This window comes from Strongylocentrotus purpuratus, unplaced genomic scaffold (assembly GCF_000002235.5).
Source record: "Strongylocentrotus purpuratus isolate Spur 01 unplaced genomic scaffold, Spur_5.0 spur5_scaffold_10, whole genome shotgun sequence".
Lineage (NCBI taxonomy): Eukaryota > Metazoa > Echinodermata > Echinoidea > Camarodonta > Strongylocentrotidae > Strongylocentrotus > Strongylocentrotus purpuratus.
In genome coordinates this window covers 13,296,122-13,368,210 of record NW_022145595.1, presented here as the reverse complement: position 1 = coordinate 13,368,210, position 72,089 = coordinate 13,296,122, and the positions used below count along the sequence as shown (strand labels likewise).

The window sequence follows — 72,089 nt, the reverse complement described above, 5'->3', positions numbered from 1 at the left end:
TGATAGTACCATATAAAATATGAAAATCAGAAAAGCAATCAGCAAGGGATCAATATTGTACTTGAAGCAGTACATATTTATTACACTCTTAAGGCAATATCTCAAGAAATCTTGCTTGTTGAGGAATGGGATTTTCAGAGTGGCATCGTACATAATTACTAAACAATTGCCTATTTGTTTTCTATGTTTATTGATATAATAAATCAACTGTGCAAACAAAAACCCACAAAGTTCACATCCTCTCTAAAATGTTTTCTTTTACTTTGGTGGCATCGCGCATCAAATATCAAAGAACCAAGGCAGTTTAATAATTCTATTGACTATCCTTTGGAATCTGCCAGATGTTTGCATAAATTATCCTCAGTTTGGACTCCAGCTCTGATAATTCCTTGATTATAACTTTGAAGTATATGATCTTCCAACTACATCATTGATATCAACAACCGTCTTCTGATGCTTGGAAATGAGTTAGATCGAGTGTTTCATTTTGACAAGATGGTAACAAAATCAAGGGCCCAATAGTTGTGACCCGAGTTTTTATCCTTGATAAAATAATAATATGTGGGTTTTTGTGTTGATGCTTTAGAAAAATAAATAAGGTGACGAGTCACGTTCACCAACCCTGTGCCTTTGAAATTACCTTCAAAGTAATCAAGTTCACTTGGCAAGACAAAAATATGCTCTAATAAAAGATAATAATAATAATATTGCACTCTAGTATAGCGCTCATCTATATAGCAAGGTGCTCCTGCATGTATGTTACCTGACCTTAACTAGGCTACATATTTTGGTACAACATAGTTTGAGTGTAGTAAATGTATGTTAAGGTCTTGCCAAAGCTAGACCTTAGTGAAGTGGCCGAGATTTGAACCACATACATGTACCTAATGATCGGTAGTCCAGCCACCTATCTACTAAACTAAAAACACATCTACACATAGACTTAAATACTTGTATTAGATAGCTCAGAGAGTTGCTAAGGTGTGATTGGTCCACAGCATGTCAAGTGATATGGGGACTGCAATTTATTGTTAACAGTTCACGCCCGGTCATCTGGATGGTTATATTGACCAGCTGGTCAACGATAACAGTAGGAGCATACGCGCTTGAGCTAAGACAATGTATTCATGTATCAACAATATTCGTCATAACAGCTAAGCACAGAGAAGAAAGGCGAAGACAATGGATATCTACTGTAGATCAGACTCTATTAAACTGTTCGTGTTCAGACTTTCATGTAAAAACCATGACTTGGTCTTAATCAAGGTTATCTAATATTATAATAGATATTTCCTGTTATGTATGTAATACATATTCTTTAGCCTACCTAAAGGAGTTTTATTTTCCCTCATGAAAATACAACTCCAGCGGCCAAAAGAATGATATATAAACACCCTACCAGCCATATCTGTATAAAAATATTTACATAAAAACGTTAGTTTGTCACATATCTTAACAATATTTTTCAGAACTAAATGAGGTAGTGATCGAGGTGAGGAAATGAGAGAAACAAAATGCACTAAGGTATAGAACACGTCTGGTCCATGCTTAATACTAGATCTGCATCTAGAATCTCCTCCGAGTCTGCAGCACCCATCATGGCCTCTATTTCTGTGCTGGACAGTGTTGTCTCCTCTACCATCCTCCCATTTCGTCCACATTCTGCTGCAACCCTTGCCAGCAGTCCTGAAAATATAATAGAGAAAAGAATATTTAATTTTGTTTGTCTGGTGAAGCTTGTGAAGAACCAAGTTATTAGACGCAACACTAGGTAAAGTGCTTTAACCACAGCAAACGAGCACCTAATTCCATACCAAATGCATTACATATTGTTCATTTTTGTATTTTACTTTGGTAAGTTCAATATGGAATGCTTTAGTAAAGTTCAGTCTGTCTTTGATTTTCAAAGCTGGTTTTCGAGTTAAATTTGCTCAACATCTCTTTATCAATACATTTCTACTTAAATGATAAACCCCCTTTTTTAAATTTTTGGTTGTCTTACTAAAATAATACTTTTACATTATCAATAAAAAAGAAAAAAGAAAAAAAGCATAAACCCTTACTGAATGGGGCTATTTTGAAATTTGTAAGACTGGAGGGGGGGGGGGGCCTCAGAGCCTACCCCTTAAGTAACCAAATTTGGCACTGACGTTTCAATTTTCTTGTTAGAATTTTTAAAATCTGATTTTATTTCTCGAAAATGGTATACACATATGAGTTATAGTTTAAATAGACCAATCTGAATGTCTCAAATTTTAATATCTATGGAAAGTATTTTTAAATAGTGAATATGTGAGCCATTGTTTAAAAACAATATATCTAACGATCGGTTCTAATAACCACCGTTTTAATTTCTCTCCTGGTGAGAATATATATAAAAAATCTCTGTTTGTAACCTATCTAAAATGTTTCATTCCAAATTGTTTTTGGTTTCAGAGTTTTTGAGAAGATATAAAGCTCTCTATATCTCTCTTGACTTGGATTTTTTTTAAATTATATGCTCACAATGTCATCTTAAGTCTTTAAGCTTTTACACAGTTCATTTCTTCTCAAACAGTTTTTATATGCCTTTTTTTTGCATATTTTTCAATTCTTATGTATTTCAATGTTTTATGAACATTTTTTTTTTTTGCATTCTACTGGAAAACTGGAAGAAAAAAAAAAAAAAAAAAAAAAAAAAAAATCGGCTCGACCTTTTATCATGAAAGGTCTGATTTTCAACACCTCAGTGTCATAAGATTTATAACACTTGAAAAAAAAATCATGAAGCGCTAGCTATTGCTGAAAATGCAATGGGTTTGACAACAAAATTTGTCTGGGGGGGGGGGGCGCCATCTGAGACCTTTCCGGTAAAGTTAGGGTTAACACAAATTTCCGACAAGGCACAGGGTTGCTTATTGATATTGACCATGATTTTGCACGACCCCAAGTCTCGTGACTAAAATCTTTGTTGTGCAACACTGGGCAACTTTGATGCTATTAATGTCAGTTATTATGCGTCTAGAATTTATGGATAGTGAAAAATAGGTAAATATACTTGAATTGAAAAAAGCCAATTTGAATTTACACAATTTGGACGTTATTTCACAACTTTCCTTTCCTTACATTTTATTTTATTTTTGTATTCATGTTAATTTATTGGTATCTCTATATATTTAATCTACCCATTTATTCTAAAACTGTATCATAATTTAATTGGATCTGTATATAGATAAAATGTCTTACCGTCTCCAACGTCAAGAACCACTTCATCAATAGAAGTGAAATGCTCCACTGCATATTTGTAGAAGTCTGATCTTGATGGCATGTAGAGTTGGCTAGTGCCAGCACCCCTCCTCCTAGACTCGACAATACCATACTGCATACAGACATTATGGTTGACATCTGTTGATAAAATATATATGCACATTTTATATGGCTACTTAGAACAGTATGAATAAGCCTTAATTTCCTATAGAAGTAAAACGAATATACATACATGTGATTTTTCACATGAGGCACAATTTCTTTTCAAACAGATACAATGTGATTTTTTGAGTTCTGAATGCACCTTTTTCTTTAGGAATAAAAACCCAGACATTAGAAATGCATTTGTTTCACAATTACTCCGCAGTTGTCTAATTAATATAATTAGCTTGCTTTGGAGGTAATGTGTTTGAGATCACATGGCAAGCATCTTATCTTCATTTGTTCAGCATTAGTCAGCTATTATATGTTTTTTTTCCCCCAAAAGCATTCAGTAATCATTATTTTTTGAAGTTTTGAACATTCATTGTAAATGTCATTGGATTCTGTCAGAAGTTAATTTCTGTCATTACCAGAACTCAAGATTATATTTAAAATCCAAGTGATATAAACAAAAATTTATATGAATGTTGAGCTTCATAGGAGGATTTCTTAAGAAAGAATTTTCATTCAGATCGAGCAGCCAATCTAACACACTGGAAGTTATACGGTAACATTCTTTCTTAATAATTTATATTTTTTTAACACACACTGCAGCTATCTCATTATTACACAACCACAAAAACGTTTGTTATGTTGCTTTGAATACCGAAATAACAGTCAGCTTCATAAGATATTTAATAAAAGACATGGAACATGCATATAGTTACCTTGAATATCTCCTACTGGGGACTGGACAATATGCAATATATGCACATCGTGTCGGGTATGTTGGCTGACCACTTTGGATATCGCTGTGATGTCCTTTGTCAGGAAGATTCTGGTAGTAGCCGATGGTGTTGAGGATAACTGGATATCCTGTAATATCAGAAATTCAAATAAAAAGGAAAGAACATACAAATTAACTATAATTCTAATATGTTGAGCCCAGATAATATACACAATGCAAAGTTCTGGAAACTGTTTTTTTTTATTTATACCCTTTTCATAATTATCTGCAGCTTAACATTTGCTATGTTGAATCAAAATAGAAAAATCAAATTTGAAAATAGGATGAAATAGCATGTGGGTGCAGTTTTCCATGCCAGTCGTCTGGGCGAAAGTGCCATTGTACGTAATATATGACTTGTGGGAAAATTGCAATTTCTATGCCATGAATATAATTGTTTGTTTTTTGTTATCAATGACAAATTACCAATGATTTTTCATCAGCATAAGATCATTCTCCATGTAAATCCCTTAACCTTGAGTTCCTTATAGATTACAATATTACAACTTTGAGATATTTTAAACTCACAATTTTGAGATTTGTTTTATGTGAAATTCAGTTTACCTCTTTCAATTACCAAGTGCCTACAAATAAGTGCTTTGGAACCTTAAGAATATGGGACAATACCTCTTCTAGTTCTTGTATCATAAGGGCTGGGATGTCGTCTGCATTCATGTCCATGTCTCTCTTGGCCCTGCTGATGTGCTCCAGGAAGACCTCTGGGATGTTACCTTTTGTATACTTTTTACCTGAAAAAAAATACATATACATTGATCATAGAGCTCCGGAGTCAATTTGACCCCCCCCCCCCCCCCTCCCCCCACAATATCTTGGCCACAGAAGGTCTGATTGATGGGAAATTTTGCATGGACAGCAATGCACATGCAAAGAAATGTTGCTTTGATGTTTGTTTTTTACAAAAATCACTCATTTATTACTTTATTATAATTCATGCAAATTAAATTCCTATTTTAACACATTCAATAATATATCATTAAACAAGGCAAACGCCAAGCGTTGTCTTGCCTGCATCTTAGGCCCTATAAGCAGATCAGGAGGTGAATTTTGGGTTCTGGTAGTTTACTCTTTAGCAATAATGGAATCCCAAGGAAAGTCTGTTTTCCTTTTGACCTGTTGCCTTTGACCCACATTTGAACTTGACATGTTTTATAGAACAATTTAGAAAAGGCAGTATTTTGTACACAAACGTACTATGCAAAATGTCAATTGTGGCTAGACGTGTGGTTAAGTAATGTTGCATAACCTCTAGCATGGACTGTCCCAATTTTGGGGCAAATTTGGTCTCAAAAGTTGCGAGACAATAAAGTCATTGAAAGCCAGGTTGTGATTTGTAGCGGTTACGTGGCAGTCCTGGATTGTGTACGGGGGAGGCAGGGGCCAAATTGACCCCCCCCCCCCCCAGTCAGAATAGTCAACCCTACTAGTTCATCTAAACTTTAAAATTTGGATTGATGGAGATACAGGATAGCAATTATTGTATATCTTGCTGGGGCTCAATATTCTCTTCAATAGACATTATACGAAGCCATGATTTGTGCATACCAACATAGGGTTCCAGGGCTGCTTCTGAAGTGAAGGTTGGGTATCTTTCTATCGCCTCTTCCCACGTCTTAGCCCCAACTCCCTTCGCAAACACGCTCTTCAGACTCTTCATTGCCTTCAGTTCATCGGCATCCGCCTTCATCTTTTTAACATTCAAAGACAAGGTCGCCTCCAGAAGAAGTGAATATCGCTCCTCTTCTGAGAGTCCTTGTAGCTTCATGAAACACTATAAAATAAGACAAATGAAAATAATAAGAGTAGTTATTAGTGCACGTGAAGTATTGTTGCTCACTGTCAGAAGACAAATTTTATTTGCATATATATGAACTATCAACTTTTTCAATCAAAGTCAATTCTTCTGCAAAGAATCCCCAATTCATCTATTGTTTGATTTGAATATGTAAAAAACTATTGCTTTAACCCTATTCTCACTTTGAGTGCAAGCTTAATGCGAAATATTGCAAGGACGTCAATACAGATTTGTTTTTATCACAAATTTGTTACTTTATTATAATTTATGCAAATTAGATACCTATTTTAACATATTCATTAATATTTCATTAAGTTATGAAGCTCAATCTCTTTTTTAAAGTTGCTGAATAGCATAGGCAACAATACTGAAATAATAAATAATGAAATTTCCGATCAATTCTTTTGTATTCTATTGTTTCATAAACTACTTATGTATCTATTGTTTTCATTTATATATGTGATTTTTTCATGTTTCAAAAGTGTATCTTGAAAAGTTTCAAGACAAGTATGGTCAGGCAAAAAGACTAGAAGGCACAATTAACAGTGTTGTAAAGCAATTTAGGAAAAGCAGTATTTTGTACACGAACGTACCTATGCAAAAAGTTGATTTTATTGTTAATTTTTAGAACTCGGTCTCAAAAGTTGCGAGACAAACAAAAAAAGTCAGAAAAAGTCACCGGAAGCCGTGTCGCTATTTGCAGCCATTGCGCATCAGTCACAGATTTTGAACAGGAAATTGAACCCCCCCCCCCCCCCCCCCCCCCCCTCCAGTCAGAATAGGGTATCCGCCAATGGTGGCGCTATATTACTTTATTTACTTTGGTTGTGATGATTTGATAAACTCCTTATAGCGGCTGAATAAACCACAATTCTCATTTGCACAGAAAACATGTGGTATGTGTGACATCCAGTCCAGCTCAATTTTTGTATTTTTCATATAGCTCATTACTCAGCAATAATATACATTTTCTACCAAAAAGTTATAATTTATTTGGTGTTTTGAACATTCGCAAGTCAAGTTTTGTTCGATTCTATGAAGAAAAAAAATGCTTTCCTTCATTACTCAAGATGATATTTAAATGTGTAAAAAAAAAAAAAAAAAAATTTAAAGCTTACTTACACATTGTTTCAAATCCTTTCCAGTAGATTCTCTAGTTGCATCGAAAAGGAGAGTGGCTTTCCTGTAGCATCTGTTTGAATAACTAGCCAACTGGAAAGTTGGCTCGAGAGCCCTCAGTGCCTGTAAATTACAACAAAAAAAGAAATGGATAATATATGCTCTCATAACCAGTTTGATTCTGAACATTCCAATTCATTCACTGCAATCACCATTGCATTACATAATTCACCATATTGTAATATGACCCCTCAAGTTAAAATATAAGAAATGTTAGAACTTTTTGGCTAAAATTTATGTTTCCAACAGTCACTCTTGAAAGCTCGATCATCTCAAATCAATCATTGATTAAACTCCATTTTGTCATGTACATGTAAGTTGGCTGAATATAACAATAACCTTTTTATTGGGGGGTTGGGTGATGTTCATGAGTTTTTATGCTGAACATAAATCTAATTTAATGTCCGATTCATCGTTTCATTAAAAAAAAAACCTACTTCGCTACAAGTAAAAATAGAACATTGAATGAATTCAGCATTTTATCTAGATGAAAATGTCAGATGAAAATGTCAGCTCTAGTGTTTAGACTTACATTGAAGGAGCCATTTTTCCCAAGGGCTAGGGAACACTTGCGTCTTGTCGAGGCAGTCATAGTGCAGGGCTCATCCTCCACATCAAGGTTGTTGTCATCGTATAGAATTGACCTGCAGACAGCAACCTCCTCCTGCAAGCACGGCTTGTCTACAGCAGGTTGCCCACACCTATGCAGTGATGCCACTCTCAATGCCTCAACCTTGTCCAGGTTTTGGTACACCCTGCAGCGCCATCCACGAGATAGATGTTCATATCTAAAGCAATCAGAAAAAGTATATTGGTTATAGGATATTGAGATGGGTAGGATATAGAAACATGGTGTATATATGTATCATGCAGAATAAAATATTGGAAAAAAGCTTACACGGTATACCTTTCCATGCAGTCACACACTTTTTAAGAAAACAAATATGAACATGGTACACAAGGGAAATATTCTATGGGATTTTATTTGAGTCAGGGATCTAAAAATATTTTGTATTGTCCTTAATATACCCTTCATTGTATAACTATAAATGGAACACCTCTCTATTACCATTTTTCTTCCCAAATGGTACATTGACTACCTGGGTAGCATTTCTTTTATGTTACATGCTTCCACTACATATTTGTGGACTGCATAATAAATGGAGAAAAAAAAAGACAAGTGATAAATGAATATGTTCTGTACATATAATATCGGTAAGTACATCACATAATCCCTTTAAAAATTTAACCTTTGTCTCATACACTGTAACTACAAAAAGAAACAAAAATAACATTAAAAAGCAATTGCAAAAACGGGTAACTTTTATAGAATAAAATACCTTTCATCGTCAACAAGATCCTTAGCTGCAAGAGCATAGCACACCCCTCCTAGGAGCTGGTAAGCTGTTCCAGAAGGGCCATCTACTGCGAGGACTGGAAGGACATGGGAGCTCTGGAAGTGGGTTGCTGCCTTCATCACGAACTGTTTGGCCTCCATCACTTCCTTCCTGGTACGTGGTCTCTGGAGATCCTTCTCGGGCTCCACAAGTTTTTTGAGGGAGATTTCAGAAATGCCTACATGTAAAGAAATAAAATTTCAGGTCAATGACACATTTTCAAAGATTGTGACATTTAAATCTTTAATGTTTATAAATAATATCCCCTGTGCAGAGAACAATCTACATTTTGAAAATGACACCAGGGGCCCGTTGCATAAAGACTTACTATTATGGTAACTTTGCCATTATGGTAACTACCATGGTAACCGGGCTCAGCAGCCAATCGAAATCAAGGTTTCTATGGTAGTTACCATAATAGTAAGTCTTTATGCAACGGGCCCTGATACATATTATTAGTAACTGGATCAAAACACACAGAGGCTCATCAGGGAAATTTTGTCCTAGAGCTATACAAAAAATATTCCTATAGCCCTTTTCAATTCAATCTCATTTTGCCTTATGTGGAAAATGCAACATATGAACATTGTTTTGGGGAATTGGCAATTAATCATTTTTCAACTTTATTTTGGTTTTAATCAGCAGTTGGCCATTTTACCTTCCCTGTGGCTATTGCAGAGGGGCATTAAATAATCAATTTGGCCCCAAACATGTACTTCATAAACAATAAGAAAAAGGAGATTGTAGTTTTGATGAAAAAAATGGAAATATTTGTGGTATTTGTATAGGAGTCCATTTAAAAATTGTTTGAAGTTATACAAAATCAAATAATAAAAGTGGAATGTCCCAATTTTATCAGGCTTTCAGTGCTGTTATATTGATAAACTATTTTGTACACATTCTCTCCATGATATTTGCATTTCTCTTTGATTTAAAAACTGCCAATCAATAACATCACATTTAAACTTAGTGATATCATGTAGAGAGAAATGTTGTACGTCTGGAATTATTAGTGAAATGAATTTTGTAAAAGAATGGAACACAAACTAACCTTGACATTTTTGTTCAATTGCTGCATCTGAATTCTCCGCCGAATGTTCAGAAGTCTTGTTTCGTCTCTTACGTTCTGGTGGAGTTCCGTCGCTGCTAGATCCAGAACTGCTACGTTTTTGCCTCGATTGTGTGTAAGATTGAGAAGGAAGGAGTTCTTCCTCTGATGACGGAAATGAATAGATCATGTCGTCATTAACGATCGCCATCACTGACAAAACATCGGTCAGGCTGTTCTCCGTTTTTTTCAAAGTCTTTGCCATGTTTGTGACACTCATTTGGCAAAACTTTGCCTGTGTAGAAAGACCATTACTAAAACAGACCTGGGAAGAAAGTAAATCGGACAAATACAGGCATTAATATAAGCTGCTTAATGAAATTATATTCATTTTGCTTTGACAACCTCACACAAAGATTATAAGGGATACAGTTGAATGTTCTACATGTTTGCCTAGAACTAGAAATATCACCGAAAGTGATTAATACTCACTCCCCATGTGTGTGCACGAAAAATGAAGAAGTGGTTTGATATATACAAGATTTTACAGATTTATTGCAATAATAGACCATTACCATGGCAACACACTTTCCGACACATTAAAAAATGTGTCTTGCACATAATCAACTCAAGACCAATATTTGTGCGAAATTTAATGAGCATTGCTCGAAAAATGAAGAAGTGGTTTGATCTGCAAGATTTTACAGATTTATTGCAATAACAGACCATTACCAATGCAACGCACTTTCCGACACATTAAAAAAAATGTCTTGTACATAATCAACTGGAGACCAATATGTGTGCCGAGTTTCATGAGCATTGCTCAAAAAAATGAGGAAGTATACATGTATATAGTTCGATCCACGAGATTTTCCCCCGATATATTACAATAATATGCCGTTCCCATGGCAACGCAGTATCCAACACAGTAAAAAAGTATGTCTTGCACATCTCCATCCTAAGACCAATATGTGTGCCAAGTTTCATGATCATTGCTCAAAAAATGAGGAAGTAGTTCGATCCACAAGATTTGCAACAGACTGACCGACTGACCGCCCGACAACCCGACCGTACGCCAATTCCTATGTACATGTATACCCCCTTCAAACTTCTTTTGGCGGGGGAACATGCAAAAAAAGATCCCTTTTTCCTTGAATGCCAATTTTTACTCATATTTCTTTGTTGTACATGTACATGTAGCTAGGGTAGATATGTTTTGCATAATATACAAATTACAATTCCCCTTGAGAAATCAAGAGTGAAGTTGTAGTCTGCCTGATGATCGTGTCATGTAACATACAACAAATGTGCATGCACAGGACATTCAGAAACTTTTAGTAAGTCGATTTCCTCCGAAATGTACAAACAGTACAGACTATATACCTCTATGTTTAGAGAAACAACCTATATTTTGCACTCTCATTAATTAGATGAATTTTCATTAATACAATTGCGATACAAGTATGGGATGTATAACTTTCAACAGTTTGCACTGCGGTAGAGTTTAGATTCTGCCCTCGTTATAAAGGAGAATAAACTCCTCAGAGACAATTGAATTGTAAGAATGCAGAAAAATTAAAGTAACATAAATGTCAGTGAAATTAAGTTGAAGCAAAAACAGTCAATTAATGAGTAAAGACGTGAATTTAAAAAAAAGTTATGATTACTAATGTTTAATATGGAGATCATACATGAAAAACTTTCCAATTTCTTTTGCAGATATTGCACTAAAATCACCTCTTTTATAGGAGGACTTGGACAAAAATTCTGTTCTATGAATTGACTGAGGAAAAAAATGAAATTCACATATTTTTGTACATGTGGGAGAGTTCTCCTTGTATGACATCACAAAAAGTGACTGCGTTGCCAATATGAGATATTCCATGTCATCAGTGATTGAAACTTTTAATGGTGCACCATCCTCTCAGGTTGGCTAGCACTAGGTGGGTAGTCCAGTAATATGGCATAAAGCTAGTCTTGATACCTTTACAATACATTGTACATTTCAGTATAAATTATACCTGTATAATTGGATTTATAATGGAAAACAGGAATGTATGGAAGGGCATTGTACTAATTTGTTACAAGTTTGGTAACATATTTGTGGTATGAATGTCATAAAGAATAGAGGAAAAATTTGTAATCATTTAAGTGTGCATATATTATAAGACTACATTATCAGGATGCTGCATTCTAGGTTAGGAGCCTGGACAGTTCGAGTACCACCGGTACGATTTCAGGACTCAATTATGTATACAGTTCTGTTTCTGTCCCGTTTAAAGCCAGTATAACCTATAGCACCCTTGTAAGGACCATCTGCATAAGTAAGTCGTGAACTATTATATAAATAGTGTATACTCTATCATACAATAATGAATTATATGTCCGACTAAATTACTAAATTATCCTGAGTCAAAATAAACCTGCACGAGGGATAATTTAGTATTTGGAGTTCATAGTCCAGTATTTATAGTGTACATGATAGAACATTCACTATTTATTATAGTAAATAGACTCCTAAATACAAACCCCCCTCCCATTCATGAATTTCAGATTTCTCCAAAAAGGGAATTAAAAAAAACATTCTTTAGAGAATTCTAGATGTGTTTGTTTTTTTTGTTTTTTGAGAATCCTGAAATTCTGAAGAAAATTTTTTTTGGAGACTTTTTTATTTTGTTTGGTTTTTGTTGAGAATTCAGAATACTTTCTTTCTTTCAAGAATTCATAAACTTTCATAATACAATATGCTGATTTACAGAAATACATTGTCAATCGCTATGTCAAAAGGTATAAGACTAACTTTGAATGTCGCCCAGTACATAGTCTAGCTAGGTTAATCCTCTTTTAAATATCTCTTTAAAAAATCTAATCTAATCTAAGATGGTTAATGTCAGCTTAAAGCTTAAAGGGAAATTGAATCTTTCATAGAAATTTGGTTTGGATGAATGTAGAAAAATCAAACAAATATGAGTTTTTAAAAGTATATACAAGTATGGAGACCCTCCCATTGGCAATGTGACCATGTATGTATGACTTAGTGGGGAAACTTTCAGTTTGTTAGGTATACTTTCCTACATGTAAGTTCCATGTTTAACCAACATTGGCCATTTAGAAAAAAAAGTACTTTGTATAAAAAACACTCTCTGCACATCACATCAGAACAAAAAATACAACACAAGGACAACGCAAAGCGTAGCAAGCCCTCGCTGGAAACAAACGGCATAATACATCAGAACAAGTTACATGTACGTCCATTAGACGGAATTAAGTTACTGACATCTGGGGATTGAATGAAAAGAAAGTTTACTACTTTACGGAATAACCCAAGACATTTGACCTTTGACCTAATGTACATTATTCCAAAATCAAATTTAGGCTGTATTTGATACCATGCATGTACCTTCATATCAAATTTCATGAAAATCTGTCAAACATTTTAAATTATCAAACGGAAACCAGTACGTGTTCACAAGATTTGTTACAGGCGGACGGAAGGACGGACAGTAGCGTTACTATTTCCCCTCAGATTTCCTCCGCAAGGGGATTATCTGACAAACATTACTAAAGTTATCGAATGGCAGGGGCCGCGGAGCCGCGGGGATTAAGGGGGGCTGCAGCCCCCCACTTTTTTCAGTAGACGTGTGCAAAAACGCGAAAATGACTATAAGATTGTGCTTTTTTGCATGATCCGCCCCCCCCCCCCCCACTTACGCTTTAGAGAACAAGTGTCATGTATAAACTTATACGCTTTAGAGAACAAGTGTCATGTATAAATTTATACGATTCAGAGAACAAGTGTCATGTATAAACTTATACGCTTTAGAGAACAAGTGTCATGTATAAACTTATACGATTCAGATAACAAGTGTCATGTATAAACTTACATTAATTCATTGAATTAATCAATATATATGTATTTGAATTTTGATACAGTATACATGTACATGTAACATATATTGATGGACAAATAAAGGATACCAATGAATATTCATTGGTTTTATTTAATTGGAATCAGTTGTGTAATGCAGTTCAATTTAATGCTCTGAAAACAGTGACTAAGTTAGAGTTTGCAGAGAGTGTTGACATGTGTTAATGAAAAGAAGCTTGATTCATTATTTTTGTAAACCTTTCTTTCCACCTGATATTAACAATTACACATTTTTTGCAAGTTATCTTTAGCTTTTTGATAAACATAAGGCATCAATTATATTGGAAAAATAAAGAAAATATGTGAAATTGGCAGTCCATAATATGCTTTTTTTGTCCAGATTGGAATAAATTATTGTTTATGGTAGTGGAGCTTTGTTCACCCATTAGGATTTTTTTATTTGTTTTATATTAAAAAAAAAAAAATTAAACAAATACTCATTTGCTCAATATTTGCTCAACTCAATACTGTTGATTTGTTTCTGAGATATTTGCTGAAATTTTTTTAAAGAAAATATTATACGTAAGTTTTGATATCTTTTTAGGTTTACGGAATTCGTTCAATAAATTATCAACACAATTTAGAGAAGCATTTTCCATTTCAAAGTTTCCTTGTTTTTGAATACGTTTCCAACTACTAGGTAATGCGGAAAGAACTGAATAATATAACATAAATGAACCAGACAGAAAATTCATTTGGCGTTGGATTTGATCAAAAGACATAAATGAACCATCAATGCGCAAAATGTCCTTAACATATATCATATCAGAATTAAAACGTATATTAATATTGAGAGGTTTTCCGCCTACCAGTATATGAGAATTCATCTCATTGTTTTGAAACTTTGTGTGTTAGTTCTATGGATGTATATAGTATAAACCAATGTATTGGAGCTTCTTTTTTTATTAATCCCCTCCTTTTCTTTTTCATGAATTTGTATTCGACCAATCCCATGCGAGATAGCCTAAAACTGTATCAATAGAGTTGTAGCAGACATATCACTGATATATTACACACCAGATTTGAGCATTCTACACCTTTCCCTTCATCCTAAATTTAGGCCACAATGTCACCACCTCACTCAAAAACACCATTCTGAGAAAACAAAGTAAATAAAAAAAAATACACTTTGCACACAGTCATCCGTCAACGACACACCTGTACGGCATAATAAACAGACTGAGAAAGTGATAAATTATATACATATTTTATATTTACAGATATAATAGTTACATGCTCCTCAATGCAAAAATTGGATTAAAGTCATTAATAAATTAAATTAATTGCACTGATTAGTAATGATGAAAGAATGAAAAGGGAATTCTGTTGATGCTACGGGACCCCTTCTGAATACAAGGCTGGCAGTACGAGCGGTCGGGTAGGCAGTGGCAGTGTCTTATGAGGTACCAATTGTCACCCTAAAACAACAAAAAAACGCCCCCCCCCAAAAAAAAAAAAAAAAAAAAATATATATATATATATATATATATAAAAGAACACATAAATGAAAACCTAACTAAATTTGTTTTTGAATAGCCTAAACAAATTCAATTCAAATTCATATATAGAACTCTTGCCCTCTTTATCCTAAGTTCCTAACCCTATCCTTTCTTTGCAAACAAATGGTGGCATGAATTCCCATTTTGAGATTTAGTCTCTTGAAGATTCTGTTGCAACCAGACCCTGCGTCACAGTTGAACGCAAGGACTGCAAGGTTGACTGCAGTGCGAACAACACGTGGACCTCTCCACAGGTGTTTAGGGCACCTTTTCCAGATGAGAGCATCGAAGCTATCATTCTGGTTCTGGGTGATACCTGGGAGGCATCTCTCAAGGAGATCTGGAGCACTGAGTCGCGTGAATATAGGCAACAGATACATGGATGAGCACTTGACGGGCCGATGCATGTATAAGTTCACTAACCTGTATGACAACAACAATATTTAAATATCAGCTTATGTACTTGAGAAACACAGGGTCTAAATGATTCTCGTTTATCTTCTCTTTTCCTGTCTTTTTGTATTCACACCAACCATTTTCAGGACAGAACTGATGGCGCACATCACTATCAGACAATTTGACTGAATGATAGAGAACGGCCAGTATTGCCCTGCGCATCTTCTCTCCTGCTTCTTTCTTATCATTATCATTACCGCTATCTAGAACCCCCTTATTACTCTTTGTACGAATTGTTGACCTATATATCTTACACAATCTACCAATTGACCATGTATCTGCCGTCCCTCTTAGCCTACTCGCCACCCGCCCGACCCCCTTCCCGTCCTCTAATTTACCAGTGTGAGTCTTTCTAACCTTATCTAGTGCCTTATACATTCTTTTGCCTACATGCCCTATACAATCTAACAACCAAAATATTATCACACACATAACCCTTGAAAGAGTACCGGTACACTTTAAGCTACAGTTCTACATGGATCTACATATCCATGTATGACCTCCCTGCTGGAGTGGTGATAACTTTTTGTTGTTGTTGTTGTAACATTTGACCCATCATTTGAAACAAACGAAGCTCATGTTCCCTTTCCTCTTGACGTCTACGCTCCTCCCTTCTCTCCTGACGTCTACGCGCCTTTCTTCCCACTCTCTGTTCTCCCAAATAATCCGACACCTCCTCCTCCTCCGCCTTCAACTCGATTCTCTTGATAAAATGAATATCCTGGTAAAGAGACATTAATTGATGAGTTATTAATCCATGTCTCGGTCACACCTATAATAGAAAATAAAATTCTTCTTGCTACGTCCTGGTGATCTATGAGTCGCTTCGCCACCTTATCCATCGCTTCTTCCTGTAGACTTGAAGAAAAAAAGTTGTCCCATTATACATACTACATGTGTGATTAAAAATAACTTTTTTATAACCTTTGTCATACTCATCTTTTTTCCTAAAATTGTCCATATCCAGCCAAAGTCAGAACATATCTAGCCAAAGTAAGAACATATCTTTATAGTACTTAGGTATACAAAAGAGAAATAGGAAAATCAAACTTTTAAACTTAGCACCAGTTATAATTGGAGTATGCAAGTGTCAATTGAGATCTACACTTGTATGATTTTTAACCAAAATCATAGGTCCTCTTCCGAAAGATATTAGAAATTGCCATTTTTACACTCATGTCAACAGCATAACTAAAGAAATGAACATCCCAATAATGAAATATAAAAAACAATTGATTATTACCCAACTGTCCTTGCTTGCGATAGGCAAAGTGAAGTAAGGCGCTAGGCAACGTGTCCATCGTCCCTGTTGAAGTCATCTCTTTTGTGATAGTGGAAAAACGGCGTAAATAGGCCCACAGACGCTCGGTAGCCTCCCCATCTGTGAGTCCCATACCCTCGGTATTTCGTATGCTGTATCGTCTCTATTAAAAAAAAAAAATAACAAAATATGTTGTAGCTAGCCAAGTTATTTGATGTTCAAATACCTTGAGAAATTTTGATTGCAATAAGCAACCAATGAAGAAAAAAGAAATAAAGAAAATAACTGGAATAAGGATTGTTCCAAGCATAAAAAAAAATGTTGTAGAGCTCGGTTAATTCTTGGAACATACACAAAATGCAATGACAAAATATGCAGTTCAGAGTCCCGATTTAACAGACCTGAATTTTCCATTTAAAAGAATGTTTCACCGAAGCTGGCCAGCACTGCAGAATTGACATCCCTCCATAGTCTTTCTATACGTTAGATATGGACAGATCTTCCAGTTATAACGCTCCCCCTACCCAGTCCTCTTTTCTCAGGCATGTATCTAGCAATATCAACATTTTCTGTGGAAGACCAAACATTCTTATTCCTCTCCTAAAGCCTTGAAGGACAGTTTGTGCTCTATTGTTGTCCGCACATTGAAGGGAAACCACTTTTCTAGAGTAGTCATCGATTCCTCCATTAATAACTAGTCTCCAAGAAATCAGTTTGTGGTTGCCATCTACATGCCACAAATCATTAGGTTGTCCACCATTGTATGTACGTCTACTGATGCGGTAGCAGTAGCGAAGAGCTGCTGAGACAGGGTTTACCCTCCGGATACTGTCTCTTACACGATGACGTTGCACATGTATCCTTCTGTGCCGGATCGCCCCAATAATCATAGACTGACCTGCTCTTGGAGCAGTTTGTAGTATTGTTGTTATCAACTGGTCCAAATCATTATCAGTTATGTGATTGTACACATCATCTCCAATTGGCATACGGTATTCGTGTCTTCTATTCCTTAGAGTTCGAACTGAAACTCCTAAAACATTGGACATTTTCACCCATGAAAATCCCATCCCATGTAAAAATTCAATTTGGGTCTGACTCACTGGTATTCTCTTGCCACCAGCAGGCCTGCCTATTAAGATTAAAGTGTCATTTGCAGAATGATTCTGATTTTCTTCTTCATGTTCCGATTCAGCCGAGTTGACGAATGTCTCAAGTAGATTTACAAGTTCCCTCAAAGCTCTTGTATGTTCAAAACTTGAGCAGCATCTTGGTCATCCAAATATATTATTAACAGATCTCTACATGTAGGTACCTGGATTTTTTGTTCATAGTAGAAAATGCCATTCGCTTTTCCTCCAGTTTTTCCATCTCCATTTACTCCTGTTTTTTCTCCAGTCTTCCCTCCTCTCTCTTTTGTGGTTCGGCGTTGTCCTTGTAGACCGGATAGTCCTGGGATGTCTTCCCTTTCGGCCATCAGCTCGTCTAGTGATTCTTCTCTCCTGGTAGCAACATTCTCAGCCTCGGCTAGTCAATGTCCTCCCGACCATCCTCCAATTTCCTCGACTCGTATATACCCATGATGATGGAAGAGATCCTCCGTTGCCGCTTGCCCGACCACTTTTTCGTCCAGCAGATCCTCTTCCCAGTGACCCAAGACATATCCACCCAAGACTTGCCCCTGTACCTCCACCACCGATGGAGGAACTTAAGAAGAAACGAAAGAGTCGTTTCTCCAAATTAGCCATCTCACAAATTGGCTGCAATAAATCCTTTGTAATGGTTGTTTGCCTCAGGGTAGTCGACCCTATTCCATCCTTGGTCCCTCAGTCTGCTCAGTCTTAGGACGATTGTTCTCTATGTGTGGTTTTGGGGCGGTTTCTTCAAGGGGTACGAACATACAAGGAGTTAGAGTGAACGGTCCTCTCCCGCTTCGTGTCTGGTCGTTGGACTTCATACACCGGTAGCTCTGGATGTATATTCAAAACGATGTAGATTTGTTCATGACCAACACATGATCTCCTGGTAGAAGTAAAGTCAGCTTGGCTTTCTTGTCAAACTGGACCTTCTGGCGATCTTTCACAAGCCCTGATTTCCCTGCTGCTAGTTCGTAGGCTGCTCGGAGACCTTCCTGGAATCGAGTGACATAGTCCTCATATCCCTCATCCTCACTTTCAGATGGAATCCCGAAGACGACATCCACCGAAATATTTGGGTGCCTGCCAGACATAAGATGAAAGGGAGCGTAACCAGTGGACCCATGCTTCGTTGCATTAAAGGCATGGGTCAGATGCCTTAGATGATCTTTCCAACTGGCCATCTGCGAAGGATTTAGACTTCCGACCCATGTTTATTGGAGTCCGATTAAAGCCCTCTGTTGTCCCATTCCCCTGCAGATGGTCGGAAGTGGTTTGGCTCTTTTTGAGAGCCGCCCCATTGCAGAGAAAAAGGGGGACTGGGGTTTCAAATTCTGGAGAGACGTACGTTAGTTTGGAATTGAGTATTTCAAATGTCGCTTCACATTCCTGACTCTAATTGAAGGGAGGGAGAGGTTTGACGTTTCCGGGCAGCCTGGCATCGACCACCTCCTTCTGTAAGCTGAAACAATGGCTTTGCTGTTTTTGCATATCCTGGGACAAATCTCCTGTAGTTGCCTGTAAATCCCAGGAACCTGCGTACGTCTTTGCTGTTCTTTGGACGAGGCCAGTCCGTCACAGATGAAGTTTTCTCAGGGTCAGTCTCGATTCCCTCCTGGCTGATCACATGGCCGAGATATTTGACCTACCTGTTACTCCCTGAAATTCTTATTTCAAGCTTTTGAACCCGTACTTTGGCACAATTCTATCAAAAATAGTTGCAGCTCTTTGGCAAGACATATTACGGTTGTCCTATTCCCCTGCAGATGGTAGACAGTGGTTTGGCTCTTTTTGAGAGCCGCCTCTTTGCAGAGAAAAAGGGGGGCTGGGGTTTGAAATCTGGAAAGCCGAGTACTGGAGGAGACGTTGGCTTTGGATTTCAGTATTTCAAAGGCAGCTTTACATTCCTGACTCTAATTGAAGGAAGGGAGGGGTTTTACGTTTCCTGGCAGCCTGGCATCGACCACCTCCTTCTGTAAGCTGAAAAATGGCTTTGCTGTTTTTGCATATCCTGGGACAAATCTCCTGTAGTTGCTTGTAAATCCCAGGAACCTGCGTACGTCTTTGCTGTTCTTTGGACGAGGCCAGTCCGTCACAGATGAAGTTTTCTCAGGGTCAGTCTCGATTCCCTCCTGGCTGATCACATGGCCGAGATATTTGACCTACCTGTTACTCCCTGAAATTCTTATTTCAAGCTTTTGAACCCGTACTTTGGCACAATTCTATCAAAAATAGTTGCAGCTCTTTGGCAAGACATATTTACGGTTGTCCTATTCCCCTGCGGATGGTAGACAGTGGTTTGGCTCTTTTTGAGAGCCGCCTCTTTGCAGAGAAAAAGGGGGGCTGGGGTTTGAAATCTGGAAAGCCGAGTACTGGAGGAGACGTTGGCTTTGGATTTGAGTATTTCAAAGGCAGCTTTACATTCCTGACTCTAATTGAAGGAAGGGAGGGGTTTTACGTTTCCTGGCAGCCTGGCATCGACCACCTCCTTCTGTAAGCTGAAACAATGGCTTTGCTGTTTTTGCATATCCTGGGACAAATCTCCTGTAGTTGCCTGTAAATCCCAGGAACCTGCGTACGTCTTTGCTGTTCTTTGGACGAGGCCAGTCCGTCACAGATGAAGTTTTCTCAGGGTCAGTCTCGATTCCCTCCTGGCTGATCACATGGCCGAGATATTTGACCTTGGTTTGAAAGAGGTAGCACTTCCTAGGTGTCAATTTCAACCCTTGGTGGAGTCGATTGAATACCAGTGTTAGGCGATCAAGGTGATCGTCAGAGAAGCTGGAGAAAATGATGTTGTCCAAGTAGATAAGAAGTGACTCAAACTGTTGGTCCCCTAGTCATGGCATCAGGCGCTGGACAGTTGCTGGAGCATTCTGGAGACCAAACGGCATCCGGATACATTCAAAGAGCCACACGGTCGTGTGTCCTTCTTCCTTCGCAAAGTGGCGTCCTGTTTTAAAAGACTGATAATCTGTCCGATCCTGCCGATTGTAACGCTAAATGTAGCCCTCGTTGCTTTTGTAATAGTAGGTACCAAAAATAAAGATGAAATGAGTCTGTAAAACAGGAGGCAAAGAGGAGATGTGTGTTGGTTAAACTCGTGACACGGACTGCCTTTTAATAACAAGTAATAATATATATATATAACATAATTGAATATTCGTGTACAAACAAACAAAGTCACATAATCTAAACACAAAGACACTACTATAGTTCCTATCCCACTAATATATAGGTTTACATCCACACTTAGCCATTAGATGAAATAGCAGAGTAAATACCAACAACATGTCCTTTTCCAATATCTAATCAAACACAGACATATCATTCACTATGATGGATAATATTTAGTAACTATTAACTTAATAACAAATACTTGAAACAGTCCGAGATTCACCAAGCTAATTAAGAAACACATGCACGTCTGAAGTGCTTGGATGAAGATGATCAATATCATTATTCATGTATATTCAAATTTGTTTAGGCAGATTACCTGGATCATCTTTGACGGAGCTAACTGCTAGGGTCTCTTGAAGATCAGGGTCTGCTAATAGATCTGATGTATATTTCTAAATCAAGTCCAGGAGTTGTTTACCCATTCCTGGCATACTATCGGAAACATAATTTTTCCATTCAAAAGAATACATTTGCAAGTCAAGACTTATTGTATTCTACTTGAAGTCAAACTAATAACCATCCAAATGATCAAGTTAACCCAACTTCTCTATTGCTACAGCGCCCCCTTTAGGTCAATGTTGTGCCCAAATCAGTATATCACTACACAATTTTTTCCTTTTTTTTTTTCTTTTTTTTTTCTTTCTTTCATAACTCGCATGGTTTATACATGTAATTCCTCGTTAATTACTTTTGTCTTTTACATTTTGTTTAAAATGTAAATTTATGTAAATATATATATATTGATCCCTATGTGAAATTATACACCTGGGTAAGAGGATAAGAAAAGAAAGGAAAAAAAACAGACACTTTACAGTTCCTATTGCTATGACAGGATGGGTCAATTTTGCATAAAATCCCTACTGTATGGATCGCAGACCTGATCATAAACTTATGTTTTTGTTTTATATCCTTCACTATCTATATCGTTAATGTCTGAAATTACAGGTATTATCCTCATCACAATATCAAGAACCACTTGAGGTATCAACTTTAAACTTGAATTTGAATTTGAATTTGAATTGAATTTTGAATTTGAATTTATTAACAACAACACATCACAATAATGACAGTACATATGAACAATCATACAATGCAAAAAAATAATACTGATACATGTATACATAACATAAAAGTAATGTTGATTGAACAGTAATGGTTTTAAAACGATATTTTTTAGACATACATCTGCATACTATTAAATGTACAAAAGATATATACTTAAATATGTATATTACTATGTTTAGGTGAAGTTGTTAATGGGAACTAGAAGTTAGCACAAGTGCTAGTCGAGCCTAGTTCCATTCTTTGGCAAGTTTTTTTTCTGTTAATTTGTTTTTACATATGAATGTAAAACTTGTTTGTTTTGTATTTACATATATACAGCAAAATAATACAATATCATGTAACTTTTTTTCTTTACTAAAATGAAAAAATAAAAATAAAAAAGCTTAAGAGTAAAGCATTATAATGAAAGAAAACAAATCTTTGAAGAAATAAAATCATCAATATGTTCATAAAAATGAAAAGGATGTATTAATAAAAATAATCATACACATGTACGTACATGCACAAATCCTGTAAAAGCTTAAGGCCGCTATAAGTGTATACATATATAAAAGGAAGACAAGTAATATAAAAGGAAAAAACAAAGGGGGTGGGATTGAGCCCATGTCATTTACATAGAAGGTAGGTGGAAAGATGTCTCCGAAAAGATAACCTTGATGTTTTTAATCTAATTTCATCTGGCAGATCATTCCACAGCTTTGTTCCTACAAACGAAATACAAAATTGCCCTTGCGTTGTCTTACATTTTGGTTGATAAAGTAAGCCACTTTCTTTTCTCCTAGTTGCATATCTATGCTGTATCATCTGACAATAATCCACTAAAGAGTGTGGTAAAAAACCTTTTACCAAATCGTACATAAATGTTGATACAAGAAGTTCATGAAGTTGAAAAATATTTAAAATGTTTAGACTTTGGAAAAGAGCTTTGGAGTCTGTTCTAAGTGGACTGAATGTAATTGCTCTCATTGCCATTTTTTGACTTAAATATATACAATTTAGATTACTTTCGTAAGTGCTCCCCCATACTTCTACTCCATAAGAGAGGTGAGGCTGTATAAAAGCCTTATATAATAACACAAGTATATTCTTGGTGATAATGTTAATCACTGTTGGACCATCTGATCAGATTTTGGAGTAAACAATGGTCAATTGGTCATAGATATCAATAGCTGAAATTAAAGGTATCAGCTTTGCAATATCTCGAGAACAACTAGATGTATGAGCTTCGAACAGTGTGACGATTTGTATCACCATAGGAAGACGATCCAATTAGAATTTAGGTTAAGTAACAAAGGTCAACTTTTGAAATTAGAGGCATTACCCTTGTTTAATATCACAATATGTCAAGAACTTCTTGAGCTTCAAACATGGTGACAATACATGTATTACTAGAGGAATATGATCTAATTAAATTTTTGGGCTAGTAGGTCAAGATTAAAGCCATTCGATGAGATATGATTATAGGCTTTTTGTTTTCATTGTGATAGGTCACAAATAATTCTATCCATTTCCTTTACTGAATTTAGGGCGGAGGCATTTGTCTTGTGTTTTATTGATGATTGGGTAGAGGAAACCAAAATTTGCTTTATGTTACACCTTTATCGAAAATCTGGTAATTGAAAATACATGTACATTAAAGCAGTAGTAGCAATGTCAGTATATTACCCAGCCTTGAAATCAAGTTTAATAAAAGTGGTTATATTTTCAATATGCATGTATGTATTGACTTACCTATACTGAAGATTTAATTCATATTGATGATGAATATACTGTTGGTGCGTTGTATGGTACTTGTAATTAAGGAAAAAATGAAAACGCCAATGTCAGGAGTATAATTTTCCTTAATTTTTTTTCTTTCATAATTTGCATGGTTTATGATTACTTTTATTTCTTTTTGGCATATCCTCATTTTGCTTTATAATGAATTGGCCATTTTTTTTTAATGCAAATATATGTTATGTGCTCAGATGATTTTGTAATTCAATTGAATTCAGAGTATAGCTGCATGAACAAGTTCAAAGTAAGATATAGAGATTAGAACTGGAGTTGTTTTGGTAATCAAAATGTATGTTTCATTGTAATTATGTATTTTGTAGAGTTATAGTGCATATGCCAAATTGAAAAGAAAAAAATAAACATATTTTCTACTCAGGTTAGGTTTATAGTTTTTTTCCCGAAATGAATGAATTAGTTACATTGATTTATTTTTTAATTGGTTTGAATATTTTGAAAGAAGTTTATATCAATGTCACATTTTTATTGAGTAAATTCTTGTGAATGGAATTTTTGTGTGCGACTTCTTATGGATATAATTTTTAATGCAAGATGTTTAAGGTAGAATTATCTTTGTTAAAAATGGTTCTAGGATATTGACCCCCGGGACAATTCCCCCCCCCCCAGAAAATTAGCCCATAGGTCAATTACCCCCCCCCCCCAGAGGACAATTAACCTCCAGAAATTACACTCTAGGATTATCACCCAGGTGTGTAATGTTGGGGGGGGGGGGGGGTCACCTATTATATCTTGTCTTTTGGCATTTGTCTTATGGGGTAATTTTCCAGGAGGTAATTATCCTGATACGCCTCTAATTATCATTAGATTGTATAAAAATGGATACACTAATTTGCTACGGGAAGCATGAGAAATGATAGAGTAGTATTGATGGAGAAAAAAAAGGTATTGTATACTTTGGCAAGAATGATTCATTCTACATATGTATAAACACTTCCATAATTTATTTGTTGTAAAATTATCTGTGCAATAGATTGAAAAATATAATTCTTTTATGAAAATAGTTTTGATGTAAATATTAAAAACCGACTTAAAATTACTTCCTGTATGTGCTCAACCCATTTTCATTTGTGCTTGTTGGTGTTTACGGGAAGAAGTTGGGAAAAGTAGAGAGTTGAGAGAATAGAAGAGAGAGCTAAAGATGGGGAGTGACTATAATAGAGGATGGGGGGGGGGGGGGAGAGAGAAAGAGATTTAAAAAAAAATTGCTTTTTATTGCATTAAAGAATATATTTTACAGTCTTAATATGTAAAACACTAACTTTCAAAATAATAATTTTAGTACAGTGGAACCCGTGACTTAAACATATTGAAAGCAGTAAACAGAAAAGAAAGTGCTCTCCCCTTTCACCCTCCCCTCCAAGTCTTGGAGGGGAGGGTGAAAGGGGAGAGCAAGGACGAGAGAAGAAAGGGCGATTTTTTGGTTGCATTTTCAAGATTTTTAACCAATTAGTTTCTTTGTTTATACATCGGTAGGGAGATGAAAAAGTAAGAGAGGAGGGAAGAAAGAGAAAGGGTATGACGAGGCCTGAGAATTTCCCGATATTATGTTGGTGGGGGCTTTGGTCACAATAGGCGGATAAATGCGAGAGAGCAAAATAGTCATGTTATGTAGGGAGGGTGCGAGAGGGATGATATCATGTTTGCCCTTCCACTCTCTCGAGTGATTTTTAAAGTTTTACAATGTTCATCATATCGTTAACAAATCATTACTATGTTATAAGTTGTCCTAATTTTCTCAACTATGAACAACAATTATTTACTTTTCTGAATTTTTCCTTGTATCAAAACCAGACTTGTATTTTCTTGTATTTTCATCCCAATTGTTATCACTAAGTTTTTGGTTAGTTTAGAGGGCTTTAATATTGACAGGGTCTTTGTCACCGGCGCCATCATAAATTATTAGGACCCCCACATGCAGCCAACATCACAAAGAAAAGCTCTTTCCTTAGTGATCATTGCTTTCTTTGCGTGGGGAGCCTTGGGGACTGGCTTGAATTCTTCCTTCGTCCTTTTCTCATCAGACTACTTTTAATATTCACTAAACACCAAAAGAAACCGACTCTCCACGAAACCCCATAGCATATATAAGTCAACTCCGTACAGATTGTGTGCAATAAGGGAGTTTACAGATAGCACATGGTACAAATGACCCCAAATATCCACAGATCTTGTACACATGGAGAAGTCCCACTTTGAGCACACCCCATTCACAGTGGCCTCAAACACCGCGACAGCAGCGGGACTGTCCCGCTGCTGTCGCGGTGTTGTCTTCAGTGTGAAGGCTCGGACCCGTTATAAACTATCGCGGGATAACACCGCCTCGCGATAACGCCGCGACAAACTATCGCTAGGCTCGCCTAGCTACAGCAGCGGGACAGTCCCGCTGCTGTCGCGGTGTTTACTCAGTGTGAAGGCTCTCCGCTATAACACCGCGACAAACACGTGTGATTTGTTTACTTACCTATCACTGACCTCTTTTCTCCAGCAATGGGGAACATAAAGTGAAATAGAAATAAAGTAACCAGTGGATTCAAATTGATTTTATTATTATGTAGATTTATAATTATCCAAATAAAAATATTTCACACTTCAAAAAATTAAAATATTCTGACTGGAAGCAATAAAAATGCTAGTTTTTTAAAAATTAATATGATCGAGGATACAAAAAGCAACTTGACATGTTTACCCTAAAACCCCGCGCTGAAGTATTTCCGGTCATATCGGGGTCACTCGCGGGTCATGAGCCATGCATACACGTGTTTGTTACGGAGGTAATAAAAATCACCCGCTGCAGCGTGAATGGGTACATGATATTTATCCCGCTGCTGCAGCGGGATAACTTTTCTACTGTGAATGCATTTGTAGCGGTGTTATGGCGGTGTCGCCGCTCCGCTACAACACCGCTACAAATTTCAAAACCACTGTGAATGGGGTATTAGAATAATAACTGCCAAAGTCCTAGATGTGCTTCATGAATACCTTTTGTTTGACCTCTTGAAAAGAATATTTCCACCTGCGTATCATAGAATGTACCGTTGGTGCATAAATGAATAATGTTACATAACTTCCATGAGCGCATATCCAGTATTCATCTCTGTGGGTTTTACCATTTTGGTACAAATGACCTTCATCTGCCCATGCGCAGATTGTATCTGTGAACTGGCTTATTGAAAAAATTGTGTTTTAAAGTAGGTGTAAGGTTTTAATTTTACTGAGCCGGATGGTTACTTGTTTAGTTTACTCTAGCTTTCCACTCCGTTATGCTTCAGCGCACTTCTGACCTACATTCATTCTCTCATGTCTGCTAGCTCTTGGCTTCTATCGTTCTGTCCCTATTCATTCATCCGCATATGCACATTACCTGCCATAGCACCACACACACACACACACACACTCGTTTTAAGTCTTAGCTATTCAACCCAGCACACTGTAGGCACATGGCACTCTATCTTTTACAAGCTTTTCTATTGGTTACTTATATTGTCCAATCATGTGATTGGTTATTATTGTTATTATTGTTTGATGGATGTCAGCCATCTTGGCAGCCATTTTGTGGTTGTAATAAAATCTAACAGTGCAGCTCAAGTCATCAAACATGTAAGACTACTTTTGTCTTGTGTGGGTCCTTACAACTGGTGGCAGCGGTGGGATGGCTGATTTTGGGGTTGGTCAGCGGATGAGGATGGCTGAGGTTGAGGCTGGTCAGCGGATGAGGATGGCTTAGGTTACTCAGCTGATGAGGATGACTGTGTCGTGGTCCTCTCAGTCCCATGTATTGACGTAGGCTGTGTGGTTGGTGGGGATGGTGGAGTCGACATCACTCGTGGGGCTCTGGCTCGATGCGGTTTCAAACGATTATGATGGACACGTCGCTTGATCCTATCATCATGGACGTCAACTATGTCATAATTTAGTCCATCATCTGATGAGGAAGATACTTTAAAAGGACCCTTCCAGTTTGGTTCGAGTTTGTTCCTGATGTTGGTTGGGTCATGTAACCAGACAAAATCACCTGTGTTGTACTTGGAAATGCGTTTCTTCACATCGTATCCTCGTTTGTGTTGTTGTTGTTGCTGTCGTGTATTCTGTGTGGTGTACTCCCATGCTTTTCTCAATCGCTCAGACAGGTTGGTTGTGTATTTGAGTAGTGTCTTGCCAGATGACGATGGAGGGGGAGTTGAACTGGTGATGTTTGCAGGTGTACGGGTAGTAAATGGCGTCAAACCTGTTGAGGCATGAATACTCGTGTTGTACGCCAATTGGACTTGATTGATGTGAGTGTCCCATTCTCCTCCTTGATGACAAATGTACTTCGCAAGTTGATCTTTGATGGTGCGATTACATCGTTCTACTAGGCAAGCTCCTTGGGGATGATAGGATGTCGATCTAGACTTGTTGGTGCCCAATTTGCTGCATAGTTCTTGCACTAATCTCGACTCGAACTGTCGACCTTGGTCCGTATGCAAAGTCTCTGGAATACCATGTTCTCTCACATATTCTTCAAACAGATGTTTGGCGATGGTTGGAGCAGTCTGATCTTTCATTGGGAAGATATTGACAAATTTTGCTGAAATGATCGGTCACAACGAGTATGTAGCGAAATCCTCGTCTTGTAATTGGAAGCTCAGCAATGTCGGCAAAGACCATCTCCAAAGGGCGAGTAGTGGAAATAGGACGTAAAGGTGCTTGATGCTTAGGGGTGGGTAACCGGAAGGACTCACAAGCTGTGCATGTGTTGCAGAAATCAGTGATTTCCTTGTCCATGAAGGGCCAATAGCACATTGACTCTGCTGTGCGATGAGCGCCGAAATGTCCGGAAGATGGGTCACCGTGTAACTCTTGGAGTACCCTTGGAATGAGTGAGTTTGGTACCACAAGTTGAAATGAGAGATTACCAAGCTTGTCTTTCTTCATCCTGTAGAGTATACCGTCTTGGAGGATGAATTTGGGATACTGCCGCAGGAGACGTCTAACCCGGGGGTTGTGTCTACGGATCTGTCGAATGGTTGGCCGCTTACCATTGCTGACGCATTCGATGACTGTACTGATGTCTTGATCTAGTTATACTGTTCATGTTGAACATCTACATCACTTTCAAGGATTACACCATGCACGACAAGGGTGAAGGACGTTTGGTGCAGACTGCCTCGTTGAATCATTGGGAGTAGATGTGTTTGTTGATGGTTGTGATCTTGATGAACGAGTCTCGAGTGCATTACACAGTGGATTGGTCACCATGTGCTTGAGTAGCTGATCCGTCAATCTTGGAGTGACTTGGCTCTCTTGACTCGGGCGTCTAGATAATGCATCTGCATTTCTGTGTGATTGTCCTTTCTTGTGAATAAGGCTGAACTTGTAGGAGTTGTGTTCCAATATCAATCGTGTTCTCTTCTCTTACTTTGATCAGGTATTTTGAGCAAATTTGTATGTATCTCATTTTCTTAGGAATCGAATGCATGTTAATAAGTGGTTCATACAAAGTATCTCTTAAAATGAAGACATTTTTCTGTGAAGATGGAATATTATGTAAGGTTTTAATTTTACTGAGCCGGATGGTTATTTGTTTAGTTTACTTTAGCTTTCCACTCCGTTATGCTTCAGCGCACTTCTGACCTACATTCATTCTCTCATGTCTGCTAGCTCTTGGCTTCTATTGTTCTGTCCCTATTCGTTCATTTTCATGCACATTACCTGCCATAGCACCACATACACACACACACACACACACACACTCTTCATGAGTCTTAGCTATTCAACCCAGCACACTGTAGGCACATGACACTCTATCTTTTACAAGCTTTTCTATTGGTTACTTACTCATGTCTAATCTTGTGATTGGTTATTATTGTTTGATGGACTGGATGTCAGCCATATTGGGAGCCATTTTGGGGTTGTAATAAAATCTAACAGTGCAGCTCAAGTCATCAAACATGTAAGACTACTTTTGTCTTGAGTGGGTCCTTACAGTAGGTGATATTCACACACACAATTCTGACTTAGTAAAACAAATCGATCGTTACCAAATGTTATAAGGGAAGGTCCACCCTGATATCAAGTTGATAAAAGCAGAAAAATAAGAGAAACAAATTAGTGAACTTTGAGCAATATCCGATTAAAAATAGGAAAGTTATGAATTTTTGAGGTTGTCATTTATGAGTGAAAGACAAATTGGCAATTTTATTTGCAATAATTAAATTTAGGGTGAATGTTTACTCATTTTTTAAATTTTTTTTTTAGTACAGGGAAAATGGGAGGGGACCTCGCGAGATACTTCACATAGTTGCCAATGTGTGTTTGATTGATCGCACCTTCAAAAATGTCTAACCTTCTTGTTTTTAATCGTTTTTTCTCAAAATGTTGCTGACCTGTTCCTCTCATTTCTGCTTATATTAAAACCATTTTAATATCTGGTTATACTTTAGCGCTACGGAGATGATAACTTCTGTATCCATTGCGACAACGAGCTTTGTCATTCCATTGATCAAATGCAGATGCCTTTAATTAGCTACACAATGAAATTAATAGCATATTAATGTCTTGTTTCCTTTTACAAAAGGTTACAAGATTACATATTTAGTCAACAAAAGCTAGTTAGAAATACTGCGCCCGACATTTCTCTCTCTTTCTCTCTCTCTCTCTTTCTATCTTTTTTTGTCTGTCTATCTGTCTGTCTGTCTCTCTCTCTTTCTCTATCTATCATTCTCCCTCTTATTACTTAGTACACATACACATACACACACTCACTTTCAGCCATTTAAAAGAACTGCACAATGTTATAAAAAGTCAAAAGGTAGAACTAACTTTATTTTCTTTTTCCAAATGTTAATTCACAGAAGGGTACACGAAATTGAAACGTGATCGTTGTTGCTCGTGTTAATAATGAAATTATTCAACTCTACTTGATGACGTCATTATCTTCTGTAATGGAAAGACTTGTTTGTCACTGATACATACATTTGAACTGTATATGAATATAGTCATATACTATGAATTTCAATTCCTTTCATATGAGATCAATCAATATCTTTCAAGAGTTCGTATGAATGAGAACGGTGTGAAGAAGTGCGTGAATGACGAAGGATGTTAGGGGTACTGGTGTAACGAGGTAGATGAAGGATTATAGAAAAGGGCTATCGAGCGATGGGGTGGGGGTGCATAATATACGGGAGTGGATTGTAATTATATCGTATACCTATTGGCAAATCCACAACTGCAATCGATAAATTTGACAGCTTTTGTTAGCTTATTAGGCATTTTCAGAAAACTGTCGACGAATTCCAATGACGGGTCCTTTATTTCTTCCAACTCGGGAGGGGGGGGGGGGGGCTGGCTCTTATTAAATTTGTTTTTTCCTGCTTGTACATGTCATTAATTAATCCAACATATTATTGGTCTAAATGCCTTTTAATCAAGTGTTCAAATTATTTGTTAGTCAAAAGTAATTGCACAACTTCATCCAGAGAACAATTATATAGGAAATCTAATTGGACTACATGGATTTTTTTTTTCAAACACCACAAATAATGGAAAAAAAGACTCCTGGTAAAGCCACAGCGTAAGTGATTTAAAATTGAGTAACCGGTCTCTTTTTAATCCATGCAGCGATCTTGGGTTCAGCCCTCATGCGGTCAGAGAAATCCTTCAAAGCTGGATACATGGCTGCTAGGGGTGGCATGCTTCCGAAAATGGCCTCCGTCATGTGGAAGACCGCGATATCAGCCAAGGTCATCTGGATCGAGATATAAATCCGGTAGAAGTGAGAACGATTGAAGAGAAATCCAACCTTAAATTTACTAGGTAATATATTGCCTCAGGTTCTGAAACAAAATCCTGGATTTAGCTCATGCTGCAATCATAATTATAAACCTTTAGGTCAGTCAGGAATCCCATGACTTTTACAAGCCGATCGCCTGTTTGATTATCTGATTATCAAGATATTTATGATTGGAAATCGAAATTTCATTTTTCGTTTTCCTAACGGTTTTCTAACACTACAGTCTATTGGAGAAAATTAGTATGGTACAACCGGTCACTCCAAGATTTTTTACTTTTTTGAGGCACTTATGATCATTTTGAAGCGCAAGTGTTTAGGGTTTCAATATTACATTATATTACAGACACTGATAGCACATAGGGCCATGCATTTCAGATTTAACATTGACGATTGAGTTCTGGGAGAGGTGAAAGCTAAACAAAAATGTGTCTGCTTTTTTTCATTCTTTATATGATTGTTATAATGGAAGTGTATATTATAAAACGGGTACACTGAAAAGGATGCCTCCATATTCAAAATATGACAATTAATAGCTTAAGGTTGTAGACCTGCACAACTTTCATGTCACATATATTTTGTGTAGCCCTATACAGTATACACATTTCTGTGTACAGGACATATCTTTGACTGCTATGAGAGGCATCGCTGTTTCTATTGGCTCAAGGGGACCTTGCATCCTGATATGACCCCGAGGCGCGTCGGGCTGCCCCGAGAGACAGTACAGAACCAGCTATGCTTCGAATATTAAAGCAGTCGATATATCATTTATAAACCGAACTCTTACCTTATCCATTTCTTGAGTAAAGACTGGTTAAAACATGACAGAAACTCTGAGACACTGTCTGTAAATCTTCGCTGGAAAGTTGCCTGAATATTACGATCATTCGGGAATCGCAGACAAAAAGCATTGTATGGTATCCGCGCTCGCCAAAAGAAACGTTTTACACGTTAACCATTGGGGGCAACGGGTATCTTAAAAAAACACTATTGACCGGTAAGCTGGAATGGCGAAAATCACGACTCCAATTTTGACCAATCAGATGACTAGATTTATTCAACATACTAAAGAGAGGTAAATAATGTCATTTATCACTATTACTAGACATGATGAAAGAGTGAGGACTACTGAACCAACCTTGTCGCCGACGAAGAAGCCCTTTCCACCACTGTTCTTCTTCAGAGCATTGCACATAGCAGTCAAGACGGTTTTAGAGTCCTTCTCAACAAAACTCTTTCCTAGCTCTTTCTGAATATTGATAAAATGATGGAAATATAAACGTTATTAAAAAGCATGATTATTCGATCATTACTCTGCGTGAATACAGGGTATGACACTTATTTTCTTACTTCAATTTCTTTCTCTACTCAAGAACAAAAACAATGGCAAAAAAAAAATCACATCCACTTCTAACTTGTTTCTTCGGTAAGTAGAAATAGATACATGAATAACTAAATATTATTACTTGTATTGCAAGACTCACGAATATTGATATTTTTATTTGTTTAATAATTTTTTTACATCGGCATATCTTTATTAAAAGACCCGTTTCTAGAAAAGAGTTTATCAATTAGAATGGTACGTTTACTTTTCGTTTACTCCATTTGTAATAATATTTTGATATTTATTTTTAAAAGAGCCTATAGGGCTTAACATCCTCCATAGAAGAGAGTTTTTTTATTTTCTTATTTTCTAAATTAGTCATTTTTTCGCTCTTTAAAATGGAAACGGTTAATATTTTTTCCACTCCTTCATAGTTTTTAAAAATCAATTTAGGAAATTGTTTATCCGATGTGAAAGAAAATTTGCAAATTGGTAAACGAAAATTTTGATTATATATTCCACACCGCGTTACCAATTTAGAGATGATTCGTTACAATAAAATCGCTCTTATTCGAGAACGGCACAATCTACTACATTGGATTTGGAAGAAGAAAACTATTGTTGTGATTTTCGCTCTTTCTGATCACGTATAAAGTGTAATTACTAGCATTCTGGACCAAAAAATAATGCAAAAACGTCACTAAAAGTTGGTTAACCTCACTGTACCCGCTACGCCTGTATCTTCTTTCTATTTTAAAATTCCTAGGCATCAAAGGAACTAGTTTTGTTTGAACAATCATAACTTCAGATTATATCAAACCACTTCCGAAAGTCCTATGAGTCGAAGGGAATATTTACACATGATATCACTTTGTCGCCGTGATTCAGGTGAACTTCACATTGTTTTCCTCTCTTAAAATTGTCTTCATAACCTGGGCCTCGTATTATCAAGAGTTGAGATTGATTCAAATCAATCGCAAGTTTTCAGTCTCCTATCTCGTATGTACATCGTTATGATTAATCGCAACTGTCTATAAGTTGATGCCCAGTTGTCCAATAATATTTGTTCCCTGTTAGAATTATTGGCGAGATCTGAAAAGAATGGATAGATCTGTGAAATTTCTTCCGAGCAGAGAGATGCCATTCTCCATCGAAAGACTAGTGTTTGCACATACATATTTCACAATTATTGTCAAGTTTTCCGAGGTACCCCATATTATGTAGGCCTTTCTCAAAAGAAACGAAGCACGAAACGTAACTTCATGTGAAGTTCTGGCCCGCCTGGTCGAGGTATTTACAAACTCCTTCAATATATATTTGGGACCCTTGTCTCACGAACTTCGTTCGAAAAAACTGCTCATAAAAGAATCTTTACAACATTTTCAAAGTGACATCTGTCAAAGCACGATTGCACACACGGTGTCCTTTTGATTGCGTGCCACTGCTCAAGTCTGTAAAGGAAATATCCCATACGTCAGTACTTTAAAGTGATGTTTGCAATGTTCATTTTGCATTCATATACCTTGTACATGTCTCTTTCACATGGCCCTTCAAAAACCGCGCCACTCGCTGACGTAGTCCTACGTCAAGCCAGTGGGGGACCCAGGGGGGGGGGGGGGGAGTGGGCCTCCCCTTGGGAAAAACGTGTAAAAACATGTTAATTTTACCTTTTTGGAGATGGGCCCCCTCCCGTGGCGCTCAAGGGGGGGGGGGGGGGGGATGCGATTTTTCAAATTTTCGAGGGCCAAATAAATATTTCGCCGCTAAATATTTTCTCACGAATTGGGCCTCCTCTCCTGCCGCCGGTTGGATCCACCCCTGCGTCAAGCAACTGACGCCTCGTGTTCAACAGACAGTATAGGCGTCTTAACTCGTTGACTTCTGAATTTATTAATTGCCAATAGGCTTTATACATGGGCATCCGGTTCCAGTAGGCAATGGGTTAACATATTTGCAAAGTTAATAAAGTACCGAAGCTGTGACGTCATAAAAATCTATTTTTAAAATTTCTCAATTTTTTTCTTCATTTTCCGAAAGAGCATCAAAAAATAATGTCCGAAAGCCACTGTATTGGCTGAGATATGACCATCTGAATAAAAAGATTTCCCATAGGAAGTCAGTGCTATTTGCTCTGGCTCCTAACCATTAGGAGCCAGAGCAAAATGAAGAAAAAATTGAGAAATTCTAAAAATAGATTTTTGATGACGTCACACTTTACCACTCTATATTAACAATGTGATTGTGAGCACTTACCTTCTTTGCATCGTCTTTCTCGAAGAACATCTTCACGATATGAGTAAAGATTTCTACGACGCATTCACACGCGACATCAATACGTGTAGCTTCTTCTATGTTCTTGCCGTACATGTCTGAAAGATCAATGATCAGATTATTATTCGGCAGTCATGAAGACACCCGTTATTGGAGGACAATCGATGTCCTCCATAAGCGAGATAATTTCCAAGAATAAGTATTGTATTATTCGAGTAATTCTATCAGCAATTGTCTCTCTAGACCCAGTTGCGGTAAATCATAATGAAACTTAAAAATTCAACTTTCATTCATTTTTAAACAGGATATGAACATATTATGATATTAAATTTGATAGGTTTTAGCCAATCGTGGGCTTCGAAGTTGAAGAGAACTTTGGTTCTGGGAAATCTTCAAATATAATTTGTGAGCTTTTTCATTCTTTTTAATGTTATTGCGAAATAGTATCATAGTAAAAATGTCCCTGTAAGGGATGGCTCTTCAAATGCCCTAATGTTCCAAAAAAAAAATGCCCTAATGTTCGACATATGCAAATATAACAGCCAAAGGTTGTGGAGCACAACGTTTCAGGTCACATGTTTGTGTAGTCCCATATATCCATTTCCGTGTACAGTGCACGTAACTCTGAGCAAGACTGAGCAAATTTTCTAAAAGTCATTTTTGTATCATGGGCGTAGATCTGTAATTGATACCTATTGTTCAGGGGGATGATCTATTCATTCATCCCCCTGAACAATAGGTATTACGTAAGGATTGACGCCCATGTTTTGTATGATTCTCAAACCCCACAGTACACATATTGAATGTGGTACAGGATCAACGTTTCCAATCGCTTCAACAAAGTTTCAACATTTTAAGATGGCTGAATAAATTATTAACATTCAATCAATTTATTATTATCATCAATTATTTAAGACATGATGTGATGCTCTTACCGAATTTTCTTGCGAGATATCTCTCGATGGCATGGCTCTGTGGGATTGGTGGAAATGGTGTAGCAGTGCCTTTTACGATCAGCACAGGTAACTGACCAAGAGGGGCTCCTGCAGTAAAAAAAAAAAAAAAAAAAAAAAAAAAAAAAAAAAAAAAAAAAAAATTATTTGGAGAAGAAAGTTGACAAAAACAATGTCAAATTCAACAAATATAAAGACACAGTATTAACTAAAGAGAAAAATAGTCTGTATTCGACATAATATCAATCTATTATATTAGATATATTATTTCATTTTTTGTTTACATAGTGAACTATTACATTGTTATATAATTTATTATATACCTAAATCCAGCCATCTGATTGGTCGAAATTGCAGTCGTGGTTTTAGCCATTCCCGTTAATAAACGAAAAATGCCAAACCCATGTAATAGTTTTAAAGTAAATCAGTAAAATCCCGGCAAAATTCCAGTTACCGGGAAAATAGTTCAGTCTTGTTGAAATACCCATTGGTTCATGTGTTAAAATATGCTCTGAGCGAGCGCGGATACCATACATTGAAATGGCAATATCCCCCTGTGCAATACCTTGTGTGTCCTTCTCGTGTAAAATTGTCTCAAATTATTAAAACCTTACCCTGTATTTGCCCTGTATTTGAACAAATAGACGGTCGTGATCCATCACGCATGACAAACAACGCGAAAAATGGACCATTGTCCCTGAGTACACATAGCATACCCCAATAAACAAAATCACGTGAAAATCACGTCAATATCAAGGTATCGACTTGAGGAGAGTTACGTTCTTCAAACACCGGACATTTACGTAAATGTGTTAATACGTTTATTGCACTAGGTCACTTAAAACACACGTACACTAAATCACGCAATTGTCACTGCAATATCACCATTATAATAACGTGATTATTCCTACCTTGGAGACCATGGTTTGGAAACCTAATACTCCCGTGTTTTTTTTGGTTATGAAATTACATCTTCATAAACGAAATTATCGCGTCACAAAAACACGTGAAGCGTTGGTGATTGTTTTAGTCAAAATATCTGCGTGAAATTCACGTAAATATTACGTCGAAGAGGAAATATATTACTGTAACCCGCGTTCAACCCGATAATTACGCAAATGTTACACAATAAATAAACCAAAATAATGACGTTCTCATCCCGTTTCTGAACATCGTGTTTTGGATCTTCCATAATTACGTCCAGGCGCGCTGGAAGCAGTTTGGGATTAGAGGGGTGGGGGGGGGGGGGGGGGGTGGTTGCAAACATCCCAGAGGAGAAAGCTAGTTGCAACTGGTCCAGTTGATGAACCAGTTAATGCCAACTGGTAACCCCGGAAATTGAAATGGGCTAAATGATCCAGTTGATCCAGACCAGTTAGAATTCAACTGGTCTAGCTGAGCCATTAGAACAATTTGGTAAAACTTCCAACCAGTTGAACGGCAACAACACTTCAATACTGGTACGTCTGTATTTCCAATGTAAAGGCATTGGTAATAAGTAGACTTACATAATTAATTAATCGAAATTTTTTCATATACTTGTATTTTATTGAAATTATTTTAGTTCTAGTTAATGTTTTCCTTATTCATGTTTAATTAAATGTAATTTATACGAAGTAGCGAAATGTCTAATAACTGGTAATTTATATTTGTAGTATTTTCGAAATGAATTGCATATAACTAAATCATCAGTAATTAAGAAATATGCTTTAAATTCAGATAAACTGTTTAAAAAACACAGATCTGCACGCACCCCATATTCAATATGCAAATTAATTTGTGTCAGCTGGTTCAACTGGAAACATGCCAACAGTCAGCCAGCAGTCATTAACTGGTGCAACTGGAAATATGCACACAGACCGGTTATCAACTGGTGCAATGAAAAGATGCCAACAGTCAGTTATCAACTGGTGAAAATTGAAATATGCCAACAGACACGGGATTATCACCACGGAACTTAAATGGTAACTGTGAAACCATCAAGACACCCAAGAATAACTCATTTTTCACACCTGGAAATCATGGAATACCCAGCTTAGATTAATAATCCGTTTGAGTCACGAGATTATCACCGCGGAACTGCTGGCAACTTTGACTACCATTTACATAGGTGTTTTAAGACACCTAATAATTACTAATTTTTCACACCTAAATATCACGAACTCACAGCTTAGATTAGTAATCAGTTTAGCTACGTGATCATCACCAATAAAGTTATGGTAACTTTGAAACCAATTAAAAAGGTGTTTTAAGACACCTAATAATTACTAATTTTTCACACCTAAAAGTCACTTATGCCCAGCTTAGATTAATAATCCGTTTGAGTCACGAGATCATCACCGCGGAACTGCTGGCAACTTTGACTACCATTTAAATAGGTGTTTTAAGACACCTAATAATTACTAATTTTTCACACCTAAATATCACGGATTCACTCAGTTTTAGCTACGTGATCATAACCAAGAAAGTTATGGTAACTTTGAAACCAGTTAAAGAAGTGTGTAAGACACCTCAGAATTACTAATTTAATATAACCAGAGATTCAGGGACAGAACAATGAGACGATTAGCCGGTGTAAGTAACGTGATTATTACCATCAACCTTGGATAACCTGTGAAACCAATCGATTAAGGTGCTTACAAGACCAAATAATTACTTATTTATCACCACCATCGGTTAACGGACAAAAAACTCGTTGCTTGGTCAAGTGGTTATTTGGTCATAAACACGTGATTTACAGAGGTAAGGGGAATCACGTTACTCCAGTCGCGTGATAAATTGGTGGTTTTTAGGTTAGATGAAAACGTGAACAGGAATACCTTTTTTGTTTAAATGAAAGCACGTGTCGATAACGTTTAAATTTAGTTCAAAAGGCACCATACTTTAAAATCACTTAAAATACACTCCCAAAAGAGGTTACTTTTTAGTGTTTTGTTTATTGGGACGCCATCACTCTGGTTATTCAAAGAACACGTAGGCATGACTGGCAGAAAATATGATTGACATAGCAAATTATCTATGTGTGTGTCTGTGGTTGGGAGGGGGGGGGGGTCTTAAAGGCCCACTGTACTACTTGTAGCTACTTGCTCCCTCTATATAGAAAACAATGCCTAATCGGTGACCATTGGTCCCCCATGATCCGCTTTGTCTTATGTTATATGAGAGCTGAGTTGATGAGATAGCCACCTGTCAGTGACCTTCCTGGCTGGTCTAATCCCTCCTAGCCAAACTAGTACAAACGGCCTTTAAGAAGAGCGAGTGACTACACGGGGGGGGGGGGGCAGAAAATGCCCCCACTATGGAGAAAATATGAAAAGGGGCTTATTCGGGACCATGGGAGAGCTGCCGGGACTCCTGCGGGGAAAAACAGATACTATTTCGGGAAAAACTTTTCTATCCTACCCCCTTCCGCCTAAATGATTTTAAGAAACATCCGATTTTAACGAGCATCTTAAAATAATTATCTTATGCATATAGCCCTTGGTGATGTATTTTGCATCATTTATAAATGTTATTTGTAATGTTTTGATTTACATAGGTGATTTGGAATCATTATTATTTCAATTACTCCTAACATGCATGTCCTTTTATATCACCCATTACGTACCGCATTCCCGCCCGAATATGAGATGGTAAATAATGGAGTGCCCCGCCCTCGTCCCGCCCCCTTCCAGCCTTTCCTACCGTCTACACAAACTTTTACCTTCGGAAATGCCAAGTCGGAACAAAATGTCAGCTTGTAACTGCAGATAGGAGTGAAGGTTACGTATCATCAATTTATACAGATTCAAGTATTATGCCAATGGACATTAAATGAGTCGCACTTCCTAATATGAAACAGTGAACCTGTGATGTCAATATACATAATCAGGCCTAAAAATGAAGTTTATTACCCCTGCAAGCCCAAATTTGTGGTTGCTAGGTCGACTCTAAATTCTTGGACCGAATGGGTATTGGACTAATTGGTTTAGACCACTTAATATTTGACAAAATAGCAGTTGGACCAAATGGAAAAGGACCAACATACATGAGACCAAATGGCAAAACATATTGATCGAACGAAGTGGCCATTAGTCCAAATGGTTCTACAGACAGATGGCTATCGATTTGACAGGTCATTAGACGTGGTGATTATACGAAATGTTGATTACTATACCGTGTAGACTAAAGTCACTAAACTACATTAGACGTACTGACTATTGGGCCAAGTAAGATTCGACCAAATGACAATACCCCCCTGTGCAACACCTAGTAAAAACACTGTGTCGTTCTCTTTCTCAAATTATTAAATCCTTGCCCCTGTATTTTGTCCTGTATTTGAACAAATAGACGGTCGTGATCCATCACGCTTGACAAACTAAAGATCTCTTTGGACAAACACTGCGAAAAATGGACCATTGTCCCCGAGTACACATACCATACGCCATCACTCTGGTATGACGTAGACATGACAAGCAGAAAATATGATTCCCATAGCAAATTATACATGTGTGTGTGTGTATGTGTGCGTGTGTGCGTGTGATGGAGGGGGGCAGGGAAGGACAAGATTGTTCCAGTAAAATTACCTCCAGATTTGTTTAAGTTTTTTAAAATTTTATATAAGTGAATAACATTTACAATTGACATATTATGTTTAGGTACTTATACGTTTACTTTGTTGCTAAGTTATACTGCAAATAAGTTTGTGTTTAATTATTTTTATGTAAAAGCATCAATATTGAACACGTTTATTTTATTCAATTGTATGTTATAAAACAAAATTGTTTTAAAAAAAAGTGTGTGTGGGGGGGGGGGGGGTGAGAGAGAGTGAGTGAATACACGAAGGGGGCAGAAAATGCCCCCGCTGTTGAGAAAATATGAAAAGGGGCGTATTTCGGGACCATGGGAGGGCTGCCGGGCCTCCTGCGGGAAAACAGATACTATTTCGGGGAAATCTCTTCTATCCTACCACCTTCCACCCCAATGATTTTAAGGATTTTAAGAAGAAGAGAAGTTCTCCGATCCCGCAGGAAATTAAAAGGTTCTGGGATTGGCATCGATGAGTCGCTGACCTCTGTCCATCAAGACCTGCTTTTTGCTACCAAGAAACATGAAAGAGTCAAAGAGGCTGGGCCTCTGATGGCCGGATCATAGCACTGCTCGCCACAAAAGGGAACAGAACAATCAAAAGACAAATACGATCAAAAGATGAACTTTCAACGCTTTAACTGAGCTCTTTAATAGAGTTGAATGTATGAAAATATAGTTGCGTACTTCAATTGCACCCCTGTATGTAAAATCATTTTTACACATTTTAACCTTATTCCTGTTTACCTTACTTTATTTTGTATACGTATATAGTTAACTTATGGTAGTTTGTGACGACTCCCTTTTCCCTTTTAGTAACCTATCCGACTTAGAATTTGACTGTTTATTCCAAGATTCGCAAAATGAGTTTGATAATAGTAACATAAACAACATGTATGGTACGAATATGAACCCGACCGAAGAGGATAATTTATCAGATATTGACCCTGATGTTAACTGCCCTGTACTTGATGATCCGAATAAATACTGGCTACCAGCTGACTTCAATTCTGAAATGCACTTTGATAATGATTCCTGTAGTTTACTCCATTTTAACACAAGAAGCCTAAACAAGATTTTTGATAATAAACATGATTTTATTACAGAACATAAACATACAAATTTTTCAATAAATGGATTCAGTGAAACATGGATACACCTATTGACACCAAAAGAATTATTTCATTTAGAAAATTATATTTTTTTCATCGTGACAGAACAAAGAGTAGAGGTGGTAGAGTGGCCATTTTAATTCATGATTCATTGAATGTAAAAGAAAGGGCGGACATAACTTTGGCGCATAATTTATGTGAGTCTCTCTTTCTAGAAATTGAAATATGTAATCGAAAAAATGTAATTGTCGGAATAATTTATCGTGATCCTAGTTCAAATATAGCTGATTTTAATGATGATATAAATACGTGCCTTGATAAAATGTTAAATGAAAAGAAGGACATATATATTATGGGTGACTGGTATATAAACTTACTTAACACCTCATCAATTGCAAATGTTAATGACTTCGTTAATATTATGTATAATCATTCTTTTCGACCCTTAATTAACAGACCGACGAGAATAACACAAGGCTCAACAACTCTTATTGACAATATATTTACAAATGTCTGTGAAAAAAAATTTTCCTCTGGAATATTATATAATGATACAACTGACCATTTTACCTATATTTTATATTACCCGTAATACAAGGTCCTATCCTAAAGCTGATTATAATATGAATTTTACTGAAAGATGTTTTAGCCAAGAAAATATTGATAGTTTTAATAAAGAGTTACTCTCATTTGATTGGATTGATATATTATCAGTACACAATATTGACGATGCATATAATAATTTCCTTGAAGTATTCAAACTGATGTTTAATGGTAACTGTAAAATGGTAAAGAAGAAAAAGACAAGGTCATCAGCTAAAAAATCTTGGGTAACTCAAGGATTGTTAAAATGTATTAATAGAAAGAATCGTCTACATAAATTATTTTGCCAAAAACGTATTAAATCCATTGAAATTAAATATAAGAAATATCGAAACAAATTAAATGAAATCCTAAGAACGGCTCGTAAAAAGTATTATTGTGACTTGTTGACCAAGAATAAGCACAATCTTAGAAAAGTTTGGCAAATTATAAATGATTTATTGTGTAAGAAAAATAAAAACAACTTTCCATTATATTTTATGAAAAATAATGTAAAAGTGTATAAAAATGAAGATGTAGTTAATGAATTTAACAATTTCTTTTCAAACATTGCTGCAAATACCTTAAACAAAATTCATCATAATTCTAGAAAACAATTTAGACACTACCCTAAGAATCCAAGTCAAACATCAATGTATTTTTTTTATCCAACTAATGAATTAGAAATCATCGAAATTGTTAAAGAAATAAAAATAAGTTATAGCACTGGCTTTGATGATATCAGTACTTTTGTTGTAAGAAAAGTAATCCATTCAATATTAACCCCTGTAGTCCATATTTTTAATTTATCTTTATGTTCAGGAGGAGTACCTAATAATCTGAAAATTGGAAAGATCATTCCTATATTTTAAAAAGGCGATAAACACCTATTTTCCAATCATCGACCAATTACATTATTACCATGTTTTTCAAAAATCCTGGAAAAAATTGTTCATAAAAGACTCATTTCTTATTTGGATAGAAATAAAATATTAAATAATTGTCAGTATGGCTTCAGGGCGAGACATTCCTGTGAACATGCACTAATTGATTTAAATAACACTCTTTTAACTAATATCAATAACAATTATCACTCATTGGGTATATTTTTAGACTTGTCAAAAGCCTTCGACCACACAGACCATAACATACTTTTATATGCAGAGGAGCAGTATTGGAATGGTTTCAGAGCTACTTACTTGATCGACGTAACTATACTTCATTTAATAATTATAATTCCCAATACTCGACAGCCCAGTATGGGGTCCCTCAATGCTCCATACTGGGCCCGCTCCTCTTCCTAATTTATATTACTGATTTATGTACAGCATGTTCATTTTTTTTTTATTATGTCTTATTTGCAGACGATACAACTATTATTTCAACCCATAGCAACTTTATGTTTTTGTTAGAAAAAACCAATAATGAATTATGTAAAATAGCCGATTGGTTCGATGCTAACAAATTGATTGTTAATTATGAGAAAACTAATGTTATGTATTTTCGAAAACCTCATGTATCACAAAATTGTTTAGAGTTTCATGTAAAAATGAACGATGTTACTTTAAATTTGGTTAACTCTGTCAAATTCCTAGGATTTATAGTTGATGATATTCTGTCATTTAAGGAACACCGTTTCTATATAAGTAATAAGATGTCAAAGAACATAGGTATATTATCTAAATCACGTAGTACCCTTACTGAAAAGCACCTATTTATGCTTTATAATTCTTTATTACTTCCCTATATTTATTATGGTAATATTACTTCGGCAAGTTGTGGCACTACTAAATTAAACCCTATACACAGACTACAAAAAAGGCCTTACGCATATGTTCGAACTCCCCTTACTTAGCTCCGTCAAGCCCAATATTTGCAAGGTTAAACACTTTGACAATTGTTGATATTCATAAAATCCAAATTGCGATCCTGATGTATTACGTGAAACATAGCACCTCTGAATATAATGAATTTATTTCAGTATAATAAAGATTACCATCAGTATAATACCCGTTCCCACTCTAAATTCCATTATCCATTAGCACTCAATCAGTCAACTCTTAATGCATTTAAATCTATTGGTCCTCGAATATGGAATTCCCTCCCTTCTGATATAACCTCTAGCAGTAATGTTACTTCCTTTAAAACCAAACTCAAACGTTCAATAATAATTACCTATGTCAATTAAACATGTAATTTCATTTTTCCTCCCTACGTTTTCTTACTTTTCCTTTTCCTATCTCCCTTTGCCTGTATGTTTAGTGTTTAATGTTTTTTTAGTTTTTTTTTTATTAAGTTTGTTTTCTATCTCATGTTTATTGTATGTATATTTGTTTATGTATTGGGCACCTCATTAATCAAGCCTTGGTTTTTAGAGGCGCCCTGACCATTTATACTGTTTATACTTTATTAATAATTTTCATACATGCATGATTTGTATATTGATTTTTTTAAATTTTAAATGGTTTAATAAAACGAATTGAATTGAATTGAATATCCATATTTAACGAGTATCTTGAAATATATGCCTAAAGCCCTTGGTGATGCACTTTACATCATTTATAAATGTTATTTGTAATGTTTTGCTGATCATCAATACATATTCTTATTGGTATTTATTTTCCATATCGCAATATTAAAAACAATATAGAAAATGCATTTATATAGTAAAATCAATAGTATAGTGAATGGCTGGAAAACCCATTCAGCTTTGTATAATGGACATTTATATTTGCTTTAAAGGGAATTAAATGAGTTGCACTTCCAAATATGATACAGTGAACCTGTATACAAAGACCGCTGAAGGGAGTCAAGGAAATAGTCTTTACAGGCAGGATGATCTTTCTGTAAAGGTTTCAATAAGAAATCTCTTTGATATTGATACAACGTTCAAGAGAACGAAAAAGTAGTCTTTATAAAGAGGTTGGTCTATCTACACAGGTGACCCCCGGAGATGAGCACAGAAACAGGTTTGAATGCACTTACTTGTGACGTCACCCTTCACGGCTTTGAACTCGTCTTGAGTCAGACGAGTATCTTTGAACTCGACCCCAGCTTGGGCGAAGAGAAGACGGGAAATCTCGCCACCACCACGGGCGGTGAAATAGATAAGCTCATACGTAGGCTGCGTAGGCATGATGAGGGACTAGATGATGTCGTATAGGTGCGGAGCGTTGAGAGGACCTTGCTACCTTGACGGCTGGCTGAAGCGGGAGTGAAAAGAGTCCGGTGTGCGTGTATGCTCTAGCTGACTTGTTTGCATTTACGTTGTTAGAGATTGGGGGCTGTGGCTCTACCGTGTGAGTCAACAAAAAGTTTACACCTAGAAAATTGCTATTTATTTAAAAAATCATCTGTGATTAGTAAATTATTATACATCTTATGAAAGAGTGCAAAAATCGACTTGCGCCAAAGTGATGCCTACGGCATGTATTATGTTGGGATTAGCGGAGTGAGAGAAGGAAATGAATGTATCAAATGAAATGCAATTCATATGCTTTTTGCAGAAGCAAATTCACACACACACGCGCACATATGTTCGTTGATATTTGATATTCGATATTTGATATGTGTGGCATGATTAATTTTGTTAGGGATGTTCTTTGAATCTGCAAAGGCCGAATTAATACCCCAATCTCAATTGTTTTATTAAAATATCACATCAGCAACTTTGGCGCAAGTCGATTTTTGCGCTCTCGCAAACAATGCCTCCTGTTCATCCAAGCGTGAACACATACCACACAAAAATGATACCAAATGATTTGGGATAAAACACTCTTTCATAAGATATAATAATTTACTGTCCATAGATGATTTCTTTTTAAATAATTAGCAATTTTCTAGGTGTAAACTTTTTTTGACGCACACTGTAGAGCTCGAGCTTTTCCTTTTGTTAAATCTAGACGGGAAACAGGTGAGGTATGGGGAAAGAGCGAGCAAAGAGAAGATAGAGAGAGAGAGAGAGAGAGATAGAGAGAGAGGATGGGGATAGGGGGAAGAGCGAGAGAGAGACACACACACATACACACATAGAGATACATAGGAAGAGAGACGGAGAGATAAGAGAAGGTGGGGAGAAAAGGAAAAGAAAGAGGATAGAGAAAGTAGCATGTTATCACGCTGATCGAGTAGAATATTCAGGCGCGAGTATGGTTTCTAAGCTACCGTTGAATATAAAAAAGATAGATTAAATACATTCTTAATAATATAATTCGAATAAGTACTATAATTTAGCGCTTGAAGGGGCTAGGGAAACAAAAGACAACTACTTGCGCCCTTTTTAAAGCCCCCCTCCCCCATGTTCTCTCTCTCTCTCTCTGTTCTTTCCTTTTCTTGCTCTTCTCTCTCTATCTATTCTTCCCCTTTCTTACTCTCCTCTCTCTCTCTCTCTCTCCCTTTCTCTGTTCTTTCCCCTTTTTACTCTCTCTCTCTCTCTCTCTCTGTTCTTTCATTTTCTTACTCTCCTCTCTCTCTCTGTTCTTTCCCTTTCTTACTCTCCTCTCTCTCTCTCTCTCTCTCTCTCTCTTCCTTGCTCCACCCCATTTCTTTCGTTCTGGAAACATTCTCTATTTTCACGTGTGGCTGAGAGAAATATATGTTCAATTTTCATATCATTTTTATGCAATGTCATCGTTCCATGTCATCTCTCCTATGAGTCAATTGAAATACAAACTTGAAAGCATGACGAAGCAAAACGTGAAGAATGGACTTTACCCTACATGCAAACACTACTCTCATGAAAGCGGCCTTTATGGCTCTGCACACGACCGTGTACAGTATACTACAAATACAAACCTGAAAGCATCGCGAAGCAATTTTACAGTTTACTACAACTTTAATTATAATCATACTTTTTCCATGCGTTATCTTATCGTCGAGAATTGTTTGTCCAAAATCATCCGAAGGCGTATAGCCGTTGCGTCATAATTTGGGCAATGATGTTTCCAAATAACCTCATACTATTCAACTAACGAGTTGATCAGATAATAATAATGATAGGTCCATTTATATAGCGCAGCTACTATATTAATATACTCTACTGGCCAGAGTTTGATGTTGTTTTTTTTAGGGGGGGGGGGGGGAATACATGTAATCGATCGAGGTCAAAAAAGGGGTCTTAAAAAGTTCAACCGATCTTGGAAATTTTTTGGGGGCACGTGCCCCCTCCCACATGTTCTTTCTCTCTCTCTCTTTCTTTGTTCTTTCCCTTTCTTACTCTCCTTCTCTCTCTCTCTCTCTCTCTCTCTCTCTCCCTTTCTCTGTTCTTTCCCTTTCTTTCTCTTCTCTCTCTCTCTCTCTCTCTCTCTCTCTCTCTATTCTTCCCCTTTCTTACTCTCCTCTCTCTCTCTCTCTCCCTCTCTCTCTGTTCTTTCCCCTTTTTTACTCCCCCCTCTCTCTCTCTCTCTGTTCTTTCATTTTCTTACTCTCCTCCCGTCTCTCTCTCTCTCTCTGTTCTTTCCCTCTCTTACTCTCTTTCTCTCTCTCCCTCTCTCTCTGTTCTTTCCCCTTTTTTACTCCCTGTTACGTGAGGTTTCCTCTACCCGTTGTCCCTGGGTCCTTTGTTCCACAACAACAGATTACACAACACAAAGTGGTTAGATTTCAAGGGCTGATCTTCATTATTGAGCTTCGTTCTTCAACTCCAAATACTAGACTAACTCGTCCTGAGGACGGTCCGTACAATGTATCTAGATTCGGTAGATACACCCATCACACTCCCCCTCATAAATTAGCACTCATACCAGTAGGAGAAGTGCTATAAAAACATTTCTTTTTCAATGTTGTTTCAGCAACTGCTGTAAGAATACAAAAACCTGAAAGTATTTATAAGTATGAGGTCTTTGTAGATTTAGAAATCTGATAAACAAGTCAGCTTGTAAAACTATACAGTACCAGCATGCAAATGGTATCACAGCGTTGTCTAGTGGTTTCCGTTCATACAATAAAATTGAGTATGAACAGCTACATGTATAAGTAAAAACATAAACCATTCTTTTATCATCCTGCTCTATCATCTTCATCGCTGACTTTTGCATATATCAGAAGTCATTTGTACTTAACATAAAACAAAATACAATTCAAATCGCAGAGAAGTTCACCTTAAATGACCTATCAATATTAATATGTCTTCATGCTTCTTCGCAAGTTTGAATCTAAACATATTTCTTTGCATAAAAATAATACTAAACAAACTCCAGCAACATTAAACCTGTCTGAAAGATAATATAATATAGCCTTCACGTCAGTTGTAAAAACATGTTACTATTAATCTGAAATTTTGCATTGTAGTGTAAAACCATATCTGTGTTGGTCGAGTATTGAATATTTTCAAGAATAACTTTGATTACTTTATATCCATAACCAAAAATATGGTAAGCCACCAAAATACTTTTTGTTCCAAAGTTCCTTCTTTTAATATATTTATCCTGCTTTGGATAAAACATATAAATCAATTTACTGTTTCTATTTTCATATATAAACATGCACAGACAAAATGATGACTCACTAGGCTTTCTAGTTTCTTGTGTTTGTACCAAAAGAGTTTTAACACAATAATATTATCATGCATGTTCAAATTCGTCAACGAATACGATAAGCATATCACATACATATATACACTGGTTTACAGACATCTGGAAAGCAAACATAAGAAAAATACATTTTTCTGTGAGTCCAATAAACAGTTTCAATGAGTCCAATCAGTCTATGTTCACAATGCTTTGTGATTATTAAAGAAACCATCAAAGTTAAAAGTTCTGGTTCCCTTTCTCACATAGTATTCCAATGAATTCACCAAAGTTCAACTGTTCAAGTATGATGCTTCACTGTAAGTGTTCAACTGTTCACGAAATATGGTTCAAACAAGGGTTGCTCACTTTTGTCCATTATCACACACGAGATAAAGCGTCCGCAATAACATTGTCCTTTCCTGGCACATGTAGAATGTCCAAGTTGTATTCTTGGAGCAGCAAACTCCATCGCGTCAGTCTTTGGTTCTTGTTTTTCATTCTGTTGAGGAATGTCAGGGGGTTATGATCAGTTAGTACCCTGACTGGATGTTGAGATCCACTGACATAAACGTCAAAATGTTCAAGTGCAAGTATCAAAGCCAATGTTTCTTTTTCGACAGTAGAATAGTTCTTCTGACTTGCACTGAATTTCTTTGAGAAGAATGATATGGGTCTGTCGATACCTTCAGCGTCTGCTTGAGTAAGAACTGCACCAGCACCCACATCACTCGCGTCCACCATCATGCTGAACGGCTGGTTGAAATCCGGAGCCATCAGTACCGGATTGGTAGATAAGAGGGCTTTCGCCTGGTTGAAAGCACTCTCGCAGTCGTCAGACCATACAAACGTCACCTGTTTGCGCAGCAGATTGGTTAGGGGAGTTACAACATCGGAGAAGTTATGGCAGAATCTTCTATAATAGCCTGCCATGCCCAGGAACCGCATCAATTCCTTCCGGTTGGTTGGAATCGGGAAAGCCAGGATGGAATCGACCTTCGCCGAGATTGGCCGTACATGACCCGAACCAACAACATGCCCAAGGAAAAGGACAGTTGCCCCTGCAAACTCGCTCTTTGCCAAGTTGACTGTCATTTTAGCAATGGACAACCTTTCAAACAACTCTCTGATTCTCTGTACGTGCTCATCCCACTCTTCACTATACACGATTATGTCATCTATGTATGCTTCGCAACCTGCCATATTCGCTACAAGATTATTCACAAGTCTTTGGAATGTCGCAGGCGCATTTTTCATGCCAAAAGGCATCACTGTGTATTGGAAAAGGCCTTGCGGAGTAGAAAACGCAGAGATCTCTTGTGCTCTTTTTGTCAAAGGGATTTGCCAGTATCCCTTTAAGAGATCAAATTTGCTCACATACTTTGCTTTGCCTATACGGTCTATGCAATCATCTATTCGCGGAATCGGAAAAGAATCTGTCTTCGTGCACGCGTTTACTTTTCTGTAATCCGTACAGAAACGATTAGATTTATCCGGTTTTGGAACGAGGATGCAAGGAGAAGACCATGCACTACTACTTGGCTCGACAATGCCGTTCTGTAGCATGTATTCGATTTCCTTTTCAAGATTTTTCAGTTTTGTCGGGTTTGCACGATATGGTGCCTGTTTGATTGGGGTTGTATCTCCCACATCAACATCATGCTCAACAACATCAGTTCGAGAGGGAACATCAGCAAATAACTGTGGATATTCACTCAACAGCTCTTTCACGTCGCTCCTCTCCTTCACAGATAAGTGTGTTAGTTTGTTATCGATGTGTGCTAGAACCTCTGAATTTTTCAATTTCACACATGGGTTCTCTCTCTCAATCTTGCACACTTCTTTCTCAACTTCACACTTTGAGTCACATTCAACAGCACTCAACACTGGTTGTGCTTTACTCTCGTCATTTCTTCGGATATATGGCTTAAGCATATTCACATGACACACACGTCTCTTCTTCTGCCTATCTGGAGTATTGACAACGTAGTCGACATCACCAACTCTCTTAGCAATAGTGTACGGCCCAGAAAATCTAGCCTGCAGAGAATGACCAACTATCGGCAGTAAGACCAAGACTTCATCTCCTACCTCGAAATTCCTCTCTTTGGATTTCCTGTCATACCATGACTTCATCTTCTCCTGAGAATCTGACAAATTCTGTCTGGCAACCTCCCACGCCTTATGCATTCTCTCACGGAAAGTACTCACATACTCCAACACATTTGTTTGTGAATCATCACACAACAGTCTCTCTTTCAGCAACTTCAATGGTCCACGTACTGAGTGACCGTATACCAACTCAAAAGAACTGAAACCAAGCGACTCTTGAACAGCATCCCGCACAGCAAACAATAACAAGGGAACTCCCTCATCCCATTGTTTCTCTGACTCCATACAATAAGTTTTCAACATATTCTTCAAAGTCTGGTGGAATCTCTCCAGCGCTCCCTGGGACTCAGGGTGGTATGCACTCGAAACTACATGTTTTACGCCCAGTTCCTTCAACACCTGATTGAACACCCTAGACATGAAATTTGACCCTTGATCAGATTGTACAGTTTTTGGTAGCCCTACAGTAGTGAAAAATTTCACTAACGCCTTTGTCACATTATTCGCTGTAATGCGCCGCAGTGGTATCGCTTCGGTATATCTCGTCGCAGCGCACATTATCGTCAATAAGTATTCATTACCTGCCTTAGTCTTTGGCAGAGGACCTACACAATCTACTATGATCCTAGAAAATGGCTCATCGAACGCCGGTATTGGCTTCAATGGTGCCGCCGGTATTTTCTGATTCAGTTTACCTACAACTTGACATGCATGGCAACTTCTGCAAAAATTTGCAACATCTTTTTGCACACCTGGCCAAAAGAAATGAGAAAGAATTTTCTCCTGGGTTTTGTGAACCCCTAAGTGACCTGCAAGTGGAGCTTCATGAGCAAGGCTCATTATGTCCTGCCTGTATGTAGAAGGGACTACAATTTGGTGGACTTCTTTCCACACCTCATCTGCAGGGACATCTGCTGGCCTCCACTTTCTCATTAGCACACCTGCTTTCTTGTAATAACAAACAGGCACAGTCAATGCCTCCTCCTCAGAAACAGCTCTCTCATTCAAAGAAATCAACTGAGGATCTGTCTGTTGCTCCTTTAGCAACTTACTCTTTTTCAAAGATAGTGGTTCAGATGTTTCACTATTTCCTACACTACGATCCTTTCTCGCACTCTCATCCACATTGGAATCAGACTCATCTTCAACCAAACGACAAAAGAAAGAATCTCCCAAGTCAACATCTACGTCATTAGACGTCTTCTCCGACTCAACTTTCTTTGCCATTGAACGAGTTACAGCACATGCTGGGAACACAACAGGAAATTCTGCAACCAACTCATCTGTCTCAGAACTTTCACAAGGACTCGAACTCACTACTGGACATGACACGACTCTATCACCGGCGAGATCATTACCTAATATGATGGATACCTCTTCCACAGGAAGTGATGGTCTAACTGCCATCTTCACCATACCAGAAACAAGGTCTGACTTCAAGTCTACCACATGAAGCGGTGCCTCCACAAAGCCGTCTCCAATGCCTTTGAGCAAAACACTAGCACCAACAGAAGAACTATCACAAAAGGGCAACGCACTTTCCAAAATCAAAGACTGAGAAGCACCAGTATCCCGCAAGACTTTCACTTTTCTTGCTACATCACTCTCTGCTACAGATACATATCCTACAGACACAAACGGTTCATACTCTTTCTGAATTTTTTCCATGTTCGCTGGTACAATTCTACTTTGTGAGTTTGACTTAGTTTGTACGAATGCATTAGGATGTGCACTAGATTTCTGTTTCTTAGCCTGAAGTGAAGGACACTTTGACTTTATGTGCCCATACTGTCTGCAAGCATAGCACATTCTTTCCCCTGTTACCTGTCCCTGCTGGGACTGCGGTTTTATTTCATCCTTTTCTTGTGATGAACTAGTTTTCTGGCTTTTGCTCCAGTTTCCATTTTTCTTAGGTTCTACACTCACTTTGTGTGAGATTTTGTGCGTGAGCACGTAATCATCCGCGATTCTTGCTGCTTCATCCAGCGAATCGACGCGCTGCTCCTCGAGATGTATACGAACATCCAGTCGCACGCTGCGCTTGAATTCCTCAAGTAGAAGAATTTCACGCAATTTATCATAATCATGATCTATATGGAGAGATGAGCTCCATCTGTCAAACAATTGCTCTTTTTGTCTTGAAAACTCCATATGAGTTTGCGATTCTTCCTTTCGCGCTTTGCGAAATCGCTGCCTGTACGCTTCGGGTACAAGTTCGTAAGCTTTTAGCACGCTCAATTTTACTTTATCGTAATCCGACACGTCAGCCATCGTCATTGCTAAATAAGCATCCCTAGCCTTACCGCTAAACTTACTCTGAATCAGGTGAGCCCACATTTCCCTAGGCCACCCCATGCTTTGAGCTAATTTCTCAAAGTGTGGAAAATACTTTTCCACCCCTTCCTCTTCGAACGGAGGGACCATTCTGACATGCTTTGCTACGTCAAAATGTCTATCAGCATTTCTGCTTTCTTTTCTGTTTAGGGCAACAAGTTTCTCCCTCTCCAACTCTACTCTCGCCCTCTCTAATTCCAACTCCTTTATCCTCACTTCATCCGAAACTGAAGACCTAGCCTGGGAATTTAATTCAGGAGACCGAGACCTAGACCCGGGAGGAGTCGCACTGATACCGTCCGCCGCCTCTGAAGACAAAACCTCTTCAGAAACCAGAAACTCGACAATCCTGTTCAAAATGTCCGACTTCAGCATGTAACGTTTAATGCCAACAACCTCATAATGAGCTGCTACATCTAATAATTCAACTTTAGTCAACGAGCTTAATCGCTCCGCAGACGGATCCCTAACAAACTCTCCCAACGAGAACTCGCTAGCCATCATGCAAAAAACGTAGCCTCCTAAATATCCTAGAAAGAGCTAGAGCCTGGCTGTTATAATCCCCAGCCAACCTTACAACATCTAGATTCTACAATATCCGAGAAATCTAGACAACCTGACTGTTATAACCCTCAGTCAAACCCTGCAAATCCATGCAGAAACATGAGAAGACAACAATGTTTTTCTCACCACACACACCACGAATGTTCGAACCTGAAACGGCTACCCCAGCGGTGCCCGACGATATCATCTTAACGAACCGACATCGACAACACACACACAGTACACACCGAACAGTCCGCTCATAAGGAACGTGTATGTAACTCGTCGCACGCAATGTAATGCAACATGCCAGCGCTAATATGATCACAAAAATCACCTGAAAATCATACTTTCCACTTTATATACCTGGCCGAGCCCCCATTTGTTACGTGAGGTTTCCTCTACCCGTTGTCCCTGGGTCCTTTGTTCCACAACAACAGATTACACAACACAAAGTGGTTAGATTTCAAGGGCTGATCTTCATTATTGAGCTTCGTTCTTCAACTCCAAATACTAGACTAACTCGTCCTGAGGACGGTCCGTACAATGTATCTAGATTCGGTAGATACACCCATCACACTCCCCCCTCTCTCTCTCTCTCTGTTCTTTCATTTTCTTACTCTCCTCCCGTCTCTCTCTCTCTCTCTCTCTTCCTTGCTCCACCCCATTTCCGTCGTTATGGAAACATTCTCTATTTTCACGTGTGGCTGAGAGAAATAGATGTTCATTTTTCATATATTTTTCAATATTACATGATATTACTAGCCAATCGGAAGGGCCCTTACGAATACAACCAATTACAAAATAGGATATTTAGAATGATTTGTAAGCCACCCGACCTCGAGATTAGTTCAATCTACCAATCAAGAGAGAAGTTATAAGTTCAATTAAATATAACCAAAGACAAGGCACAATTTATAGAATGGTTCTGACTGTGTAGGCCTACAGGAGAAAGTAGGGGGAGCCTACAGCCCCGCAAGAATGTTAGATCGCTGGAAAAACAGTAGCGTGACTATGACATTCTATCGGTAATAAACTCCTGTAAATCAAGTGCAGAAATTCAAGTCCAGGGGTTGTTTACCCATTCCTGGCATACTGTCAGAAACATAATTAGTTCTATTCAAAAGCCAGTACCTCGTAATAAATTTACAAGTTGAGACTAAATTAATAACCATCCAAATGATCAAGTTAACCAACTCTTCTATTGCTATAGCGCCCCCTTTAGGTCAATGTTTTGCCCAAATCAGCATACCACTACATAATTTTCCCTCTTTTTTGTCTTTAATAACTCGTATGGTTTATAATTCCTTTCATTTCTCTTTGGCATATCCTCATTTTGCTTTATATAATGAATTGGCTTTTTTTTTTAATGCATTCATTACTATATGTTATGTGCTTAGATGATTTTGTAATATCAATTGAATTCAGGGGATAGCTGCATGAACGAGTTCAAAGTAAGATATAGAGATTAGAACTGGAGTTGTTTTGGTAATCAAAATGTGTATGTTTCCTTGTAATTATGTATAGTGTGTCAGTGAATATGCAGAATTGAAATGAAAAAAAACAACATATTTTTTACCCTTTTGAAAGTAGTTTATATCAATTTAACATTTGTATTGAGTAACTTCTTGTGAATGGAAATTTGTTTGGGATTTCTAATGAATATCATTTTTAATCCAGAATGATGTTCTAGGTAGAATTATCTTTGTAAAAAAAAATGTATTCCTATAATTGGTTCTAGGACAATTACAGTCTAGGACAATCACCCAGGTGTGTGTGGTTCGGGGGGGGGGTCACTTATTATGTCTTGTTTTTTGGCATTTGTCTTACGGGATAATTTTCCATGGGGTTATTGGCCTCGGAGGGGGGGGGGGGGTGATTGTCCAGGGGGTAATTGTCCTGATACCCCTCTAATTGTCATTAGATTGTATAAAAATGGACACACTAATTTGCTACGAAATGGTAAGCATGAAACATGATAGAGCATAAAAGATGACAAAAATCAGTATACCTTTGCAAGAATGATTCATTCTTTATAATGTATAAACAATTCCTTGAAGAATAATTTGTAAATGAATTGTTGTAAAATTATCTGTGCAATGGATTGAAAGATAGTTTTGATGTAAATATTAAAAACCAGCTCAAAATTACTTCCTTTATGTGCTAAACCCATTTTCATTTGTGTTTGTTGGTGTTTACGGGATGAATTTGGGAAAAGTGGAGAGTTGAGAGAATAGAAGAGAGAGCTAGAGATAGGGAGTGAATAAGAGCGATTAGTAGAGAGGAGGGGAGATTGGAGGGGGGGGGGGGGGAGAAAGAGATACAAAAGAAATTATGGCCTTTTATTGCATTACAAAATGTATTTACAATTTTAAATATGTAAAACACTTTAACTTGAAAATGTGAGTACAGTGGAGCCTGTGACTTAAAAGTATTGAAAGCAGTAAACAGACGGAAGATTAAGAACTTAAGAGGGATGAAAGTGAAACGGTACGACTTGGAGGGGGGAGGGGGTGAAAGGGCCGGAGAGCGAGGAAAATTGATGATAGGGCGATTTTGTTGCATTTTCAAGCTTTTTAACAAATTAGTTTCTCGGTTTATACCTCGGTAGGGAAATGAAAGAGTAAGAGAGGAGGGAAGAAAGAAAAAGGGTATTACCACGCCTGAGAATTTCCCGATTTTATTTTTTTGTTTTGGTGTTAACATTTTTAGTGTTCTTTTTTAATGATTTTCTTTTTAAGTGGGGTGAAAGGTGAGAGCGAGGAAAAGCTTATTTACCGGTATTGGTTTATAAACCGAGAATACCAACCGACAACAAACCGAGGATCCCAAACTGACCACGTACACAGCCCGATTGTATCTAGTCAGTTCCCCGCAAGGCCAGCATCAATACCGATAGCCAAAATGTACAGCATTTTTGTCTGTTTGTTGGTGGGGGCTTTGGTCATAATAGGCGGATAAATGCGAGAGAGCAAGATAGTCATGTTATGTAGGGAGGGTGCGAGAGGGATGATATCATGTTAGCCCATCCACTCTCCCTTCACATCTCTCTCTCTCGAGTGATTTTAAAAGTTGTCCATTGTTCATCATATCTTTAACAAATCATTACAATGATATAAGTTATCCTAATATTGTGTGAAACAATTTTCTGACTTGCATATAGATCGTTACCAAATACAAAAGGGTAAGTCCATGCTGATTTCAAGTTGGTTTTAATAAAAGCAAAATAAAAGAGACAAACAAATTAGCGAAAGTTGAGCAATTTCCGATTAAAAATAGGAAAGTTATGAATTTTCGAAGCTGTCATAAGTGGAATTAGAATTGGCAAAACTGTGACGTATCTTGCAAGCTTCTATCCAATTTACTTTGTACAAACCATTTCCAGAACTTAAATTTCCTTAGAAATATTTTTTTTCATGCAGGGGTTGTATAAAAAGCATATATATAGGCTGAATGTATGATTGAAAATTTTCTTAAGGGAAATGTGCTTATTCGGAAATTTTTTAGTACAGGGGAAATGGTAGGGGACCTCGCGAGATACTTTACAGAGTTGCCAATTTGTGTTTGATTGAACGCACCTTCAAAAATTCACAACCTTCTTATTTTCAATCAGTTTTTCTCAAAATTTCACTGACCTGTTTCTCTCATCAACTTAATATCAGGTTGGACTTTACCTTTACGGAGTTGTAATGATAACCTCTGTTTCCTTTGTGAAACTGAGCGTTGTCATTCCATTGAATACAGATGCCTAAAATCAGCTTCAAAATGAAATCAATAGCAGCATACAATTTCTTGTTTGAACTGACAAAAAGTTCAAAAATTACATATTTAGTCAACAATTGTTTGTTAGAAACACTGCACAACAGCTCTCTCTTTATCCCGTCTATCTGTCTTTCTCTCTGTCTCTCCCTCTCTCTTTCTTTTTATCGTTCTCTCTTGTATTGCTTATTACACACACACACATACACACACTCAGGCGCGGATCCAGGGGGGGCCGAGCGGGCCTTGCCCCCCCCCCCGCAAAAAAAAAAAAAAAAAAGAGAGAAGAAAGGAAAAGAAGGGAAAGGGAAAGAGGAGAGAAGGGAAAGAAAGAAGAGGAAGAAAAAAAGAAAAGGGGGAAGAAGGAGATCGGGGGGCCGAAAGGGCCTTGCCCCCAGGCTGTTGACCCCCCCCCCCCCCCAATCAAAAAAATAAGAGAGAAGGAAGGAAAGGGAAAGAAATGACATAATTTCCGAGATTTTTCCTCACTTTTTAGTAAATACGTTTGTATGTGTTTGTTGGAGAATGACAAATTACTAAATTTACAGCCAGGCAAGAAATATGATTCTTGATATTCCTACATGTCAGGCCCGAGGTGGGGCGGGGATTGGGAGCCTCGAGCTCCCTCCCCCCCCCCCCCACTTTTTTGAAAAAGTATATTAAAGAGAAACAAAATAGAATGAGAGCAAGAAAGAAAGAATAGTTAACTGCCAGTGTTAAAAATTAATGAGGCATCTAAATATGCTCATCTGACCGTGATTAAATGCCTAAAACCCCTAAGCTCCGGGGGCTCTGCCCCTGGATTCCACCTAGGACCCTACGGCGGGCCCTTTGATGCTCATCTGACGGTAATTTAATGCCTAAAACCCGTGATTTTTTTGGGCTCTGCCCCAAAGAACCCAAGCCAAATAGTGACCTGCCAGTGTCATAAAATAATAAGGTATACAAAAAAAATGCTCATCTGACCTTAATTAAACGCCTAAAACCCCTGAGCTTCCGAGGCCGGCTCAGCCGCCTCGACCCCACCAGGGGCCCTAAGGCGCCCTAAGGCGGGCCCCTGAATGCTTATCTGACCGCAATTTATTGCCTTAAACCCCTGAGCTTGCGGGGTCGGACAAGGTATCAAATGTGTTTATCTGACCGCAGGCGCGTAGCCAGGGGGGGGGGGGGCGGTCCCCCCAAATCGGAAGAGGACATAGGAAGAAAAAGGAGCAGACAAAGAACACCTTTGAAAAGGATTAAGAGTATAGAGAACGGTACAACGCATCGTCTTCTTTCTCTAATAATTTAAAGAAACGTCAAAGCTTCGCTCAGGAGGGGAGGGGGGGGGGGCAAACTGAATTCAGACAAGGATTAAGAATCGAGAACGGTACAGCGAATCGACTCTTTCTCTCATAATCTTGTGAAACTTCAAAGCTTCCGCGCAAAGCGCGGGAGTGGCGAACCTGAATTGAGACGAGGATTCAGAGGCGAGAACGGTAATACGAATCTTTAATGATTTAATGAAACGTAAAAGCTTCCGCGCTTCGCGCGGGATGGAGGGGAAACTAAATTCCGACGAGGATTATTTTCGAGAACGATACAACAAATCGTCTTCTTTCTCTAATGATTTAATGAAAATAAAAAACTTCCGCGCTTCGCGCGACAGGGGGGAACCTGAATTCAGACGAGGATTGAATCGAGAACTGTACAGCCAATCGTCTTCTTTCTCTCATAACATTATGAAACTTAAAAGCTTGGGGGGGGGGGACCTGAATTCGGACAAGGATTAAGAGTCGAGAACTGTACAACGAATCGTCTTCTTTCGAATGATTTAATGAAACGTCAAAGCTTCCGCGCTTCGCGCGGGATGGAGGGGAAACTAAATTCCGACGATGATTATTTTCGAGAACGATACAACAAATCGTCTTCTTTCTCTAATGATTTAATGAAAATTAAAAACTTCCAGGGGGGAACCTGAATTCAGACGAGGATTAAGAGTCGAGAACTGTACAGCCAATCGTCTTCTTTCTCTCATAACATTATGAAACTTAAAAGCTTCCGCGCTTCGCGCGGGAAGGGTGGGGGGGGGGGGAGGACCTGAATTCGGACAAGGATTAAGAGTCGAGAACAGTACAACGAATCGTGTTCTTTCTCTAATGATTTAATGAAACGCAAAAGCTTCCGCGCTTCGCGCGAGAGGGGGGGGGGGGGGGGGGACCTGAATTCAGACGAGGATTCAGAGGCGAGAACGGTAATACGAATCTTTAATGTTACCTTCCGCGCTTCGCGCGGGATGTAGGGGGAACTAAATTCCGACGAGGAATATTTTCGAGAACGGTATAACGAATCGTCTTCTTTCTCTAATGATTTAATGAATCGTAAAAGCTTCCACGCTTCGCGCGGAAGGGGGAAAACTGATTTCAGACGAGGATTAGTGTCGAAAACGGTACAACGAATCGTCTTCTTTCTCTAATGATTAAAGGAAACTTAAAAAGCTTCCGCGCGAAGCGCGGGAGGGGGGGGGAACCTGAACTCAGACGAGGATTAAGAGTCGAGAACTCTCCAAAGAATCGTAATAAATTAATAAATCGTAACATTTTCCGCGCTTCGCGCGGGAGGGGAAAAAACTAAATTCAGACGAGGATTAAGAGTCGAGAACTCTCCAAAGAATCGTAATAATTTAATAAATCGTAAAATTTTCCGCGCTTTGCGCGGGAGGGGAAAAACTAAATTCAGACGAGAATTAGTTTTGAGAAGGGTACAACGAATCGTCTTCCTTCTCTAATAATTTAATGAAACGTCAAAACTTCCGCGTTCGCGGAGGAGGGAGGGAGAAACTCGCCCCTCCCTGCACCGACCCCCCCCCCCCGCATTACGTCACTGTTGGTCGCCATTACGTACCAATATTTGGTTCCCATAATTTCACATTTGGGCCCCCCCCCCTAAGAAATCCTGGATCCGCGCCTGCACACACTCACTTTCAGATATTTAAACGAAATGCACAATGTTATAACAAGTCGAAAGGTAGAACTAACTTTATTTTCTTTTTCCAAACGTTAATTCACAGAAGGGGTACACGAAATTGAAACGTGGTCGTTGTTTCTTGTGTTAACAATGAAATTCTGAAGACGACTTTAAACTGGCTGAAGGAACTCTACTTGATGACGTCATTATCTTCTATAATGGAAAGACTCGTTCGTCACTGATACAAAAATTCAACTGCAAAAGAATACACTATGAATTTCAAATCTTTTCGTATTACATCAATCAATATTGTTTAAGAGTTCATGTGAAGGAGAATGACGTGAAGAAGTGCATGAATGACGAAGAATGTTAGAGGCATGGGTATAAACAGGTAGATGAAAGGTTAAAAAAAAAAGAATACCTATAGCGATGGGGTGGGGTATATGGGAGCGGATTGGATGATCTCCTTTCACTTTACCCCTACCTTGTTCATTGTATTTTATTTTATTTTCTCATTGATTTCTCACAATTCGGTGAGGGGGGGGGGACACACGGCCCGTAGCCCCTTAGTTTCGTAGTAGGTCCATTGTCAGAGTGCCGTTTTAATGTCTAAAACCTATCATAACCGGTACGATAATAAGACGTTTGTAATGAATGAAGGCAGAGAACTTTCTTGCTACGAGTTCCCTGGGGGGGGGGGGGGGGTGCCTGAAGGACGATGTAGCGGTTGTCGTTGCAGAAATAATTACATTGTATACCTATTAGCAAATCCACGACTGCAATCGACAAATTCCAAATAAAGGGTCCTTTGTTTCACCCAACTCGGCAAACATGTGGACTTATTTTGGTGGGAGGGGGGGGGGGGGGGGCTGGCTCTTATTAAATTTGTTTTTCCTGCTTGTACATGTCACTAATTAATCCAACATGTTATTGGTCTAAATGCCTTTTAGTGTTAAGTTAGCACACAACTTCATCTAGGGAACAATTATTTAGGAAATCTTATTGGACTACATGTAGTTTTCATTTAAAAAAACACCACAAATAATGGAAAGAAAGACTCCCGGTAAAGCCACAGCGTAAGTGATTTTACATAGCAGTCTCTGGCCTTTTCTTGAGCCATGCAGCGATCTTTGGTTCAGCTTTCATGCGGTCAGAGAACTCCTTCAAAGCTGGATACATGGCTGCTAGGGGTGGCATGCTTCCGAAAATTGTCTCCGCCATGTTAAAGACCGTGATATCAGCAATGGTCATCTGGATCGAGATAGAAATCGGGTAGAAGTGAAAACGATTAAAGAGAAAACCAACCTTAAATTGACTCGGTAATATATTGCCTCAGATTCTGAAACAAAATTCTGGATTTAGCTCATGCTGCAATCATAATTTTAAACCTTTAGGTCAGTCAGAAATCATGACTTTTACAAGCCGACCGCCTGTCTGATTATCAAGATATTTATGATTGGAAATCGAAATTCTATTTTTCGTTTTCCTAACGGTTTTATAACACTACAGTCTATCGGGGAAAATGAGTATGGTAAAACCGGTCACTCCAGGATTTTTACTTTTTTGAGGCATTTCATGATCATTTGGATCAATAGGGTTACAATATTATATTATATCACAGACAATGATAGCACGTAGGGCCGTGCATCTCAGATATAACATTGACGATTGAGTTCTGGGAGAGGTGAAAGCTAAACAAAAATGTGTGTGCTTTTTACATTCTTTATAATTATGATTGTTATTGTGGAAGTGTATATCAGAAAACAGGTCCACTGAAAAGTATGCCTCCATAATTATTCAAAACATGACAATTAATAGCTTTAGGTTGGGGACCTGCACAACTCTCATGTCACATATTTGTGAAGCCCTATACGGTATACACATTTCTGTGTACAGGACATATCTTTGACTGCTATGAGAGGCATCGCTGTTTCTATTGGCTCAAGGGGACCTTGCATCCTGATATGACCCCGAGGCGCGTCGGACTGCCCAGAGAGCCAGTACAGAAACAGCTATGCTTCGAATATTAAAGGTAATACAAGTTTTGGTATTGGATCATGAATTTGGTTCAAATGAACATATTGGATACATATGCGATCCTACAGTATTCAGTGATCGTTGTCGCGGTTGCAATCGAGTCTAAAGTTATTAAATTGTAAATAATAGACTATTTATGTTGTAAAGCTCCCTCTCAAGGTCAAGATATTAATAAAGCTATAAAACAATGTTTCTTGACTAAAATCAACCGATTAGCTATTCCCGTTTGGAATTTATATATCACAACTACATATCCTGAGATTTTCATGGTCGCAGCGACCGTAGGCGCGATTTGAAATTCATCAAAATTTACCGGGAGCACCAGTACATTTTTATGTTCAATTTTCTCTATAGCAGAAGTGTTTTAGGGGCTAAATTTTCTAGTGCTTATAATACATCCACAGGGGCATCCAAATATATCAAAATTGCAAAAAATCACTATCCACCCAATTTTCAAATTTCCAAAACTTTATATTACCTTTAAAGCAGTCGATATATCTTTTATAAACCGAATTCACAACAAAATCTACAAAGAATTCTTACCTTATCCATTTCTTGAGTAAAGACTGGTTAAAACCTGACAGAATATCTGAGACAAGTACTGTCTGTAAATCTTTGCTGGAAAGTTGCCTGAATGTTACGATTATTCGGGAATCGCAGACAAAAAGCACTATATGGTATCCGCGCTCGCCAAAAGAAACGTTTTACACGTAAACCATTGGGGGCAACGGGCATCTGAAAAAAAAAACTATTGACCGATAGGCTGGAATGGCTAAAATCACGACTCCAATTTTGACCAATCAGATGATTAGACTTATTCAACATACTAAAGAGAGGTAAATAATGTCATTTATCACTATAACTAGACATGATGAAAGAATGAGGACTCCTGAACCAACCTTGTCGCCGACGAAGAAGCCCTTTCCACCACTGTTCTTCTTCAGAGCATCGCACATAGCGGTCAGGATGGTTTTAGAGTCCTTCTCAACAAAACTCTTTCCTAGCTCAGCCTGAATATTGATAAATGATGGAAATATAAACGTTATTAAAAAGCATGATTATTCCATCATTACTCTGCGTGAATACAGGGTATACGAAATTTTACACTTATTTTCTTACTTCGTTTTCTTTCTCTAGTCAACAACAAAAACAACATCAACAAAATCAAATCCAGTTTTAAGTCGTTTCTTCAGTAAAAGTAGAAATAGAAACATGAATTACTAAATGTTATTATTCGTCTTGCAAGACTCACAAGTATTGATTTTGTCATGATCGGCATATGTCAAAAACCACTATACTAGAATTCTTTTAAATTAGAATGGTACGTATTTAATCTTTACTTTTCGTACTTCTCCATTTGTAATAATATTTTGATGTTTATCTTTAAAAGATCCTATAGGGCTTAACATCCTCCATAGAAGAGAGTTTTTTTATTTTCTTATTTTATAAATTAATCAATTTTCGCTCTTTAACTTGGCAACGGTTAATGTTTTGTCCACTCCTTCATAGTTTGTAAAAATTAATTTAGGAAATTGTTTATCCGATGTGAAAGAAAATTGCAAATTTGTTAACGAAAATTGTGATTTTATATTCCACACCGCGTTGCCAATTTAGAGATGATTCGTTACAATAAAATCGCTCTTATTCGAGAACGGCACAATCTACTACATTGGATTTGGAAGAAGAAATCTATTGTTGTGATTTTCGCTCTTTCTGATCACGTATAAAGTATAATTACTAGCAAATCTGGACCAAAAGATAATGCAAAAACGTCACTAAAAGTTGGTTAACCTCACTATACAATCTTCTTTCTATTTAAAAAATTCCTAGGCACCATAGGAACTAGTGTTTGAACAATCTACAGATTATATCAAACCACTTCCGAAAGTCCTATGAGTCCAAGGGACTATTTACACAGGATATCACTTTATTGCTATCATTCAGGTGAACTTCACATTATTTTCGTCTGTAGAAATCGTATTCATAACCTGGGCCCCGAATTATAAAGAGTTGCGATTGATTCAAATCAATCGCAAGTCCTTCAATCAATCGCAAGTTTGCCGTCTCTTATCTCTTATGTTCATAATTAAGATTAATCACAACTGTTTATAAGACGATGCCAAGGTGTCTAATAATATTTGTCCCCGTTGGAGTTATTGGCGAGATCTAAAGAGAATGGATAGATCTGTGAAATCTCTTCCGAGCAGAGAGATGCCATTTTCCATCGAAAGACTAATGTATGCACACGTTCATTTTTAGGAATTATTGTCAAATTGTCAGAGGTTTCCATTATGTAGGCCTATCTCAAAAGATTAGAAGCACGAAACGTAACTTAATGTGAATTTCTGGCCCGCCTGGTCGAGGTATTTACAAACTCCTTTAATATATATTGAACTGCTCATAAAAGAATCTTTACAACATTTTCAAAGTGACATTTGTCAAAGCACGATTGCACACACGGTGTCCTTTTGATTGCGTTATTACCCGCGCTTCTCAAGTCTGTAAAGGAAATATCACAAACGTCAGTACTTCAAAGTGATGTTTGCAATGTTCATTTTGCATTCATATACGTTGTACGTGTCTCTTTCGCACGACCCTTAAAAAAACGCGCTACTCGTTGACGCAGTCCTACGCCAATCAACTGACGCCTCGTGTGCAAAGGCCAATATGCGTCTTAAAGCCCCACTGCACAAGTTTGGCCAGGAGGGATGAAACCTCCCTGCACGGTCACTGACAGGTGTTTTTTCCATCAAATTAGCTCTCAATTTACATAAGAAAAAGAGGATCACGGGGGACAAATGGTCACCGATTAGGCATTGTTTGCTATATAGATGGCGCAAGTAGCTATAAGTAGCGCAGAGGGGCTTAACAGAATTGCAAAGGTAATTAATTAACAATGTGATTGTGAGCACTTACCTTCTTTGCATCGTCTTTCTCGAAGAACATCTTCATGATATGAGTAAAGATATCTCCGACGCATTCACACACGACATCAATACGTGTAGCTTCTTCTATGTTCTTGCCGTACATGTCTAAAGGATCAATAATCAGACATTATTATTTGGCAGTCATGAAGACACCCGTTATTGGAGGACAATCGATGTTCTCGATAAGAGAGATAATTTCCAGTGTAATTGATCCTTATTCGAGTAATTTTCCTGCAATTGTCTCTCTAGACCGAGTTGCGGTAAATGATAATGGAATTTAAAAATTCAACTTTATTCGTTTTTAATCAAAATATAAACATATTATAAAATTAAAGTTGATAAGTTTTAGCCAATCGTGGGCTTCGAAGTTGAAGAGAACTTTGAGTTCTGGGAAATCTGCACAATAATTTGTGAGCTTTTTCATTCTTTTTAATGTTATTGCGAAATAGTATCATAGTAAAAATGTCCCTGTAAGGGATCGCTCTTCAAATTTTCGAAGATTTGCAAATACCAGCCAAAGGTTAATTATGGAGCAGAACTTTCAGGTCACTGGTCACATATTTGTGTAGTCCCATATATAGCCATTTCCGTGTACAGTGCACGTAACTCTGAGCAAGACTGATCAAATTTTGTATGATTCTCAAACCCCACAGTGTATGTAGTACATGATCAACGTTTCCAATCGCTTCCACAAAGTTTAAACATTATCTTTAAGATGGCTGAATAAATTATTATCATCATCATTTAAATTATTATCATCAATTATTTAAGACATGATGTGATGCTCTTACCGAATGCTCTTGCAAGGTATCTCTCGATGGCGTGGCTCTGTGGGATTGGTGGAAATGGTGTAGCAGTGCCTTTTACGACCAGCACAGGTAACTGACCAAGAGGGGCTTCTGCAGTAAAAAAAATAAATAAATAAAAGCACTGTATGGTATGTCAAATTCAACAAAGATAAAGACACAGTATTAACTAAAGAGAAAATAGTCTGTATTCGACAAAATATGAATCTATTATATTAAATATATTAATTCATCTTTTTTTGTGTACATAGTGAACTATTACATTGTTATATAATTTAATATTTATTTAACATATATTGAACTATTGATATTCTATTGTGAGTCTGTTCAATTAGCACGCCATACTCCTTTTCTTAATTTTATATCACCCCTCTCTGTTTGACTCTCTCTCTCTCTCTCTCTCTTTCTCTCTCAAACACACACGCGCACACCCTCTCACATTTTTTCCCAGTCAGTCTTGCTTATATATATATCTAGTCCAGTACAATTGTTCTTCTTTACACTCTATTATTATTCCTTAATCCTTCATTTTTAGCTTATTCCGTATTTTGTGTTCCTTCTTACTCATGACACACGATTCCAGTCTATACGTACCCCTCTCTTCAATGGTCTCTTTTTTCATTTCTTCTCATTGTTTTATTTTCTTCTCTTTATTCATCATCTTCTTTTCTATTTATTTTTCTTCTTTCATCATCATCATCTTCTTCTTTTCTTCTTCTTTTTCTTCTTCTTCTTCTTCTTCCCTCCCTTTCTATTCTCTCCCTATCTTTCTATCTTTCTTTCCCTGCTCTACATTTTCATTTCTCATAACTGTTCTTGCCTCCTAATTATGTTATGAAAATATAGATATTATATATTTCATAAAGTTTGAATAGGGCGCAGTCTTCGACAGTTGTTACTAGCAGGGAGGAGAGAAAACCATGTCTCACCTCCCCATTTCTAGTATGTAAACTGCGTCTACGTCACAATGTCGACATGCATGTACATAATTATGTGCTCTATCAATAGAGACAGCCAATATACTTGTTCCATGATGTCAATATACATAATCAGGCCTAAAAAAAGAGTTTATTACCCCCTGCAAGCCCAATTTTGTGGTTGCTAGGTCGACTCTAAATTCCTGGACCGAATGGGTATTGGACTAATTGGTTGAGACCACTTGATATTTTACCAAATAGCTGTTGGACTAAATGGAAAATCGGAAATGACGCAAAATATATTAGACCAAATGCCAAAACATATTGATCGAACGAAGTGGCCATTAGGCCAGATGGTTCTCTAGATAAATGGCTATCGGTTTGACAGTTCATTAGACTACATGGTGATCATACGAAATGGTGTTGATTACTACACCATGTAGAATAAATTAGTCACTAGAAACGACATTAGACGTACTGCATGGCTATTGGGCCGAGTGAGATTCGACCAAATGGCAATATCCCCCTGTGCAATACCTATTGTGTCCTTCTCGTGTAAAATTGTCTCAAATTATTAGAAACCTTACCCTGTATTTGCCCTGTATTTGAACAAATAGACGGTCGTGATCCATCACGCATGACAAACAACGCGAAAAATGGACCATTGTCCCCGAGTACACATAGCATACGCCATCACTCTGGTTAATCAAAGAACACGCAGACATGACTGGCAGAAAATATGATTGACATAGCAAATTATCCACGTGTGTGTCTGTGGTCAGTGAGTGACTGTACTTGGGGGGGGGGGGGGGGGGGAGGGGGGGGGGCAGAAAATGCCCCCACTATGAAAATAAGAAAAGGGGCTAATACGGGACCATGGCAGGGACACCGGGACTCCTGCGGGAAAACAAATACTGTTTCGGGAAAAACTTTTGTATCCTATACCCCCCTTCCACCCCCAATGATTTTAAGGAATATCCAATTTTAACGAGCATCTTGAAATAGTTATCTTGTGCATATAGCCCTTGGTGATGCATTTTGTTTTGATTAACATAGATTATTTGGAATCTGTCTTATTTCATTCACTCCTAACATGTCATTTTATATCACTTTTTACCATAGAGCTATATATATAATAAGATACACTGTTGGTCATAATGGTGGAATAATTATTTTTACCCCAATTTATTAAATAATTTTGACAATGATTTATTCCTAATAGATCTAGATAATAGTATACATTCTCAGATTTTATTGAATGACAATTGGGGGAGTGTTTGTTTTGCGTGACTGCTAAAGCATGTGTGTGCTACTATGCTAATCAACGAGGAGACCTACGTCCTTAAGTCATAACTGACAGTAATGGGTTGTAGTGCCTCATAAAAGGGCACTAATATAGCACATCGACACGGTTTTGATCCTGGGGGCCACATCAAAACCGTGTCCATGTGCTATATTAGTGCCCTTTTATGAGGTATTAATCCCCATTACTGTCAGTTATGACTAAAGGACGTAGGTCCCCTAGTTGATTAGCATAGTAGCACACACATGCTTTAGCAGTCACGCAAAACAAACACTCCCCAATTATCAGTCAATAAATCTGAGAATGTATACTATTATCTAGATCTATTAGAAATAAATCATTGTCAAAATCATTCAATAAATTGGGTAAAAATAATTATTCCACCATTATGACCAAGAGTGTATAATAAGTCTTATTTTATAGCTCTATGTCTTTTACGTACCGCATTCCCGCTCGAACATGAGATGATAGATAATGGATTTCCCAACCCTCGGCCCCCCCCCCCTTCCAGCCTTTCATATCCTCCTCACAAACTTTGCCCTCCGGAAATGCCAAGTCGGAACGGTCGGAGTAAAGGTTACTGATCATCAATTATACAGATTCAAGTACAATGCCAATTGAAATTTGCATTAAAGGGAATTAAATCACGGTTGAAGTCTGAGCATGAGCAGATATAGGCCATTGCAGAACAAATTGTAAAATACCCGGAGACGAAATATCATGAACGTAATGAATAATTATCATTATTCATTGATACACAAGCGGTGGAAGTATTCTATTTATGTAGCACCTCCATCGCTGTAGGAGAGATTATTTCAAAATGAACGAAATGAATCTCTTCATGTGGATGTTTGGGGCCTGGCCCCCCCCCCCCCCCACTCCGGGGTCGAAATGACCGCATGCGTGTTACCAAAATGTCCGGTAAAGGGGTACTTTTCGTGCGACAAAGTCCAGCCCGAGAATTGTAGAAAAAGGGGTGTATTTGACTTTTCACCCGGAGATTTCTTTAAAAAGGGGGTGTTTTCCTTTTTTTCTCTCATCTCTTTGGACTTCTTAGAAATTATTCCGAATTTAGGGGGTACATTGAGCATTTTTCCGTATTTAGGGGGGTCTCTAAGGCAGGAAAAGCCCGCGAAAAGCCCGCGATATAGGGGGGTTCGGAAATGTTGGCAGTCCTCAGATAGGGGGTGATTTCAAAAAGAGGGAACGAGCATATGCGTACCCTAAATAACACTGAGTGGGGGGGGGGGGGTTGGGGTCAGTGTAGCAATGTGCTAACCGTGAACTGGTCCAGTCGTTGCACTTCCAAGTATGATACAGTGAACCTGTATACAAAGACCGCTAAAGGAGTCAAGGAAATAGTCTTTACAGGCAGTTGATCTTTTTATAAATCAAAGGTTTCAATAAGAAATCTCTTTGATATTGATACAACATAACATTCAAGAGAACGAAAAAGTATAGTCTTTATAAAGGAGGTTGGTCTATCTACACAGGTGACCCCCGGAGGTGAGCACAGAAACAGGTTTGAATGCACTTACTTGTGACGTCACCCTTGATGGCTTTGAACTCGTCTTGAGTCAGACGAGTATCTTCGTAATCGACCCCGGCTTGGGCGAGGAGAAGACGGGCGATCTCGCCGCGACCGCGGGCGTTGAAATACACGAGCTCGTACGTCGGCATGACGAGGGACTAGATGATGTCGTGTAGGTGCGGAGCGTTGAGAGGACCCTGTTACCTGGATGGCTGGCTGAAGCGGGAGTGAAAACAGTTCGTTGTGCATGTATGCTCTAGCTCAGGCCTTCTCAACTAGTTTATTAGAAGTGCCAAAACGAAAAGAATTTGTAGTTGAAGTGCCACCCTGTAAGGTCGACTGTGCTGCGAGGGAGCGTAGTGACCGGGCCGAAAATGGGTGGGGTCCAGGGGCGAAGCCCTAACAGGGGTAGCAGGGGGCTGAGCCACCTGAAGCTGGTAGATTTAGGGCAGGCCTTCTCAACTAGTTTATTAGAAGTGCCAAAACGAAAAGAATTTGTAGTTGAAGTGCCACCCTGTAAGGTCGACTGTGCTGCGAGGGAGCGTAGTGACCGGGCCGAAAATGGGTGGGGTCCAGGGGCGAAGCCCTAACAGGGGTAGCAGGGGCTGAGCCACCTGAAGCTGGTAGATTTAGGGCTTTCTAAAGGCCCAAATGGGGCATTTTTAGCACCATTTCATTCCACAATATAATCACTCATAATTTCATATTGATGTGAAAAAATTAGTAAAATTCCTGAGTACAATTACACTGGAGGTATATTTATATGTAGTTCTTTTTTTGTGTGCAATAAACACGGGAAATGTCAAAATAAAGTGAAATTAAACAAACAAAAACGAGAGGTTTCCAGATATTGGCAATGTTGAAATATCTCATCGTAAGCTAATTGTTGTTCAGACCTTTTAGATTCGTATAAAATGATGAAAAACGATAAATTCCCCCTTTCTTCCTTTTTGTTAATAAAACAGGGATTCTCTTTTTTTTTCTGTTTTTTGTTTTGTTGTTGCAACAGTCGCGCGCCACTCCGACTAACCGCAAGCGCCACAAGTGGCGCGCGCGCCGCCAGTTGAGAAGGCCTGCTCTAGCTGACTTGTTTGCATTTACGTTATTAGAGATTGGGGGCTGTGACTATAGAGCTCGAGCTTTTCCTTTTGTTAAATCTAGACGGAAAAGAGGTGAGGCATGAGCGGAAAGCAGTGGCGGATCCAGGGATGCCCCCCCCCTGGCGCTCAAGGGGGGGGGGGGGGGGGTGCACATTTTCAAATTGTCGAGGGCCAAAAAAAAAATTTCTCACTACCCCCCACCCCCTCCCACTGAGCGCATTTTCGGCGCGATTTTCAAATTTTCGGGAGAAAAAAAATAGTGCCCCCACCCCTAAGAACTCCTTGATCCGCGCCTGGAGGAAAGAGCGAGCAAAGGGAAGATAGAGAGACAGACAGAGGGAGAGCGGGTGTAAGGGAGACAGAGAAAGAGATACGGAGAGAGAGAGAGAGAGAGAGAGAGAGGGAGAGAGGGAGAGAGGGAATGAAAAGAAAGATTCTAGAGAAAGTAGCATGCTATCACGCCGATCGAGTGGAATACTCAGGCGCGATCGTATGGTTGCCAAGTTACCATTGAATAAACAAAAGATAGATTAAATATATCCTTAATAACATTAATCAAAAATTACTAAAATTTAGCGCTTGAAGGGGCTAAGGAAACAAGAGACCGCTACAGGGCACTTGCGCCCTTTTTAAAGAGCCCCCCCCCTCTCCTCCCCCATGCTCTCTTTCTCTCTCTCTCTCTGTTATTTCCCGTTATTACTCTCCTTCTTTCTCTCTCTCTCTGTTATTTCCCTTTATTACTCTCCTCTCTCTCTCTCT

The 72,089-nt window shown here is 37.9% G+C and overlaps 4 protein-coding genes across 4 annotated transcripts in view; all 4 read right to left on the bottom strand.

Moving 5' to 3' along the window:
- LOC105436527 overlaps positions 1–12,272 on the bottom strand; it is a 13,152-nt gene extending 880 nt beyond the window's left edge. Inside the window, exons 1-9 of the mRNA XM_030979561.1 lie at positions 9,615–12,272; positions 8,507–8,741; positions 7,699–7,954; positions 7,110–7,229; positions 5,738–5,963; positions 4,802–4,923; positions 4,116–4,263; positions 3,226–3,384; positions 1–1,686 (exon numbers count right to left, since the gene is read on the bottom strand). The exon at positions 1–1,686 is cut by the window's left edge and continues 880 nt beyond it. Of these exons, the coding sequence (XP_030835421.1) occupies positions 1,520–1,686; positions 3,226–3,384; positions 4,116–4,263; positions 4,802–4,923; positions 5,738–5,963; positions 7,110–7,229; positions 7,699–7,954; positions 8,507–8,741; positions 9,615–9,891 (1,710 nt within the window). The 5' untranslated portion in view covers positions 9,892–12,272 and the 3' untranslated portion in view covers positions 1–1,519. The remainder of the gene's footprint in view (positions 1,687–3,225; positions 3,385–4,115; positions 4,264–4,801; positions 4,924–5,737; positions 5,964–7,109; positions 7,230–7,698; positions 7,955–8,506; positions 8,742–9,614) is intronic.
- Positions 12,273–30,715: 18,443 nt separating this feature from the next.
- Positions 30,716–45,732, bottom strand: LOC764071 (S-crystallin SL11). Its single transcript, XM_001200261.4, has 5 exons — positions 45,495–45,732; positions 36,232–36,339; positions 35,279–35,394; positions 32,840–32,950; positions 30,716–31,659 (listed from the first exon to the last, which is right to left on the bottom strand). The coding sequence occupies exons 1-5, from the start codon at positions 45,643–45,645 to the stop codon at positions 31,495–31,497; spliced, it is 651 nt and encodes a 216-aa protein (XP_001200261.2). The 5' UTR covers positions 45,646–45,732; the 3' UTR covers positions 30,716–31,494.
- Positions 45,733–49,396: 3,664 nt separating this feature from the next.
- On the bottom strand, positions 49,397–53,962 carry LOC115921856. The gene is made up of 2 exons (XM_030980116.1): positions 51,101–53,962; positions 49,397–51,055 (listed from the first exon to the last, which is right to left on the bottom strand). Exons 1-2 carry the CDS (start codon positions 53,960–53,962, stop codon positions 49,397–49,399), a joined length of 4,521 nt encoding a protein of 1,506 aa, XP_030835976.1.
- Positions 53,963–60,765: 6,803 nt separating this feature from the next.
- On the bottom strand, positions 60,766–70,483 carry LOC586571 (S-crystallin SL11). Its single transcript, XM_030979560.1, has 5 exons — positions 70,238–70,483; positions 66,465–66,572; positions 65,663–65,778; positions 63,646–63,756; positions 60,766–61,960 (listed from the first exon to the last, which is right to left on the bottom strand). Exons 1-5 carry the CDS (start codon positions 70,377–70,379, stop codon positions 61,796–61,798), a joined length of 642 nt encoding a protein of 213 aa, XP_030835420.1. The 5' UTR covers positions 70,380–70,483; the 3' UTR covers positions 60,766–61,795.
- Between the last annotated feature and the right edge of the window lie 1,606 nt (positions 70,484–72,089).

Coding starts and splice junctions, on each gene's coding strand:
- LOC115921856 (XM_030980116.1), bottom strand. CDS start 53,962: ATGGCTAGCGAGTTCTCGTTGGGAGAGTTTGTTAGGGATCCGTCTGCG. Junction 51,056..51,100: donor AGAGGAATTTCGAGGTAGGA/GATGAAGTCTTG, acceptor CATTCTCTGCAG/GCTAGATTTTCTGGGCCGTA.
- LOC586571 (XM_030979560.1), bottom strand. CDS start 70,379: ATGCCGACGTACGAGCTCGTGTATTTCAACGCCCGCGGTCGCGGCGAG. Junction 65,779..66,464: donor ATACCTTGCAAGAGCATTCG/GTAAGAGCATCA, acceptor TTGATCCTTTAG/ACATGTACGGCAAGAACATA. Junction 63,757..65,662: donor AGAAAGACGATGCAAAGAAG/GTAAGTGCTCAC, acceptor ATCAATATTCAG/GCTGAGCTAGGAAAGAGTTT.
- LOC764071 (XM_001200261.4), bottom strand. CDS start 45,645: ATGCCTACGCAGCCTACGTATGAGCTTATCTATTTCACCGCCCGTGGT. Junction 36,340..45,494: donor CGTGAAGGGTGACGTCACAA/GTAAGTGCATTC, acceptor TTTTTACTGCAG/GAGCCCCTCTTGGTCAGTTA. Junction 31,660..32,839: donor GCTTCTTCGTCGGCGACAAG/GTTGGTTCAGTA, acceptor ATCTCGATCCAG/ATGACCTTGGCTGATATCGC.